At 44.6% G+C, this 72,089-nt stretch overlaps 1 protein-coding gene across 1 annotated transcript; it reads left to right on the top strand.

Annotated features, from left to right (window-relative positions):
• The first annotated feature begins 15,657 nt into the window (after positions 1-15,657).
• On the top strand, positions 15,658-65,740 carry LOC148148635 (putative G protein-coupled receptor 139). Its single transcript, XM_087992353.1, has 4 exons — positions 15,658-15,838; positions 23,974-24,097; positions 58,826-59,136; positions 64,842-65,740. Exons 1-4 carry the CDS (start codon positions 15,658-15,660, stop codon positions 65,738-65,740), a joined length of 1,515 nt encoding a protein of 504 aa, XP_087848479.1.
• Positions 65,741-72,089: the final 6,349 nt, after the last annotated feature.

Below are 72,089 nucleotides of genomic sequence, written 5' to 3'. Positions count from 1 at the left end.
TCGACCAGAAACCATTCCCTCATTGTAGGCCCCACTGCAGGCCCAATCACTTTCATCTCCCATGGCAACAGTGGGCTGTTTTAAACTGTTTCCAGCCTGTCTCAGGCCTCTGTGCAGCTACTAACATCAGAGAATGCAGGGACCATCCGACGATGCAGCAATGGTACAGTCCAAGTTATCTTCAGCTGCTCCATCACTGACCATCTCTCCATCATGGGGTCAGAATCCTGGATGTTTGTTGATTGTTGCACAAGCTTCAGCACCATTCGCAATTTGCTGGACACAGAAAATCTCGATATTCACATGTAGCACTACCTGACCAATATTCAGACTTGGGCAGACTTGTACCAGCTAACTCCAAAAAGAGCGAATCTAACTGTTTCACTTGTCATTAATTGCTTCCCCATCACTGAATTTCCCGCTCTCAATCTTCTGGGGGAGGGGGGGTTACCAGTGACCACTGACTGAACTGGACCAGACCTGTCAATAACAGTGTTATAAGGCCATTAAGAGGTTGGTACTTTTGTGGTCCATACCTCATCTCTCGACTCCCCAAAGCGTGTCCACTACCCACAAAGTGCGAAGCAGGAGTGTGATGCAATACTCCCCATTTGCTTAAGTGAGTTCAGCTGCAAAACACTGAAGAAACTTGCCAATATCCAGGATATAGCAAGTCCTTTGATTGGCAGCACATCCACAAACATACTCTGCTTCCACCATCAATGCACGACAGCAGCAAGGTGAGGCATGTGGAAGGTGCATGGCAGCCACATTTTAAGAGCCCTTTCACAGCATCTTCCAAACCTGTGACCACCACCATCTCGAAGCAACAGGCCAATAGGTGAAGAGGGAATCTATCTTGGGACCAGATTGCTCCTCCTTCACTGTCACAGAGTCAAAATACTGGAACTCCCTCCTTAACATCTCTGTGGGTATATCTACATGACATGGACATCAATAGCTGAAGAAGGTCCCCTGGCAACATTTTTGTGGGGACAATCAGAGATGGACATCGAATGTCGACCCAATCAGCAACACCCATATTTTACAAATGGTAAAAGAGGGTCATCAAGGTTCTTTAATTACACAAAATCTCAAAGTAGGTATCAGAGAGAACAATGTACATATGATGACATAAGTTCATCTGCATTTGTTGAGGATCAGGAGCAGGATATGTGTGCTGATGTCGGACATGGTCAATCGATATTAGTAAAGGGGACCTTGGGCTGATCCTTCCATGCTAAATTTGAATGACTCTGTAAACATGAAGAGCAGGAACCAGATCATTTCCTCCACTCTAATACAGGGTTAGTGATGTCTGTTCGATTTCAGAAGTTAAAACAAACCTCTCATGGTCTTGGTGATTTTTCCTGCATTGCCTTATTTTCATGTAAATAATCTGTCAACTCAGTATCAACATTTACATAATCTCTTACAAACTGCTGTTACTCATTTTCTGTTTCATACCAAGTATGAATTGTTACATGATGGCTGATTTTAATGAATGGTAATTTTTGGGTCCAGCAGATTACTCGAACATAGATACTTCAGAAAGAGGGACACATTTGTAAATCTTACAAATTACTGTGTGAAATTGTCAACTTTTCTACCATAACTCCCATATTTATTTTCCCTCCTCACAGTTAACATCATAACAATTACAATCCTCTCACAAGGGAAGTGTGGTCTTTCAAAATGTATTATTCGAAACCTGATGACAATGTCAACAGCAGATATCCTGGTTATTGTACTCGATCTGCTATTGAGGCACATTCTAATTGTTTATAATGCAGATTTACATTTCCTACGGTCCATCCCCATCTGTAATATCCACACTGTCTTCCTTTATGCAGCCACCGACTGTTCTGTCTGGTTTACTGTCACTTTTACCTTTGATCGATATGTGGCCATTCGCTGCCCAAATCTGCAAATTAAATTTTGTACTGAGAAGACAGCAGCTATGGTTCTGGGAACAGTGACTGTACTGAGTGGTTTGAAGAACATGTTCTGGTACTTTATGTTCACATCTCAGTGTTTGCTGAGAAATCTCCCCTGGTTTTGTTCAGTACCAACTGATATTCTGTCATCTCCAGCCTGGGGAACAATCGAGTGCCTTCATTATATCCTGGACCCAGCAGTGCCATTTGTTCTGATTCTGCTGCTCAATGCTTTAAGTGTCAGGTACATTTTAGTGGCCAGCAGAGCCCGCAGGAGACTTCGGGCTCACAGCAGTGGGGAGAATCCCAGTGACCCAGAAATGGGGACTCGAAGGAAGTCCATCATTTTATTGTTTGTTATCTCAGGGAATTTCATCCTGTTATGGTCAGTGTTTATGCTATACTCTCTATGGAAATGCACATATCGGATGGGGTATACAGCCATACGTCTACATCATGTTGTACAAGATATTGGATTCATTCTCCAGCTCCTAAGTTGCTGCACAAATAATTGCATATATGTCGTGACCCAGACTAAGTTCAGGAAACAGCTGAAGAACATGGTAAAATACACTTTTACCCGAATGGTGAAATTCATTAAATGATGAGATGGATTGGAGGATTCAGGGATTAGAAATGTGTTCTGTCTCAGAATCCATCCAATCCACTCTCCGTGGGGTCAGTGATACAGACACAGTGAGGGGAGTCTGCTCTCTCCAATCTTTTTGAGACAGACTGAGTATGTTCAGTTGGTAGTCCTGGCGATCTACTACAGACGCAGAGTAAATGGTCTGTTCTCCCACAGTCAATGATATCGACATTGTGGTCATACCCAAGATATGTGATACAGGTACAGTAAGGACAATCTGCCCTCTCTAGGGTATGTGTCAAAGACACAGTGAGTTCATTCTGCCCTCACTGGGATAGATTGAACAATCAAATCTGGATGAGGAGAAAGAGGAAGTGAGGACCGCTGATGCTGGAGAGTCAGAGTCGAAAAGGGTGGCACTGCAAAAGGACAGTAGGTCAGGCAGCACCCGAGGAACAGGAAATTCAATGTTCCAAGCATGAGCATTTCATTATTCCTGATGGACTTCCTTGTAATGTTTAATGGACCTGGGCACAGATGTTACTGCACCAAGCAGTGAAGCACCCAGATAGAGTCCCTTCTCTGGTGCATCTGTAAAAGTTGGCGAGAGTCCTTATGATTGTGCTGAATTTCCTAAGACTCCTTAGGGAGAAGATGTATTGTTTTGAACTCCCTGAAGTCCACTTAACACCTCCATGCAGTCCCTTTTACATCTGCATGCAGTCTGATGTACACCACCATGCAGTCTGCTATACACCTCCATACAGTCCTCTTTACACTTCAATGCAGTCCTTTATACATATCCATGCAATCCTCTATACCCATCCATGCAGTCCTTTAAACGCCTCCATGCAGTCAGCTATACACATCCATGCAGTTCTCTATATGGCAAAATGCTGTCTGCTAGACACCGCCAAGCAGTATGCTCCACACTTCCATACAGTCCTCGATCCACCTCCAATCAGTCTTCTATACACCTTCATGCAATCCTTTATATGCCTCTATGTAGTCTGCTATACACTTCCATATAGTCCTCTATAACACTCCATGCATTTTGCAATACACCTCCATGCAGTCTGCTGTACACCTTCACGCAGTCGGCTATATACCTCCATGCAGTCCTCAAAGTACCTCCATGCAGTCTGCTAGACACCTCCATGCAGTCCTCTATATGGCTACATGCAGTCTGCTAGACACCTCCATACAGTCCTCTATGTACCTCCTTGCAGTCTGCTAGACACCTCCATACAGTCCTCTGTACAGATACATGCTGTCTGCTAGACACCGCCAAGCAGTATGCTATACACGTCCACACACCTCTATACACCTCCATGCAGTCCTCTATGTACCTCCTTGCAGTCTGTTAGACACCTCCATGCAGTCCTCTGTACAGATACATGCTGTCTGCTAGACACCGCCAAGCAGTATGCTATACACGTCCACACACCTCTATGCTCCTCCATTCAGTCCGTCATGCACCTCCAAGCATTCCTCGATACACCTCCATCTACTCTGCTTTACAGACCACTGTACACCTCGATGCAGTCTGCTCTACACATTCATACACCCCTCTATGCATCTCTGTGCAGTCCACTCTGCACCTATATGCAGGCTGCTAAACACCTTCATGCAGTCTGCTATACACGTCCATTCGATTCTCTATACCTCTCCATGCAGTCCTCTATACATCTCCATACAGCCCGCTATACATCTCCAGACAGGCTTCTATGTACCTCCACACAGCTCTCTACACATCTCCATAGAATCTGCTATACATCTCCATTCAGTCCTCAGTGTACCTCCATGCAGCCTGCTCTACACCTCCATGCAGTCCTCTATGCACTATACAGCTATACAGTCCACTATACAGCTCCATGAAATCCTGTATACAACTCCGTGCAGTCAGCTATACATCCCCATGCAGTCCTCTATGCACCTCTATACTATCCACTATAAAACTCCATGAGGTCCGCTATACACCTCCATGCAGTGTACTATACACATCCGTGCAGTCTTGTATACACCACCGTGCAGTTCTGTATCCACCTCCATGCAGTCCTTTGTACATGTCCATGCACTCCTTTATACACCTCCATGCAGTGTACTATACACATCCGTGCAGTCTTGTATACACCACCGTGCAGTTCTGTATCCACCTCCATGCACTCCTTTATACACCTCCATACAGTCTGCTTTATACCTCCATGCAGACCTCTATACTCATGCATTCAGTCCTCTATACACCTCTATGGAGTCTGCTATACACCTCCATTCAGTCCTGCATACACAACCAGCAGTCCTATATACATCTCCATACAGTCCTCTATACACCTCATTGCAGTCTTCCATATACCTCCATGTAGTTTGATATACACATTCATACGGTCCTCTATACACCTCCATTCAGTCTGATATACATCTCCATGCTGTCCTCTGTATACTTTGATTCAGTCCTCCGTACACATCCATGCAGCCTGCTGTCCACCTCCATGCAGTCCTCTCTGCACCTTTGTGCGGGCCTGTATACACCTCCATGCAGACCTCTATAGCTCTCAATGTAGTGCGCAATACACACATAATCCTTTATACAACTAAATGCAGCCTGCTACTCATCTCCATATAGTGCAGTATATCCCTCCATGCAGTCTGCTATACACCTCCATAGAGTCCTCTATACACCTCCATACTATCTGCTATAGACCTCCATCCATCCTCTGTGCACCTCCATACAGACAACTATACTCCTCCGTACAATCCTCTATACCCCTTCATGCAGTCTGCTGCACACCTCCATATTGTCCTCTGCATATATCCACGCACTCCTCTGTACTCCTCCTTGCACTCCCCTATAAACCTACATGCACTCCAACATTCACCTCCATGCAGTCCTCTATATACCTCCATGCAGTCATGTATACAAGTCCATGCAGTCCTGTACCCACCTCCATACAGTCCTCTGTACACCTCCATATAATCCTCGAATCACCTCCATGCAGTTCCTCTGTACACCTCTGTGCAGTCTGTTGTACACCTTCATGCATTCCTCTGTACACCTCCATATAATCCTCGAACCACCTCCATGCAGCTCCTCTGTACACCTCTGTGCAGTCTGTTGTACACCTTCATGCAGTCCTCTTTACACCCCTATGCAGTCCTCTATACCCCTCAATGTTGTGCACTATACACCTCCACTCAATCCTCTATAAAATTCCATGCAGTCTGCTACATACCTCTGCATTGCACTATATACGTTCATGCAGGCTGCAATACACCACCGTTCAGTCCTCTATACACCTCCATACAGTCTGCTATGCACCTTCAAGCAATCCTCTACACATCTTCATGCAGTCTGCTATACACCTCCATTCTGTCTTCTGTACACTTCTATGCAGTCCTGTATACATCTCCATTCAGTCCTCTATCCATCTCCATGCAGTGTGCTATACATCACCATGAAGCCCATCATATATATTCAATCAGTCCTCTGTACACCTCCATTCAGTCCTCTATCCATCTCCATGCAGTGTGCTATACATCACCATGAAGTCCATCATAGATATTCAATCAGTCCTCTGTACACCTCCATTCAGTCCTCTATACATCTCCATGCAGTCTGCTATACACCTTTACGCAGTCTGCTATATACCTCAATGGAGTCCTCTATATACCTCCATGCTATACTTGTCCATACACGCCTCTACATACCTTCATGCTATCTGCTATATACCTCTATCCAGTCCTCTAAATACTTCCAACCAGTCTGCTATATACCTCCATACAGTTCTCTACTCATCTCCATGCAGTCTGTGACACACCTACATGCAGTCTGCTGTACACCTCCACACAGTCCACTACGCACCACCATGAGGTCCTCTACATATCTACATTCAGTACACTCTGTACACCTCCATACAGTCCTCTATGTACCTCCACGCATTCTGCTATACGCCTCCATTCAGTCCTCCTTCTACCTACATGCAGACCTCTGTACACCCCCATGCAGTCCTCTATACCCCTCCATACCGTCCTATATACACCTCCATAAGTCCTCTATACCCCTCCATGCAGTGGGGCAAGGAGGTGATACTTGCTGTTATTATCACGAGTCTAAATATCAAGAAACTGAGCCAATGCTCTGGGGATGTGGGAGTGAATCCTGCCACGTCAGATGGTGGAATTTGTCTTCAATTTAAAAAAACACCATCTGGAATTAAGATTCACTGATGACCATGACAAAATATGTATAGTTCACTAATGCCCGACAGGGAAGGGGAAATCTGCTGTCCTCACCTGGTCTGGCCTACATGTGACTCCAGACCCACAGCAATGTGATTGATTCTCAATTGCCCCCTGAACTGGCCTGTCAAGCCACTCAGTTGTACCAGGCATTACAAAGTCTCAAAGAAATAAATTGAATTGAATTGAATTGAATTTATTGTCACGTGTACTGAGGCACAGTGAAAAGCTTTGTCATGCGAGTAATAGAGGCAAATCACATAGTTAAGTTGTTTAGATAAGTAAATAATAGGTAATCAGCAGCAAAAACACGAACACAAGTACAGGTGAACGTTAAGAGTTTGTGAAACTGTTGTGAAACAGGCTGGTGCATGTGTTCAGGCATGTGTACCTACTCCCTGATGGTAGAGGTTGCAGACAAGCATTGCCATGGTGGGATGGATCTATGAGAATGCTAGAGGCCTTTCCTTGACAGTGGGCCTGATATGTGGATTCTATAGATGGGAGTTTGGACTTTGTGATTGTCTGGGCCGAGTACACCACTCTCTGTAACTGTGTCCGATCTTGAATGATACAGTTGTCATACCAGGTAACGATACATCCAGACAGAATACTCTCGATGGTGCATCTGTAAAAGTTGGGAAGGGTATTCACCGTCATGCCAAATTTCCTCAGCTGTCTGAGGAAGAAGTAACTAATGCGTCCACTGGAAGAGTCCAAGAAAGCTTGTTGTGGATGACCACTCCCAGGAGCTTGACACTCTTCATTGATTCCACCTCTGTGCTACTAATGTGTAGGGGGGCTTGAGTAACATCCCGCCGAAAGTCAATAACGAGTTCCTTGGTTTTGCTGGCATTGAGAGCTAGGTTGTTCCCAGTGCACCATTTTTCCCGGTCTTCTACCTCCCATCTATAGTCTGTTTCATCACCATCTGAGATTCGACCGACTACGGTGGTGTCATCAGCGAACTTGTAAATGGCATTCGTATGGTATTTGGTGACGTAGTCATGAGTACACAGTGAGTACAGTAGGGGGCTGAATATGCACCACTGGGATGCTCCAGCGTTGAGTGTTAGTGAGGATGAAATAATGTCCCCAATCTTCACTGATTGTGGCCTGTGGGTCAGGAAGCTGAAGATCCAGTTGCAGAGAGTGGGGCTTAGTCTGAGATCACTAAGTTTCGTAATCACAAGGGGATAATAATGTTGAAGGTTGAACTGTAGTCAATGAGTAGGATTCTTACGTAGCTGTTCTTGGTGTTGAGATGTTCTAGGGAGGAGTGAAGGGCAAGTGATATGGCATCTGACATGGATCTGTTGGTCCGATAGGCAAATTGGAGTGGGTGAAGAGTAGTGCGAAGGCTGGAGTTGGTTAATGCCATGACTAGCTTTTCAAAGCACTTCATGACCACTGAGGTTAGGGCCACTGGGCGGTAGTCATTGAGACACGCTGCATGAGCCTTCTTCGGCACAGGGATGATGTTGACCCTCTGGAAACAGGCAAGGCCAGTGGCCTGCTGCAGGGAGAGGGTGAAGATGTCCGAGAAGACCTCTGCCAGTTGATCTGCGCCTGCTCTGAGTGCACGGCCTGGTACTCTGTCTCATCCCATCACTTTCCTTGGATTCACACAAAGGAAAACTGATCCGACCTCTGATGCAGTGACTGTTGGGATAGGTTCATCAGGACTTGTTGGAATAGGTGTTACCTCTCCACCGAAATTCTGCTCAAATTGAGTATAGAAGGTGTTGAGACGATCAGGGAGGGATATGTCATTATCTGCTATCTTGCACTGTCTCTTTTTAGAATCTGTGATATCATTCAGTCCTTGCCGTAGTTGCTGGGTGTCTGTCTGGGTCTCTAGTGAGGATCAGCATTGATCCTTGGTTGTCTTGATGGCACTGTGAAGGTTATACTTGATTCCTTATATTTGAGTGGGTCTCCTGACCTGAAGCTGGATCAGTGGTGCTGGAAGAGCACAGCAATTCAGGCAGCATCCGAGGACAGGCAAAATCGACGTTTCGGGCAAAAGCCCTTCATCAGGACCTGACCTGACCTCCTGACCTGAAGACCTCACACCTGGTTTTTAGCAGGTTCTACATATCCTGATTCATCCAGGGTTTCCAGGTAGGGAACATCTAGATTGACTTCCTCAGTATGCAGTCCCCCACACCCTTGCTGATAAAGTCTGTGATGGTGGTGGCATACTCGGCCAAGGTACCTGCAGACTGTTTGAACATGGCCCAATGAGCCGATTCCAGAAAGCACTGGAGTTGATCCTCTGCCTCTTCTGAGCAGCACTGGACCTGTATCGGCGAGGGGGTCTCCTGCTTGAGCTTTTGCCTGTAAGTTGGGAGAAGAAGCATGGCATTGTATTCGGGGTTCCTGAAATGAGGGTGAAGGATGGGCGGTGGGCATCCTTCACAGAGGTGTATCAGTGGTCTAAAAGGTTTGGTGGGAGGGGCAGGTAATATTCTGGTGGTACTTTGGCAACACCTTCCTTGGATTGGCTTATTTGAAGTCGCCAGTTACAAAAACCAGGGCTTGGAATGTTCCATCTCCAGGGTGTTAGTTTAGATTTTTTTGATTCTTAGATTCACTACAGTGTGGGAACAGGCCCTTCGGCCCAACAAGTCCACACTGACCCTCCGAAAAGCAACCCACCCAGATCCATTCCCCTATATTCACCCCTGCCTAATGCACCTAACACTACTGGCAATTTAGCATGGCTAATTCATCTGATCTGCACATCTTTGGACTGTGGGAGGAAATCCACGAAGACACGGGAAGAATATGCAAACTCCACACCGACAGTTGCCTGAGGCGGGAATTGAACCCGGGTCCCTGGCGCTGTAAGGCAACAGTGCTAACCACTGAGCCACCGGGCCACCCCAGTGCTGGAGTGCAGCACATCCAGAGCTTCCTCAACTTTTGCTTGTCGCGATATGTACACACCAGTTAGTATAGCAGCAGGTAAATTCCTCTGGTAGACATAGAGGCAGCATTTAATGATGAGGAATCCAAGGTTTGGGGAGCAATGGCTGCTCAGGGTTGCAATGTCTATGTACCACAAGCGATTGATTAAAAAACAAACCCCTACACCCTTTGTCTTATCCGAGGACGATGTACAGTCCATATGATAGATAGAAAAACCATCATCCTGAAGTGCGCAGTCTGGAATGGATGGGTTGAGCCAGGTTTCTGTGAAGCAGATTGTGCAGCAGTCCTGCATTGCACATTGGAAGCTGAGCCATGATCTGAAAATGGACGGGTGGCCTGGCACCGACCAAGGCACTGGAAAATGCAGGAACAGCCCTGTCGATCCTGCAAAGTCCTCCTTACTAACATCTGGGGGCCAATACCAAAACTGGGAGAGCTGTCTCACAGACTTGTCAAGCAACAATCTGACATAGTTATACTGACAGAATCCTCCCTGACATTCTATGTCTCAGTCAGCACCATCACCATCCCTGGATATGTCCTGACAGACCCAGCAGAGGAGGCAGCACAGTGGGTATACAGTCGGGAGGGAGTTACCCTTTGAGTCCTCAACATTGACTCTGGACCCCATGATGTCTCACGGCTTCAGGTTAAACATGAACAAAGAAAGCTCCTGCTGATTATCACGTACCACCCTCCCTCAGCTGATGAATCAGTTCTCCTCCATGTTGAACAACACTTGGAGGAACCACTGAAGGTGACAAGGACACAACATGTACCCTGGGGGGGGGATTTCAATGTTCACCGTCAAGAGTGTCTCGGCAGCAGTACGACTGATTGAGCTGGTTGGGTCCGAAAGGACATAGCTGTCAAACTGGGCCTGCTGCAGGTGGTGAGGGAACCAATAAGAGGGAAAAACACACTCGAGCTCATTTTTATCACTTGACAGCTGCAGATACATCTGTCCATGACAGTATCAGTAAGAATGATAACCACACAGTCCTTAAGGAGACAAAGTCCCATCTTAATATTGAGAATAAACTCCATTGTGTTGCGTGGTATTATCACCGTGCTAAATAAGACAGACTTCAAACAGATCCAGCAATTCAAAACTTAGCATCCATGATGTGATGTGGGCCATTAATAGCAGCACAGTCTGTGGCCTCATGGCTCAGCATATCCCCCACTCAACCATGACCATCAAGCCAGGGGATCAACCCTGATTCAATGGAGAGTGCAGGGGAACATGCCAGGAGCAACACCAGGCATAGCTGAATTTGAGGTGTCAACCTGGTGAAGCCACCAAACTGAACTACTTACATGTTAAACAGAATACGCAACAAGTGACAGCTTGTGATCCCATAACGAATGATCAGATCTAAGCTCTGCAGCCCTACCACATCCAGTCATGAATGGTGATCGACAATTAAACAACTCACTGGAGGAGGAGGCTTCACAAATATTCCCATCCTAAATGGTGGAATAGCCCAGAACATCAGTGTAAAGGATAAGTATTAAACGTTTGCAGGAATCTTCAGCAGGAAGTACGAAATGGATGATCCATCTCCTCCTCTGCCAAAATCTATTCACCCGGCACCTGGAGGAAGAATTCCTCAGTTTCCGCCTTGGGAACCCCAAACCACATGGGATCAATGTGGATTTCACCAGCTGACTCATTTCCCCTGCCCTCACCTTAACCCAGATTTAAGCTTCTAACTTGGCACCATCCTCTTAAACTCTATTAACCGCCCATTTTCCTTCCCACTTATCTGCTCTACCCTCCTCTCTGACCTATCACCTTCACCCCCACCTTCATCTACCTATCGCCTTCCCAGCTCCCTGCCCCCGAGCCACACCCACCCTCCCATTTACCTCTCAGCCCCCTTGGGCCACCAATTCATTTCTGATGAAAAGGTTACGCTGGAAACATCGATTCTCCTGCTCCTCAGAAGCTGCCTAACCTGCTGTGCTTTTCCAGCACTACACTCCTCGACTCTGATCTCCAGCATCTGCAGTCCTCAATTTCTCCTAATAAAGCCAGCACGTTTGTTGCCAATTCCAGCGTTCAAAGAGCCTTTCATGTGGATTATGATTGATTATAGGTCCCCTCCTGAGGACTAAATTTGGGGACCAGTACTTGCTAGCCAGAATGGATGTGTGTAACAGATTTCTGGAGGCAATTCCATTATGGAGTATTGAGGCAAAAAGGATGGTAGAAGCTTTCTTCATGCAGTAAGGGTTACCCGGAGAGATTCAGTCAGACCAAGGGTCTAATTTTACTGCTCGACTGTTTAAGGAAATCATGGGTAGCTAAAGCATACAGCACCTTATACAGACTGTATAGAAAAAGCTGGACAAGTCAGTTACATCACAAAGCTGGACTTACTGCGTGGTTATTAGCAGGTACTTTTATCAGAAAAAGCAAAATAATTTTGTCCATTTGGAACGTTAAATGGGCTATATCAATTCAGCACCCTTTGGAATGAAGAATGCACCAGCCACATTCCAATGACTCATGAACAGAGTTGTGGCTGGGTTAACAAATTGTGCAGTCTATCTAGATGATGCATGATCTTCAAAAAGTCCTGGAAAGATTACATAGTACAGTTGGCAGAGCTCTCAAAAGAACCCAAACTAGTAATAAACTTAAAGAAAGCTGCATTCACGAAGGCAGAGGAGAGTTTCTTGGGACATAACATCGGACATGGAAGGTTGACCCCACAGAGTGAAAAGACGAAGGCCATCGAGGAATTTCCATGATTAACCTCGAAGAAAGATGTGCTTCGATTTTTGGGGAGAAGTGGATTCTACTGGAAGATTGTTCCAAATGTCAGCAGCGTAGTGGCACCGTGAACAGATTTGCTGAAGAAGAACACCAAACTTCGGTGGATGGAACAATGCCAGGAGGCGTTTCACAATTTCAAAGCAATATTAACCCCCACACCAGTTTTAGCTGCACCAAACGTTTTGAAACCCTTCAATGTTTCAATCGATTCTCGAGACACCGAAGTTGGAGCTGTACTGCTACAGGAAGGTGATGATGGAATTGAACTCTCGGTGTTCAAAGAAACCCAACAGCCACCAGCATAATCAAAACGGTTTTGTGAAGGGTAAGTCGTGCTTCACAAACCTTATTCAGTTATTTGAGAATGTGACCAAACAGGTGAATGAGGGTAAAGCCGTTGATGTGGTGGACATGGATTTCAGTCAGGCATTTGATAAGGATCCCCATGATAGGCTGCTGCTGCAAAAAATAAGGAGGCATGGAATTGTTGGTGATTTTGCGGTTTGGTTCAGAAATTGGTTGGATGAAAGAAGATGGAGGTTGGTCATTGATGGGAAATGTTCATCCTGGAGATCAGTTCTTGTGGTGTACCACAAAGATTTGTTTTGGGTCCACTGCTGTTTTTCATTTTTATAAACGACCTGGATCAGGGTGTAGAAGGATATGTTAGTAAATTTGTGAACAACTCTAAGATTGGTATCGTTGTGGACAGTGCTGAAGGATGTTGTAGGTTACATAGGAACATAGTTAAGCTGCAGAGCTGGGTTGAGAGGTGGCAAAATGAGTTTAATGCAGAAAAGTGTAAGGTTATTCACTTTGGAAGGAGTAACAGGAATGCAGGGTACTTGGTGAATGGTAAGATTCTTGGTAGTGTAGACGAGCAGGGAGATATCGGTGTCGATGTACATAGATCCCTGAAAGTTTCCAACCAGGTTAATAGGGCTGTGAAGAAGACTTACGGTGTGTTAGCTTTTATTAGTAGAGGGATCGAGTTTTGGAACCACGAGGTCATACTACAGCTGTACAAAACTCTGGTGCATCTGCATGTGGAATATTGTGCACAGTTCTGGTCACTGAATCATAGGAAGGATGCAGAAGCTTTGGAAAAGGTTTAGAGGAGATTTACGAGAATGTAGCCTGGTATGGAGTGAAGGTCTTTCATGAAAGGTTGAGGAAGTTGAGGCTATTACTGTTCCAGAGAAGAAAGTCAAGAGGTGACTTAATTGAGATATATAAGATAATTAGAAGGTTAGATAGGGTATAAAGTGAGAGCCTTTTGCCTCGGCCGGTGAGGCTATCAAGGGGGAGGGAGGCATAGCTTCAAATTGAGGGGTGATAGGTATAGGACGGATGTCAGAGGTAGTTTCTCTACACATCGAGTAGTAGTGGCTAGGAATGCACTTCCTGCAACAGTAGTAAACTTGTCAACTTTACAGGCAATTCCATGATCATTGGATAGGCATATGAATGAGAATGGAATAATGTAGGTTAGATGGGCTTCAGATTGGTTTCGGAGAGCAGTTCAACACTGAAAGCAGCAGGGCCTTTAGTGCGCTGTAATTTTCTATGTGTTATGGGATTATTTTGTTGGCGCCTGATGTTACAGAAATTTAATTTACAAATTGTACATGTTGTGGGTTGTAAGAATGTGATAGCAGGTGCGTTATTTTGGATTTAATGGATAAAGTATGAATAAAATTGAACAGATGCAAATGTTTTATATATGCGTGCAGAGGTTAACATGAACTTAGATTAATGTCCTATGTATTTCATGGTATTATTGTTAAGAATTAGAAAAAAAAATCATTTAAGCCATATTTTCATTTTTATGGTACTTTTTTTTCTTAAGATGGGTGGTGTTAAGAAGTTGAAGGTGTGTACTGTACCTTTAAGAGAGAGTGAAAGCTGAAAGCTGATAGGCACCTGTCATGTGACTGACGAGCAGTCACAGAGTGTGCTGGAAAATTGAAAGATGTAACATTTGGCTGTAACCTCGCGACTTCAGTTGTGTTCACAGCAGTTCGGTTTTAACCGATCAGTTTAAATTATGCCCCAAGATGATAAACCCCCTCGAATTTGAATTTTGGTATTTCGGACAGTTAGCCAGAAAGTGGACCAATTGGTATTGAAGGACTGCTATTCACCACACTCTCTGTCAAAGGGACCTTTTTCCTTCTGAAACATCTTTGCAGCAGGACACCAAAGACAACCCAGGGAGATCTACAAACAGTGGAGGGTGGACATTGGAGATGAGAGCTACTGTCTGGTTTTGAAAACTAAGCTGTTGTAAATTTAATTGGGGTTTTATTGGATCAGTATAATGTTATAGAGTGGGAGGTAGATTCAAAATCTTTCAGAGAAAGGAGGCTCAGAGTTGTAAATAGTTGTTGTTTAATGTTCACTTTTAGTGTTAAAGAATTAAATTGATATTTTTGTTAAATAATGGAGTTTGGATAGTTCACTGTCACTCATACTTTAACAGATTACGAGGTGAGGTGACCTTTACTGGGTGTTTTGTTTATTTAGCAGTGGGATTTACTGCTGTGTTGTAACGACGACACAAATCCCAGAAATGCTCTGTCACTCCATTGAATAACTCAGTCAGATTTATCAGGTACGATTTGTTCTTGGCAAGTCCAGGCCAGTTTTCATGTTTCTTATTGGAAGAAATATTTTGTGTGAACTGGGTTAATGAAGTACCAAAACTGAGTCGATGTAGGAACAGCACTTGTCTCTCTCACCTTTTTGAACAATGGCGTATTGTTTGTAATCATCTATTTCTTTGGGACCACTTAAATATCTTCAGAGAATTGAAAGATTATGGTCAATGCTTTTGTTATTCCTTCTCTCAGTAACTCACATACGTGCAGTCCACGGTGGGTACAAGCCCTACTCCATTGGGGAACATTGTACTGGATTGAAGAGGGTTAACTGATCCTGTTTGATTTGTGACTGAATTTAATGTCAAACTCTGTGGACCATAATTGTGTCCCAGGAGGGTTTCCCTTGTCTATTAATTATAAATTCCTTACAATGTACGAAGCTATAGTATCAGTGACAGCATCACCTCCAGCATCACCCCCAGCACTAACAGGGACCGGCAGCTCCAGAGACTGGGAGCTCGGGAGAAGAGAGATTCGAACCTGAGAACAATAGATTGGAATTTTACAACCATGGGTTGGAATCTGAACACAGAAGATCGGAATTTTACAACAATGGGCAGGAGTTTCTCAGCAACAATTGATGATATTCCTGCAAATTACCACTTGATGTCATTAACAACTCGGATCCGTTATATACTCCTGGTTATTCAACATATTTACTATCCCACCCTTGTTATTGTTGGTGTTCCTGGTAAGTCTGTAGCCTTCTATTTAGTCTTAGAGCTATCTTTAACTACATCACTGTTCCTGCTTAGTTACTCTGTCCTCCTTGCTGCTGTTGCTGTTGTTCTGGCTTACTCTCTATGTCTGCCCCATGAGATCGGTGAATTGCATTTCATTGTATTAATGGTCTTGTCATTTCAAATTGGAAAGACCAGAGCAATTGCTATTTATCTCAATTTTAAATTTCAATCCTTATCCATTGACTCCAACACCATCCTTGGCCAAGTCATGAGGATTAGTGAGATTGTACAGAATCTGACCGATCCATTTGACCCTGAGCTGGGTCACCCTCGTGTTTGTTCCTGGCACTGATTCAGGTGACACCTGTTCCCAAAATGTGTCTCATCACAGGGAGCTTTTCAGGCAACTCACCTTCCAGTTGCCCATCCTAACTGACATCGTCCAAACGCCCTCATCCCCTTTATATCAGGAATATAAAAGTACACTCTCACAAAACTGGCTGCCAATGAAATAGAGTTTACCTGAAAACCGGAGGTTATTAGAATGTGACTTGCTTTGTTTCTCAGAAGTGTTGCTCAATTACTATTATCTTGCCTGGTCAATGCCTGGCCGTGGACATATCATTTGTTTCACTATGAGTTAAACACACCAAGCAGTCAGCACTGTTAATGGTAGGGCCCTGGGGAGAGATTTGTAAAATAGAGAAACCAAAGTGTACAGGTACATTGTACCTCGGAGGTGGCACCACAGATAGACAGGGTGGTACAGGAAGGATTTGGCTCACTTCCTCAAAATGAAAGGGCACAGGGTTAAAGGTGAGAAGGGAAAGATTTAAACGGGACCTGAGGGGTAACTTTTTCACACAGAGCGTGGTGCTTGTATGGAATGAGATGTCAGTACGAGTGCTAGAGGCGGGTACAATGACAACATTTGAAACAATTTTGGACAGGTATCTGGGTAAGGTAAACAACCAAAATAATGTGAAAGGTTGAGAGGGCTATGGGCCAAATCCAGGCAAATGGGACAAGTTCAGTTCAGGAAACCTGGGTGTAATGATCAAAGGACCAACAGCTCTGTCTCTGTGCTGTATGATTCTATGACTATGGGTCAGAGCGAACGACCAAAGACAGGAGGATTAGCAGGAGAAAACATCAATATGAAACCATTCCCCATTGTAAACCACAATACATGCCCAATTGCTTTCATCTCCCATGGCAACAGTGGGTGTTTTAAATGGTTTCCAGCCTGGCTAAGCCCTCTGTGCAGATACCAACATCAGTGAGAATGCAGAGACCATCCAAAGCTACAGCTATGGTACAGTCCAAACATTTGGGCGGCACGGTGGCACAGTGGTTAGCACTGCTGCCTCACAGTGCTGGAGACCCGGGTTCAATTCCCGCCTCAAGCGACTGACTGTGTGGAGTTTGCACGTTCTCCCCGTGTCTGCGTGGGTTTCCTCCGGGTGCTCCGGTTTCCTCCCACAGTCCAAAGATGTGCAGGTCAGGTGAATTGGCCATGCTAAATTGCCCGTAGTGTTAGGTAAAGGGGTAAATGTATGGGTGGGTTGCGCTTCGGCGGGTCGGTGTGGACTTGTTGGGCCGAAGGGCCTGTGTCCACACTGTAATGTAATCTAATCTAATCTAATCTAATACCTTAGACTGTTTGAGCGTCCATTGTCCAAACTTGGCAGTGGGCTTACAGACCTCTGTGTAGCCACTGACAAAGCTATTGCTGGGCTCTGTGACCATGTGTGCACTCAGATAATAAATACTCTTCCGAACAAGATGCATTGTCTCATACATTTGTCATACATCTGCTTATTTCACTGCCTGTCAATGGATCTTGATTTCCAGTACAACCTTCCTCATTCTTCATTTCCCCGTGTCATGTCATCAAAGTTTGGAATGTTGTCTTATAACCCAGAGCTAGAGCCATGTGTGTACCTTACCTGTGCCAGTGGAACAATAAGGGAGCACTGACGTTTATAAGCCTGCAGTCTGTAAAATATCTATTCAACACAACGCTGATTAAAATCCACCTGAACTTTGTTACAATCCTCAATGATATGGACTAGTCTGTTAATCTTTCTATTCAATATGATATTGTTAGTTTATTTACTTCTCAATCTACTGAGGAAATCCATGTTTCACTAATCTCTCTTTCCAGCCCAGTGATGATTGTTTCATTTCAACCAGTCGGAATTAGAATCCCTACAGTGTGGAAGCAGGCCCATCAGTCAAACAAGTCCACATCATCCTTGCGAAGAGTAACCCATCTAGGACCCATTCCCCTATCCTATATTTACCCCGATCTTATGCACCCAATATCCCCGAATATTATGGGCAATTTAGCATGGCCAATTCACCTCACCTACAATCTTTGGATTGTAGGAGGAAACCGGAGCACCTGGAAAAAGCCACGTAAACACGGGGCAAATGTGAAAACTCTACGCAGACAGTCACCCGAGGCTGGACTCAAACCCAGGCCCATGGCACTGTGAGGCAGCAGTGCTAACCACTGAGTCACTGTGCCACCCCAATGGAGATCCTTGACATGGGAAAAATAATTGGATCTATCACTGCCTGCTGGAAGAAATCTGCAAAATGTCATCCTAAACCATTCCTTTTCATCGAAACATGATGTACAATTTCGTGAACTTACAATGAAATGACAATTGTGATTATTTTTTCATTGATTGGAATCCTTTCCAATCATTGCTTTATGGTCATTGAGTTCAGTACACCCTCTTTCAGGTAAGGGAATCTTTCAGCCAGTCCAACATTTAACTCCCCATGTGGAGTAAAATACCACAGAATCTGCCAATCTGAAATAAAGACACAATGCTCAAAGTACTCAACAGATCTAGCAGCATCCATGGAGAGTGGGACACTCAGGAATTCAGGTTAGAGACCTGAAGTCAGAACTGGGAGTGGTCAGAGGTATTTATTTACATTAGGCAGGGAAATGAGATGGCTGGGGAGAACATGGAAAGGTCTGTACTTGGGTGGAAGACAGGAGAGATTAAAGGACAAAAAGAATTGTTATGAAATACAAAATGGCAATGAGAGAAAAATATTTCTTTAAATAGGAGTTGGGAGGCCATGTTGCTGCTGTACAAGACATTGGTTCGGCCACGTTTGGAATATTGTGTGCCTCCTGAGGAAGGATGTTGTGAAACTTGAAAAGGTTCAGAAAAGATTTACAAGGACATTGCCAGGGTTGAAGGGTTTGAGATATAGGGAGAGGCTGTATAGCCTGGGGCTGTTTTCCCTGTAACATCAGAGGCTGAAGGGTCAACTTATCGAGGTTAATAAAATCATGAGGAGCATGGATAGGATAGACAAGATCTTTTCCCTCAGGTGGAGGAGCTCAGAACTAGAGGGCATGTGTTTCGGGTGAGAGGGGAAAATGTTTCATGCAGGGGATGGTGCATGCATGGAATGAGCTCCAGAGGAAGTGGTGGAGGCAGGTGCAATAACAACATTTAAAAGGCATCTGGATAGGTATAGGAATAGGAATAGTTTATGGGTCGAATTCAGGGAAACGGGACGAGATGAATTTTAGATATCTGGTCGTCATGGAGGAGTTGGACTGACGGCTCTGTTTCCGTGCTGTATATCTTATGGAATCCCTACAGTTAGAAACAGGCTCTTCAGCCCAACAAGACCCTCCAAAGAGCAAACTAACCAGACCCATTCCCCAGTATTTACCCCTGACTAATGCACCTAACCTACACATCCCTAAAAACTCTGGGCAATTTAGCATGACCAGTTCACATAACCTGTACATCTTTGGATTGTGGGAGGAAACTGGAGCATCCAGAGGAAACCTACGCAGACACAGGGAGAATGTGCAAACTCCACACAGACAGTCACTTGAGTTTGGAAGAGAACCCTGGCCCCTGGCGCAGTGAGGCTAATCACAGTGTGAACCATTGAGCCACCGTGCTTCCCCAATCTGTATTTGACTCGATGACTCTAAGTACAGATGTAAAATCTTCACAATAAAACTATGGATCAGCGTTCCTGATCTGAAGTTGTTGACTCAGTGTCAATTACAAATGTTGGCACATTTTTTGGGAAACATCTTTGATGATTTTGTATTTTCCTACTTATACTTTTTACTCCATTACTTCTCCTGGTATAATCTCATTTTGTTTTTCGTTTTCATCCCTTCTCCCATCTAATGTCTCCTGTCTCCCGGGTTACCACAGATCTTTTCATTTGTTGTTCCTTCCTTTCCATGACTGGTTTAAATCCTGTTTCAGTACATTTCCCGTTCTGACAAAGGGTTAGCAGCCTGAAATGTTAACTCTGTCTCCTCACAGGCACTGTCAGAGCTGCTGAGAATTTCCAGCATTTCCTGTTTGCTTTCTATCAACTTAGCTTTTCCTTTTTGCCGATACTGTAAAGATTTTAATTTGATAAAATCTGATATAACTTCTGACCATTGCTATCATGTCATTGCAAGCCTTAGCTCAATTACAATAACACACCACGTTGGGCGAGCGAATCGAAAGGGACTTTCAGTTGGATTAGCTCCACAACCACATGAATATAATGAGCATTTTCACACGTTTCACAGACTTGATTACATTTCCCACAGTAAAGACAAAGTGGTGACACTGAGCTGAGGGCAGTGGTCAGTTGTCACATTCACAATGGAACACCCGTCCTCAAGCTGCAGTCCTCAACCTTGTCCCTTAACTGCAGCCTATCGCTGCCTTTCCCTCAGGATATGTGTTTAGTGCCTTACAAACCATTACTTTATACACAGTTTGCCACTTGATTCAGTGTTATATTGAGTAAAACTCTGTATCTACTCAATCAGTTGATTAATTTGTTACCTAACTGTCCTTTCCGTGATAATACTCTGATTTTGAAATCCATTTCCCCTTGCTGTTTATTTATTCAAATGACCAATTAATGAGACTATGATGCACTTGTCCCTCTTCATGACTATTTGGCTGTTCCAGTCTACAGTTTTTACTGGTTAATATGCAAGTTGCAGCATGGTGGCTCAGTGGTTAGCTCTGTAACCTCACAGTGCCAGAGACCCCGGTTTGATTCCACCCTCGGGCAGTCTGTCTGTGTGGAATTTGTACGTTGTCTCCGTGTCTGCGTGGTTTTCCTCTGGCTGCTCTGGTTTCCTCCCACAGTCGAAAGATGTGCTGGTCAGGCGAATTGGCCATGCTGTATTGCCCATTGTGTTCAGGGATGTGTCGGCCAGGTACATTAGTCATGGGAAATCTAGAGTAATCGGTGGAAGGGAATGGGCCGGGTGTGATACTCATCAGAGTGTTGATGTGGACTTGTTGAGCCGAGTGGTCTGTTTCCACACTGTGGGGATTCTAATTATAATCTAAATCCACGTTCTATCAACTTTGAAGTAAAGGATCTTTACATCCTCTGAATTAATCTTTTCCATCATATTTGCACATCACAGAACTTGCACAAAATTGTAACTAATATTCAGTCGAGCCTATTCCATTCACTTCTGTGGCTATATTACACATAGAATACAATTTTATACTGAAGAATACGATCACCACATTTTGACAGTGCTATAGTGATATAAGTCTTACACTGAGGTACACTGAACTCTGACAAGTATCAGATGTCTTGCCATCGATGACTCTTTGAAAACCTCTCCATTTACCACAGAATTGAGAAAACATTCCCAGACGTGGACTGAGGTCACTCAAAATCATTCCTGAGATTTCAGAGAAATGGGCCATTCTGCCATATATTAATGAAAAGTTACAAAATGATCGAACTAAAGCAAAATACTGCAGGTGCTGGATATCCGAAATAAGAACAAATAAGGCTGGGAGTGCTGATGGAACAGCATTAACCTGAAATGTTCACTTATCTCTCCATAAGTTTACGCTGATCTCATAAACTACAGAATATTGCTGTAAGTTTGGATCACTGGGTATGCTGTGAAAGAGAATACGTTGAGCTGAAGGATTCCATTTCTGGCAAATAATACATTTTCAGGTTCCATTTCTAATAAATATTCAGCTTGACAGTTGTTGGAGAAGGAGCCTTGGTCCGGTTGTGTTGAGACAATGAAGAGAGACTTGAATGGTTATTGAAATCGAATCAATCTGCAGGGTAATGGGGAAAAGGCAAGTGCTCGCCACTGTCTCAACTCATACAGACAACCAATGCGGATACGATGGGCTGAATGGCTTCCTTCTGGTAACTGGGTGATTATTAAACCTGATCTCCCTTTTCCTTTCCTGGGTGTGTCATCCACATGCTGGATTGTGCTTCAGTAGAGGCTCTCCAGTGCTCACCAGGAGCTAACACAACAAACAGCTAAGGCACTGTGTGTAGCAATGGTCCTGAAAATATCTTATCAGCGGTAAATGGCTCCAATACTCACTGAGTTGAACTGTTCCAGTACAGTTACAAAACTGGCACCACCTATTAATCTAGGGATTTAAACAGGTAAATCTCAAAGAGTCGAACAAAGCAAATCCAGATAATTACCACCCATCAGTCTGATCAGAATTCACAGCATCATGGTGGAAGGTGACATCAAGAGTGCAACCGAGCTGCACTTACTCAGCAATAACTAGTTCACTGGTGTCTCATTCTGCAGGGTTATTCAGCAGCAGATCTCATAACAACGAATATCCAAACAAGGACAATGGAGCTGTATCCTGAGGTGAGGTGAGAGGGACCGTATTGGACATCAAAGCAGCAATTGACCAAGTCTGAGCTGAATGAATCAGAAAATAACAAGAAATGGGATGAAACTCTCATTGGTTGTGGTCATTCCTGGCACATTGGAGGATGGGTGTGGTTGTTGGAAGTCAGTCACCTCAGCTCCAGGACATCTCTGCAGGAGTTCCTCAGGGAAGTGTCCTCGGCCCAGTTATCTTCAGCTGTTTCATCATGGACAATCCCTCCATCGTAAGGTCAGAATTCAGGATGTTTGTTGATCATTCCACAATAATTAGTAGCATTTCTCACTTGTCAGACACTATGCCCATGTTTAGAAATACTTGGACACCATGCTGGGCTGAAAGTAGCATGCGTGTCACATAATTCTCAGATACTTCCGAAAAGAGAGAATCTTACCATTTCTCTTGACATTGATTGGTCTTACCATCACTGAATTCCACACTATCCACATCCTGGGGCGGGGTTAAAGGAGGTTACCATTGACCACAGACTAGCTGGACCACTTATATAAGTACCATTGTTACAAGACCATGTAAGAGATTGGTAATTCTCTGATGCATGTCTCACCTCCAGATTCCTTGAAATCTGTTCAATATCTGCAAAGGGCATGTCAGGAGTGTGATGGAATACTCCCCATTTGCCAGAGTAAGTACTGTTCCAACAACACTCAAGAAACTTGATAATATCCAGAATAAGGCACCCTTGATTGGCATCACATCCAGAAACATTCCCGGCTTCCACCATTAATGCACCCCAGCAGCAACGTGTGGCCTGTAGAAGGTGCATTTCAGCAACTTCGTAAGACACCTTTACAGCATCTTCCAAACCTGCGACCTCTACCATCTCAAATCAATAGGCCATCAGCTCAACAGGGAAGTGATCTCTGACTAGATATCAGAGAGAATAACATAGACTGACACACCTCCACTTTAATCTATCTCGATTGCATAATGATCAGGTGCAGGATATGTGTGCTGATATCCACCATGGTCACTGGATACTAATGAAGGGGAACTTGGGCTGATTCTTCCACATGTATTTTGAATGACTCTGTAAAGATGAAGAACAGGAACCTGGACGCTTCCTCCACCCTAATGAAGGGTCTCTGTTCCACTTCAGAAACTGAAATATTCCTTAAATGGTCTTTGTGATGTCTCTTAGAGTCTTTGTTTTCACTTCAATAATCTGACAGCCCAGTGTCTATCATCGCATCATCTCTAAAAACTGCTATTCCTCATTTTCTGTTTCATCCCAAGTGTGAATTTCTACCTAATAGCTAATTTTATTGAATTCTTTGGACCCAGCAGTTTACATGATTATGGCTATAAATACTTCAATAAATTTTCAGAAACAGGGACACATGTAAAAATCACACGATATACTCCATGTAATAGATAACTTTTCTACCAGCTTGATTAATTTTCCTGTTTATTTTCCTTCTCCACAGTGAACATCTTAACAATTATAATTATGTCCAAAGGAACATGTGGTCTTTCAAAATGTATTACTCGATACCTGATGGCAATGTCAACAGCAGATATACTGGTTATTATCCTCGATCTGCTATTGAGGTACATTCCAATTGTTTTTAAGAGAGAGTTTCGTTTCCTACGGTCCATCCCCATCTGTAATATCCACGCTGTCTTCCTTTATGCAGCCACCGACCGTTCTGTCTGGTTTACCGTCACTTTTACCTTTGATCGATATGTGGCCATTTGCTGCCCAAATCTGCAAATTAAATTTTGTACTGAGAAGACAGCAGCTGTGGTTCTGGGAACAGTGACTGTGCTGATTGGTTTGAAGAACATTTTCTGGTACTTTATGTTCACATCTCAGTATTTGCTCAGGAATCATCCCTGGTTTTGTTCAGTACCAGCTGATATTCTGTCATCTCCAGTCTGGGGAACAATCGAGTGTCTTTATTATGTCCTGAACCCAGCAGTGCCATTTGTTCTGATTCTGCTGCTCAATGCTTTAAATGTCAGGTACATTTTAGTGGCCAGCAGAGCCCGCAGGAGACTTCGGGCTCACAGCAGTGGGGAGAATCCCAGTGACCCAGAAATAGGGACTTGAAGGAAGTCCATCATTTTATTGTTTGTTATCTCAGGGAATTTCATCCTGTTATGGTCAGTGTTTATGCTATACTCTCTATGGAAACGCACATATCAGATGGGGAACAGGGACCTATATCTACATTATTTTGTAGGAGATATCGGATTCATTCTCCAGCTCCTAAGTTGCTGCACAAACACTTGTATATATGTCGTGACCCAGACTAAGTTCAGGAAACAGCTGAAGAACATGGTAAAATACCCTTTTACCCGAATGGTGAAATTCATTCAATGATGAAACGGATTGAAGGATTCAGGGCTTAGAAATGTGTTCTGTCTCAGAATCCATCCAATCCACTCTCCGTGGGGTCAATGGTACAGACACAGTGAGGGGAGTCTGCACTCTCCAATCTTTGTGAGACAGACTGAGCATGTTCAGTTGGCAGTCCTGGTGCTCCACTTCAGACACAGAGTAAATGGCCTGATCTCACACAGTCAATGATATAGACACAATGGCATCAGTCTGCTCTATCCAAGGTATGTGATACAGATACATTAGGGACAGTCTGTCCTCTCTAGGGTCTGTGACAAAGAGACATTGAGGATGGTCTGCCCTCCATGGGATACATGTGACATGCTATTATGAATGAGGAGTAGGTCAGTTGGCCGTTTGAGTCTGATCTGTGAATTCATCTGTTCATAGTTGATCTTGCTACGACCGTAATCCTCTTTTCCACATACTTTCCGACCCCATTGACTCCCTTGTTAGTGAAGAGTTCATATCAACCTTCCATAGATTTCATTAATAAGCCTGCATCCATGGTTATCTGGAAGGTCATGCCACAGACTATGTGAACAAACAAATATGAATGAGGAGTAGATCATTTAGCCCCTGCATTCTAATCTGACTTTTGATAAGATCAACGTTGATCTGGCTCCAGCCTTAATCCTCTTTTTCCATCTACTTTCTATCCCATTGAGTCCCTTGTTAACCCTAACCCTGCACACAATACTCTGAATGTGCTCTGAGCAGAGTCTTATAGAGTCTCAGAAGTACACCCCTACTTTTATATTCAAGTCCTCTCAAGATAAATGCCATCATCGCATTTCCCTTCCTAGCTACCGATTCAATCTGCAAGTTTAACTTGAGAAAATCCTGGACTAGAGTCTCCTTGCACTTCAGATTTCTCATTTTTCTCCCCATTTGGAAAATAGTCCGTGCCTGGTCCTGCACTTTGTCAGGTATTTCCTGACAAAGTGCAGGACATCACAGTTTTTCATGCAGTGCTCTGCCACTTCTTTACCCATTCTCCTAACCTGCCAAGTACGTCTTCAGCCTCTTTGGCTCCTCAATGCTACATGTCCCTCGACCTACCTTAGTATCATCTGCAAACTTAGCTAGAATACCTTTGATTCCTTCATTTTGATCATTAATGTATAAAGTGAAAATTTGTGCTCCCAACACTGAGCCTTACGGAATTAGAATTCTCACCAGCTGCCTTCCTGAGAAGGACCCTTTTATCCCCACTCTCTGCTTTCTGCCAGACAGACAGGCTTCTATCCATGCTAGCACCTTGCCTCCAACACCATGGGCCCTTATCTTACTCAGTAGCCTCCTTTGAGCCACCTTGACAAACTCCAGGCATTAACATCTGTTGGCTCAGCTTGGTCTAACCTCCCTGTTACTTCCTCAAAGAATTCGAGAAGGTTTATCAGGTATGACCTCCCCTTGATGAAACCATGCTGACTTTGCTCCATGATCTCTTTAGCCAACTCCTTTAGAACTCTGAGGTGTAGTCCATCTGGTCCAGGTGATTTATCCACATTCAGGACATTCAGTTTTTCTAGCACCTTCTCCTTGGTGATGGCCACCATACTGAGCTCTGCCTCCTCACTCTCTGTATTTTTGGGATGTTACGGTTGTCTTCCATCATGAAGACTGAGGTAAAGTAAGTTCCTCAGCCATTTCCTTGTTCCCCACTGTTATCTCTCCAGTGTCATTTTCCAGGAGTCGAATGTCCACTTTTGCTTCTCTTTTACTCTTTATATATCTAAAGGAACTCTTACAGTCTTCTTTTTATATTACTAGCTAGCTTATGCACATACTTAATCTTCTTGCACCTTATTTAATTTTTTGTTGCCCTCTGTTGGTCTTCGTAATCTTCCCAATTCTCTGTTTTCCTACTGCTGTTCACCACATTATATGCTTTCTCTTTTGCTTTTTTGCTATCCCTGACGTCCCTAGTCAGCCATGGTTGCCTCATCCTCCCTGTACCATGCTTTACTTTTCTCAGGATGAATCTCTGCTGTGTCTCCTGAATTACTCCCAGAAACTCCTGCCACTACTGTTCCACTGTCTTTCCTGCTCGGCTCCTCTCCCAGTCAATTCTACCCAGCTCCTTCCTCTTACATCTGTAGTTCCCTTTATTCAGCTATAATACCATTTCCCCTGATTTTATCTTTTCCCTTTAAAATACAGAGTAAATTCAGTCATGTTACGATCACTGCCTCCTCTGGGTTCCATCACCTGAAGCTGCCTTATCAAGTCTGCCTCATTGAACAACACTAAATCCAATGTTGCCTGTTCCCCAGTGGGCTCCGCCACAAGCTGCTACAAAAAGGCATCTCATGGACATTCCATAAATTTATTTTCTTGCAATCCATTAACAACCTGATTTTCCCAGTCCACCTGCATATTGAAATCCCCCATGATCACTGTAACTTTGCCCTTTCTGCACATATTTCCTATCCCCTGGTGTATCTTGCGTCCCAATTCCTGAATACTGTTGGAGGTATGCACATAACTCCAGCTGTAGCTTTTAAACCTTTGTGTTTCTTCAATTCTATCCACACAGATTGTACACCATCTGACCCTCCTTTGTTCCTTATTATTGATTTAAGTTCATTTCTTACAAGTACACAACGCCACCCCCTCTGCACACCTGTCTATCTTTTCAATAAGATGTAAATCCTGAATATCCAGCTCGTAATCCTGATCGCCTTGCTGCCATTCATTTGCCCAATTATCCTCGTCATAAATACAAGACAAGCATCAAATTGGGTCTAAAGCCTAACTCAAGGATACAAAATCACTTCCTTCCTTGAGACAAAACACCTCAAGTGCTCACATGGATAAAAGCTTCTGACGCCTGTCTTTGAAAGTTGCTAAACCCAAAAAGTCATCACTTTGATCGAGCGAAACCCAACCTGGTCCAGGAACACACTCCAACTTCCCTCAGGATATTGGGAGCTCTCGCAATGTGGCACTCGAACCCTTGCTTTGTAGTTCATTTGGCCCTGTGTCCAATGTTAATTAAAACTTAGTGTTTGACTTCACGTGCTTTATTTATTTGTGAATTCCATCATAATGTACGTGTATCTAATGCAGTTGCTTTGTTATGACCCACAGACTGGTGTGGTACTGGTCTGGGAATAAGTGCGGCTGTGTGGCTGTACAAGATGGCCTCTTTTATGTGGACTGTTTTGGAAAGGAACCATTGTCCTCTTTCACTTGCGTAACATTACCAAAATGTGTATGTTTCAAAAACTTCCATGAAAACACCAGATTAAATGCATTTCTGTACTAAATTCTATATAACTCCAAATACTTTTAATCTTCTAGGTATATGAGGGACCTAAGAACTGTTATCTAACTGGAACCAGAATCTTCTAATCAACAGGTTGTAGCTCATTTCCTCCATACACCTCAATTCAATCCTCTATATACCTTGATTCAGTCCTCCATACACCACGATTCAGTCCTCCATACACCACAATTCAGTCCTCCATGCACCTCCACTCAGTCCACCATACACCTCCATTCAGTCCTCCATACACCTCCACCCAGTACTCCATACACCACGATTCAGTCCTCCATACACCTCCAGTCAGTCCTCCATACACCTCCACTCAGTCCTCCATACACCTCCACCCAGTACTCCATACACCTCCACCCAGTACTCCATACACCTCCACTCAGTCCACCACACACCTCCATTCAGTCCACCATACACCTCCACTCAGTCCACCATACACCTCCACTCAGTCCACCATACACCTCCATTCAGTCCTCCATACACCTCCACTCAGTCCTCCATACACCCTCCACTTGGAAATACATCGCCGTTCCTTCACCATCACTGGGTTAAAATCCAGGAATTCCTGCCCTAATGACATTGTGGGTCAACCCACAGCAGGTGGACTGCAGCGGTTCAAGAAGTTAACTCACCACCACCTTCTCAAGGGCAACTAGGGACGGGCAATAAATACTCGCCCAGCCAGCCAAGGACAATCCCACCAATGAATAAATAATGTTCTCTACACACCTCCATGCTGTCGTCGATACAGATCCATCCCCTGTACTGTGTGATACTCTGACCAGTGACATGATGCATGCTTGTCACTCTGCACTAAACACTGAGATAAACCTGTCCCCCACCCACAGGTAAACACAAAGTGAATGAGCCTTTAGAAAGTTAGCTCAGAGCCAGATGATGTATCCTATGTCACTACATGAAATGTGCGTGTGCCCCTGACTGTGAACCAACCTGGCAGAAGCAGGGACGACATCACTGTCTCTGAGCTCCACAGTGAAGGGTGAGTTAATCTGAAAGCAGCCAGAATGATGTGGTGAGGCTGGGGTTTGGTGATGCCCACACACACCGACAGAGTGTGGGAGAGGACTGTGTTGATGGAGCATGCAGTGAAATGGTGCTGATGGTGGAGATGGATGAAGACCTGGAGAAGCAAACAGTGAGCTCCTGCCTCCAGGTAACTGCCCAGGCTTCACTGTTGGGAACTGACACCATCTGGTTTCCATAGGAACTGAAGGACGAATTAGAATCTCCATCGAAATGAGGCAAGACCAGCTCCTAATGAGATAGAACGGCATGAAAATGAAGTGGTCACCCCTCACTAGTGAGATTCAGAATTCGCTCTTTAAACCAGAAAGGGGGAAATTGGAAATTCTTCTCATCACAAAACCTGATGCTTTCATTCTTGCCATTTCTCTTAAGAGGGCCAACATCATCCGTGTCCCAAAGAAGGCTCATGCAGCATGTCTCAATGACTACAGCCCATTGGCCCTAACCTCAGTGGTCATGAAGTGTTTTGAAAGGCTGGTCCTGGCATTAATCAACTGTGGATTCCCCACTACTCTTCACCCACTCCAATTTGCATATTGGACCAACAGATCCATGTCGGATGCTATATCACTCCCCCCACTACCCCACCCCCCCCCCCCACACACCCGAACATATCGACAGGTTCATTGAACGTCTTTCAATCCAGTGTCTTTGTACCAGAATAAAATGAAACTCTTATCTGGTCTGGATAGAATGTGGGAGGGTTGTATCCTGACAATCCAAGATAACATATACATCTGTTCGTTTTAAGAAGAGTTTAACAAATGACAGCAACATGGATTTCATGGAGTTCTTTGATAAATTAACCGGAACTTGCTGAGTTTAGCTTGTTTCATGTTTTATTCATAGACGCTCAAAAGATGAGGTAGTGTTTAATTGACGTTATTGCAAAAATTAAACATGTGGATTGAAGGATCAATGGCATTCTGAATTTCATACTGACTGAGGGATATAACTCAGAGAGTAATACGAAATAGTTAAAGTTTGGTTGCAGGCAGAGAATTCTTGTGGTGACAGCGTCCCTACCTCTCATTTGGTCAATTCATTTGGTGCATCTCTGATCGTAAAAAGCACGAACGAAATTCCCTTATCCCAATGATCTGGATAGTCTTGACTATAAGTCTTCAACACGGCCTTTAATGTCTGTTTCTAACTTTCCAACAGTTCCTGCAATCCTGAACATATTCAGTTGTTTTTGAATTGTTTTATTTCTCAGCTGTCCATAATTTCCGTGAATCATGTTGATGTAAAGTTTGACCCTTGATCTAATTGTATTTCTTTGGATAGTCCATATTTAGTTAAAAAAAAGGAGTAACTCCACTCCAATCCTTTAGCTGTGATATTGCATAATGGAATGATCTCTGGAAATCTCGTGGACACATTCGTTATTGTTAACAAATACTGATTCCCACTTTTTGTTTTAGATAGGGATCCTATGAAATCAATTCAGACTCTTGTAAAGGTTTACTCAAATGCAGGAACAGGTATTAAAGGTGCAGGTTTTATTACTGCCTGTGATTTTCCGATTAGCTGACATGTATGACTGGCAAAGTTCAACCACATCTTTGTGCGGTCCAGGCCAGCATAAATGATTTTGTATTTTAGCCTGAGATTTTCTCACTCCTAAATGCCACCCCCCCCCCCACCCCACCCAGAGGGAGCTCCATTCTGTAACCCAGTGGCAATACAACGCGATGAATTTTTGCCCCATTTACAGTCATAGAGATGTACAGCATGGAAACAGACCCTTCGGTCCAACCCGTCCATGCTGAACAGATATCCCAACCCAATCTAGTCCCACCTGCCAGCACCCAGCCCATAGCCCTCCAAAACCTTCCTATTCATATACCCATCCAAATGCCTCTTAAATGTTGCAATTGTACCAGACTCCACCACATCCTCTGGCAGCTCATTCCATACATGTACCACCCTCTGAGTGAAAAAGTTGCCCCTTAGGTCTCTTTTATATCTTTCCCCTCTCACCCTAAACCTATGCCCTCTTGCTCTGGACTCCCCCACCCCAGGGAAAAGACTTTGTCTATTTATCCTATCCATGCCCCTCATAATTTTGTAAACCTCTATAAGGTCACCCCTCAGCCTCCGATGCTCGAGGGAAAACAGCCCCAGCCTGTTCAGCCTCTCCCTGTAGCTCAGATCCTCCAACCCTGGCAACATCCTTGTAAATCTTTTCTGAACCCTTTCAAGTTTCACAACATCTTTCCGATAGGAAGGAGACCAGAATTGCACGCAATATTCCAACAGTGGCCTAACCAATGTCCTGTACAGCCGCAACACGACCTCCCAACTCCTGTACTCAATACTCTGACCGATAAAGGAAAGCATACCAAACGCCTTCTTCACTATCCTATCTACCTGAGACTCCACTTTCAAGGTGCTATGAACTTGCACTCCAAGGTCTGTTTGTTCAGCAACACTCCCCAGGACCTTACCATTAAGTGTATAAGTCCTGCTAAGATTTAATTTCCCAAAATGCACCACCTCGCATTTATCTGAATTAAACTCCATCTGCCACTTCTCAGCCCATTGGCCCATCTGGTCCAGATCCTGTTGTAATCTGAGGTAACCCTCTTCGCTGTCCACTACACCTCCAATTTTGGTGTCATCTGCAAACTTACTAACTGTACCTCTTATGCTCGCAACTAAATCATTTATGTAAATGACAAAAAGTAGAGGTCCCAGCACCGATCCTTGTGGCACTCCACTGGTCACAGGCCTCCAGTCTGAAAAACAACCCTCCACCACCACCCTCTGTCTTCTACCTTTGAGCCAGTTCTGGATCCAAATGTCTAGTTCTCCCTATATTCCGTGAGATCTAACCTTGCTAATCAGTCTCCCATGGGGAACCTTGTCGAACGCCTTACTGAAGTCCATATAGATCACATCGACTGCTCTGCCCTCATCAATCTTCTTTGTTACTTCATCAAAAAACTCAATCAAATTTGTGAGACATGATTTCCCACGCACAAGGCCATGTTGACTATCCCGAATCAGTCTTTGCCTTTCCAAATACATGTACATCCTGTCCCTCAGGATTCCCTCCAACAACTTGCCCACCACCGAGGTCAGGCTCACTGGTCTATAGTTCCCTGGCTTGTCCTTACCACCTTTCTTAAACAGTGGCTCCTTCAAAGATTAATAGAATGCCAGGATGCAAAATTGCAAAAATGCAAGATTGACAGAATGAAAGAAAATGCAAGAACACAAAAATGACATGATGGAAGATTGCAAAATGCAACAATGCATTCCATTTCCTCATTAAGACAGCATTTTTATGGTAGAAACATTCAGGAATACATTCGGATTCTTTCTCAGTGACTGTCTTTTGATACAATTGCTTTAATTTTCAGCTTTCAGCCATAACGCAATTAATTTATCTGAGCAAAAGATGTCTACATTGTGATCGAAATGTTGCTGGTTTGTGTCAACCACCTGATCAATAATCATAGAATCCCTCCAGTGTGGAAACATGCCCTACAGCCCAGCAATGAACACTGACCATCCAGGGAATTACCCACCCAGACCTATTACTCGACATTTACCCCTGACTAATGCACCTAACCTACACATTCCTGAACACTGTGGGCAATTTAGCATGGCCAATTCACCTAACCAGTACATCTTTGGTTTGTGGGAGGAAACTCACACAGACACAGTGAGCATGTGCAAACTCCACATAGACAGCCACACGAGGCTGGGATCAAACACAGGTCCCTGGTGCTATGAGGCAGCAGTGCTGACAACTCAGCCACTCTGCCACCCAAACAGGAGCTCTGCTAATTCCACTTCAACTTTCTTATCTGTACTCTCTGATCTCTCCTTTTTCAACCGATGACTCAGTGACCTTGTTACCACATTGTCAGGTAAAATCCCAGGATTTGTTCTGCCATAGTTCTGTTGCCTGAGTTTCCACTGGCTTTTCAACCACAGTAGGCAGCAATCCTACCTGTAACACAGCTATATCATTAGGAAGGACAAATTATATTCCTGGAGCTGAGAGTTTGTTCAGTACTCCGACCACAACATCTCTACTCTTCACGGGACACTCTAACCTCACTTTACATAACTGAGCGCTTCTTGTCTCACTGTGGATTCCTGTTACTAATAACTTTCCTATTAATAGTCCTTCAGAGGTACATATTTCCTTATGTTTCATCATCACAGACTGAGAGGATCCTCTATCTCTTAATATTGTAACCTCTTTACCTGCTGCTCCTGCCCGATGTGAGTAACCTTTACCTTCACAGGTGTATGGTTTAAGAAGATCTGGCACTTCCTCGTTAACCGACCTCCGACCTGTTTGTACATTCTGGTGCAGCTTTCTATCCTCCACTGTGCTTTTCGTTATCACTCCAACAAAACTCACTGGCTTATCCTGTTTTCCTACATCAGGCTTCCCACTATTTTACCGAACCCACCCACACTGCGATATCATGCAGCCGAGTGAAAATACTGGAGCTTTTTAACTTCTCTTTGCTCTTCAAGGGTTTCCTTTTTAACCCTGTGTGTAAGTTATCTTTCAGATCTTCATCGAGATCTACCTTTCCCTTTCCACATGAGGATTTATCTTTTCCACAATTTCAATCCCTCACAGATTGAAATTGATTTTGGAGCTAAACTTTGATTTATGAGCCAACTCATTACCGTTAGCCATTTCAGCTGCTAATCTTGCCATTTTAGCTCTCTGCTCTTCCACGTGAGTGTGCACTGCTTCAGAAAGGGAAGTTTTGAACTCCTGTCTCAGTGCCAATTTCTGAAGTTCAAACTCCCTCTCTTTCTCTCTTTCCTCTCGCTCTCTCTTTCTTTTTGTTTTGTAAAAGCAATTTGTTCTTTTTCTCTTTCCTCTACTTTCAATCCTAATTTAAACTGTTTCATTTCTGTTGCCCTTTCCTTGTGTTTTGCCTCTCACTCAAGCTGCTTCATTTTCAATTGAATTTTAGCCATCTCTAAAGATTCTGACAGTGTTTCCAGCAAATTGAAATGCTGAGGTATTGCTGTAACGATCTGTCCTTTCCTCACGGAAGGGGGCAGCTCCAACCCCAGCTTGTCTGCTAATTCCAGCAGCTTGGCCTTAATCACCTTTTGTAAAACTCCAAAGGGGCGGCACGGTGGCACAGTGGTTAGCACTGCTGCCTCACAGCGCCAGAGACCCGGGTTCAATTCCCGCCTCAGGCGACTGACTGTGTGGAGTTTGCACGTTTTCCCCGTGTCTGCTTGGGTTTCCTCCGGGTGCTCCGGTTTCCCGTAGTGTTAGGTAAGGGGTAAAGGTGGGTTGTGCTTCGGCGGGGCGGTGTGGACTTGTTGGGCCGAAGGGCCTGTTTCCACACTGTAAGTAATCTAATCAAAGGTCACTTCTTCCATCTGACTGAAAGGGCCGTTGCTATCCCAAGTCCTGTTTAAACCAACCGAATTCAACACCCGAAACAAAAGACACAAACACCTACCAGTCACTGCCTTCGAGTCCAACAACCCTAATCCCAATTTGGAACTATAGAACAAATCCCACAAAGTGACCCATTCTGTTCTGGACCAAGTCAGATCCCCTCAAAACATTTCAAGAAAGTAACCCAGACTCTCACTTTGTCAGTTGTTTAAAGCAGGTGTCACACGGATATTCCAGGGGGGATGCAGCTGGTCAAACCACACCGTTTTAAACAAAATGGAATGTATTAAAAAGATTTACCAAATGAAACACAAACACTCTGTCTCAGAGTGCCAGGGGACTGGGTTTATTTCGAGCCCTGGGTGACTGTGTTATTGTGGAGTATAGACAGGCTGCACGTGTCTGAGTGGGTTTCTGTCAGGTACTCCACTTTCCTTCCACAGTCCAAAATGTGCCGGTTAGTTGGATTGGCCATGCTAAATTGTGCTGCAATCAGTGAATGTTACATATGTAGTGACGATTGAAGACATAGCTGATGGAGACTTTATTTTCAGTGCTCTTCAGGAACTTTACACAGGGACATCTACTGCAGAGTGTTCCTCAACATGAGGACTGATGCACACTGTCGATAAGGGCGAATTTGTGTACCTTAACAAAGGGAAACATTGTATTTCTAAGACTGATCCAGGAAGGGCCGATTGATTGCACTGTTTCTGGTTCAAGGATCGTGGGGAGTGTTGACTGAACCTACTCTGTGTATCTCACAGATATGAAGGAGAGCAGACTGACCTCACTGTGTCTTCATCACTGACCCAAGGAGCCTGGATTGTTCAATTGTGATCCCAGAATGACTCAATCCATCTCATAGAGTCATTGAGTCATAGAGTCACAGCATTGAAACAGACCCTTTGGTCCAACCCGTCCATGCTGACCAGATATCCCAACCCAATCTCGCCCCACCTGCCAGCACCCGGCCCATATCCCTCCAAACCCTCCCTATTCATATACCCATCCAAATACCTCTTAAATATTGCAATTGTGCCAGCCTCTACCACATCCTCTGGCAGCTCATTCCATACACGTACTACCCTCTGCATGAAAAAATGTCCCTTAGGTCTTTTTTACATGTTTCCCCTCTTACCCAAACCTATGCCCTCTAGTTCTGGACTCCCTGACCCCAGGGAAAAGACTTTGTCTATTTATTCTATCCATGCTTCTCATAATTTTGTAAATCTCTGTAAGGTCACCCCTCAGCCTCCGACGCTCCAGGGAAAACAGCCTCAGCCTGTTCAGCCCCTCCCTGTAGCTCAGATCCTCCAACCCTGGCAACATCCTTGTAAGTCTTTTCTGAACCCGCTAATCGAGCAAAACGGTATTTACCATGTTCTTCAGCTGTTCTCTGAACTTAGTCTGGGTCACGGCATATATACACGTGTTTGTACAGCAACTCAGAAGTTAGAGAATGAGTCCTATATCTCATGAAAAGTAATGTAAATTTACAACCGTATATCCAAAATGATACATGCGTCTCCACATAGAATACACCAGAAACATTGACCATAACAGGATGAAATTCCCTGAGATAACAAACATTAAAATAATGGATTTCCTTCGGCTCTCCAAGTGTCAGTCCTTGGAATGCTGCCCCCTGCTGTCAGGCAGGAGTCTCCTGCGGGCTCTGCTGGCCACTAAAATGTACCTCCCAGTGAGAGCATTGAGCAGCAGAATCAGAACAAATGGGAGCGCTGGGGTCAGAATGTAGTGAATAAGCTCAATCGATCCCCAGACTCGCGATAACAGAACATACCTTTTCACCAAACAAAACCAGGGCTGGTTCCTCAGCTTATACCAAGGTGTTAACATAAAATACCAGGAAATGTTCTTTAAACAGCTGAGCACAGTTCTTGTTCCCAGAACCACGGCTGCTGTTTTCTCAGTGCAATAGTTGCCTTTCATCTTTTGACAACAAATGGCCACAAATCGATCAAAGGTGAAAGCGACAGTGAACCAGACAGAGCAGTCCATAGCTACAAAAACCAGGACGGCGTGGATGTTACACACGGGGACGGTCTGCAGAAATATAAATTCAGTTTTATAAATAATTGGAATGTGTCTCAATATCAGATCAATGATCATGAGCAGTAAGTCCACTGCTGCCATGGCCACTAGATAGCTGGTGATACATTTAGAAAGATCACACTTTCTCTGCGGCAAAATCACTATTGTCACTATGTTAACGATGAGAAAGGAAGATAAACAAGATCATGTTATGTTGGGCTGAAAGTAAACTTATAGCTTATTAAATTTATAGTCAATAAGTTACAGTAGTTGTTGAAATATTCAAAACTGTAATATCCAGGACTGGTATAATAATGGAATATAAATGGCATTATTGAACGGACATTTCATGTCTGTCTTCAGAATGCAAACAACATGCCAGAATTAAGTATGAATAACAAGTTGAAAGGAAGGGATGAATTAGACACAATTACAATCATTGTGAAATGTTGCTCAGAAAATTATTTGAACCAAAGACTGATGTATCCTGTGTTCTGAGAAATTGGATCTAATGGTTTTCAGAGGAATGCTGGATGCGTTAGCAGATGCGCTGATTTTAATTTTCCAATAGTCCCCAGAAGTTGGTGAGAAAGGAGAGCAACTTATTCTCCAATCACAGGCTGGTTCTCTCCATGCATTCGATTGATAGACTCATCAGTAAACCTATCAGTAACAAATGCAAGAGAGAAATAACTTGTGATTGGTGATTGTCTGTTGGGGGAGGGGACAGCAGGCAACTCTGTAATTGCTGCCAATGAGGGTCTCTCTGGGGGAAGGTGGGCTGAGGGCTAGGAACAGGTGGAGGAAGGCCAGGTCTGGGAGGGAGAGCCAGAGGGAGGAGCCAAGCCAGCCATTGCAGACAGGTCCATGAGTGTTGCAGGGGCAAGAGGGAAGCTGCAAGGAGACTGGGAGGAGACAAGGAGGACATAAGGATGTGATGGGGAGGCCACAAGAAAATTGTCAGTATCAATCACATGAAGAGTTATGAGGATATTCTGGGTCAGAGGCATTGAAATGACCAATAAGCCACAATCAAATTTAATGGCAGAGCAGGCTCGATGGGCTGAATGGTCTCCATTGCCTACACTCCTAAAGGCTCATAAAGTCAGTAATCAAAGCACACAGATTTAATATGATTGGCAAAAGAAGCATAGGGAGACATGAACATAATTGTTATACACAATAAGTGATTAGGATTTGGAATACACAGTCTAATACAGTGACACATATCGATTCAATAGTAGTTTATAAATATGGAATTGGAGAAATATGTGAGGCAGGAAAAGTTAAAGGACATGGGGAAACAGAGTGTGAGGGAGAGAAGAGTGAGTCCAAGATCAGTGTTGTGAATTTAAGGAAGGGTAGATCTGAGAGCATGAAATTAGACCGAACTAAAGAGAACAAGGAAATGAGGTTCAGGGAGAACACAGTATTGGTGGACATTTAAGGACATAATTCAGATTATACACAATAAATGCATTCAAAATGAGAAAGGAAAAGTTCCAAATTGAGCACCCACCATCAGTGTTAAAAATGGCATCAAACTTCAATTAAAAAGCAGATAATTGTGAAAAGTTCGCTGGTAGGTCAGGAAAAGAAAATAAAAGTCAGCACAGATTGACTAAAAGATTAACGAGGAGTGAACAATTAGAGTACAAGAGAAACCTAGCGAGTAATACAGGGACAAGAACAAGGTGGGCTACAGTGAGAGGCCTTTATCAACATTGCTCATTATCACCCTCATTAACACCAGATCTCACCTCATTAATATGCAGATTCCCATTCTACCATCCACTGGATAGACACTAGACACAGAGAATTCCCAATGTGGAAGTCAGACTGGGAACCTGGTGACTCCAGCTCACTGCTTGTTCCTCCAGCCCTCCAGCTTGGAACCCCAGCACCAACAGCTCAAGGTCCGGTTTCTGGGTGGTGACCGCACACAGCCCACGGTCACAGACATTGGAATCTGACATGTGCCAGTCTCACCACACCCCATCCTGGCACATCTCCGAGCCACTCGTAGGGCACTGCCAAGGAGACCACTCCTGTGGAATGATAGCTGGGGAACATAATAGTGGGAATCGGAGTTGGGAAGCTGGGGAATGATGATACTGCAGGGAGACAACTCACTATGTAAGGGGGAGGGGTTCAGTGAGAGTTAGCAACACCCTGGATACAAGGAGGGGGCCAGTGCATTCCCAGCCCTGGCATATCGACCCGACCGGACTGGGGTTAGAGCTGAGGGTACGTAGATGCAGATGGGTTGGGCGGGAACTCGGGGATGAGTGAAGTCTGAGAGGTTAACAGGGTGTGGGGGGTGTGCTTGCAGGAAGGGTCATTTTATCCTTGAGAGTTCCCCTGTGTGCAGAGGAGGAGGCTGGAATTCAGTGTCTGAGGGAAGCCTGCTCTTGCCTTCCATCCTGCTGTGACTCAGAAATGAAGATGGCTGCAACTGAACATGAGGCCAGCAGGGTAAGTGTTTGGATGTGCAGCCTCGGGTGGGGGTGGAGTATCTGCAAGTCCGTGCAATGGGAGGCCCCTTCAAAGGGCAAGGTCACTCGGCACACACCCAGACACTGAAGGGCAGACCCTTTAATATTGTACATTGCAGCTCATTCCCCAAACAGCTCAGAGCATTTAGTGTCATACAGGTTTACAGCATGGAAACAGGCTCTTCGGCCCAACTTGTTCATGCTACCCAGTTTGTACAATTAAACCTGTCCAGTTTGTATATGTTTAGTCCATTACCTTTCATACCTATCCCAAAAAGATACTTGTCTAAATGTTTCTTAAATGACAAAATCGTACTCACTTCCACCACTACCTCTGCGAGCCATTCCAGACACTCACCTCCTTCTGTGGGAAGCAATTGCCCCTCTGCACCTATTTATGTCTCTCCCCTCTCAGCCGGAACCTGTGCTCTCTAGTTTCAGACTCCCCTAACTTGGGGAAATGCTGTTGGCTATCTACCTTATCTCTGCCTCTCATGATTTTATGGACATCTATAAGGGCTCCCCTCAGTCTCTTATTCTGCAGGAAAAACACTCCCAGCCTATCAAGCTCAAGACTTCCTGTTCAGGAAGTATCCTATTAAATCTTTTCTGTGCTCTTTCCAGTTCAATTATATCCTTTCTATAGTACGGTGACCAAACTGCACACAGTACTCCAAATGTAGCCTTTCCAACATCTTGTACAGCTGCACCAAGATGTCCCAACTCTTATACTCAATGCTCTCCCCAATGAATGCAAGCATTCTGAAAGCCTTCTTGACCACCCTGCCTAGCTGTGACTCCAGCTTCAAGGAGCAATGAACCTGTACCCCAGGATCTCCTTGTTCTATAACACCCCTCACAATGGCCAGAACAATGGCTGGGTAAGTCCTGCCCGGGTTTGACCCAGCAAAATGCAACACTTCACATTTATCAAAACTAAACTCCAACGGCCATTCCTCGGCCCACTGGCCCAATTGATCAAGATCTCACTGTATTCCCAGATAACCTTCTTCAATGTCCACTGTACCACCAATCTTCATGGCATCCATATGCTTACTAATCATTCCTGCTGAATTCTCAGCCATATTATTTAAATACATGATGAATAAAAGTAGACCCATCACTGATTCCTTTAGTGCAGCCCTGGTTACAGCCATATTTCTGTATTAGCTGTAATGTCCCCATCCCATGATTCCATTCATTTCCCTTACCTCTCAGGCCTCTTGCTTTGAAATAAATGCAGTTTAACCCTGACTTCCCTTGCTTTCTGCGTACTCTAATCTGCCCTGTCGAGTGCAAGATTACCAAAACTGCTTTGACTGATTTATTTGCTCTCATTAACTTCTAAACTGTCATTAACCTTCTCTTATGTCTCCCTACTCCTTTGGATCCCCCCAACACCCATCCTCCCCTCCCTGCCAGACTAGTTTAACCCCTTTCAAGTGGCTCTCACAAATCTCCCCACCAGGATATTGGCTGCCTCCAGTTCAGATACAACCTGTCCCACTTTGACAGGTCAGCTCTGCCCCAGAACACGTCCCAGAAAACCAAGAATCTGAATCCCTGCCACCTGCACCAGCTCTCAGCCACACATTCATCTGCCAAATCCTCCTTTTCCTTTTCTCGCTGATGCTAGTTGTCCCCAAGTTACTACCCTTGAGATCCGACATTTTAACTTCTACCAAACTCCCTTTCAAATTCCCTTCAGGTCCTCATCCCTTTTCCTCACTATGTTGTTGGTACCAGTGAGAACGATGACCTTTGTCTGCTCACCCTCTCCCTGAGGAATTCCATGAAATGCTCAGAGATGCCATCAGCCCTGGAACCAGGGAGGGAGCACACTATCCTGGAGTTTCAGTCACTGCCACAGATACCCTGTCTGTGCCCCTGACCAACGAGTCACCTAATGTTCTATGTAATTGCCTTCCTGAAGGTTTGCAGCTCAGCCATTCATGGTACCACAGGCCTGTCTGCTGCTGTTGTACTCCCCTGAGAGAGAGATTATAACCACCAACAGTATTACAAACGTTATACCTGTTAGAGAAGGGAATAGCCACTGGAGACTCCTGCACTACCTGCCTCTCCTGGCAGTCACCCATCTCCCTGACTGAACCTGTGGTGTGGCCACATCACTGTAACTAGTGTCTATCACACTCTCTGCCCCCTGTATGCTCCTCAGTATGTCCAACTCCCTCTCCAACTGAACCATACGGTCTGTGAGGAGCTGTAGCCGGTCACACTTCCTGCAGACAGTCGTCAGGGATTCTAGACTATTCCCTAATCTCCCACATCTGTTAGGAGGAGCATACCGCTGCCCTAACTGCCATCTCTGTCACCTCACAGTAACACAAAGAACAGAATCTTACCATACCCTGACCTTGTTGCTGATCACCCTCCTCACCGGGTATCCCAGTATCCACCAAAACCCACACTTAAACCTCCAGCAGCACTTCAACAGCAAAGCAGCCCTTCTCAAAATGGCCGCTCCAACAATGGCCTCTCGGCTGGAGCTTGCCTCCTTTTTGTTCACTCCTGGTGGCTGAGCTGATTCCTCCCGGAATCCTCCTCAGTCACTTCTCAGCAGCACCTTTTGTTAACTTGGGAATAACTTGGATAACTCGTGAAGTCCAGTCATTTCTGCAGCATATTGGTGTCTCTAAAAAGTGAGAATGTTGCTGCCAGTGTGACAGTGACCTGTGATTTCCCTATTGCCTGGATACGGTAGCTATGGGTTACCTCCCACTTGGGGTGAGGGAGCGGTGTGCAGTGACAGGGATGGCTGGCTCCAGTCCCTGTAATGTCAGATTTGCAGCTGGACAGAGACTCACAGGCAGAGCTGATTGTAAAGGGTGAATACATAGATGTGGAAAACTATTTACAATAACGTCATCTGTGCCACCAGGACATCTTCTTTCTCACTCTACCGCCAGGTCGAGGTGCATTCCCGGGGCATGCAGCTGGGCTGGAGGAAGCCTGCCCTACACTGGAGCCCATAGCCTTTGAAGGATCTGGTTAGATGACCCTGGGGGTGGATGTGTCTGCAGGGCCCACACACACTGAGTAACAGAGGCAGTAGCACCCCCCTCAGAGTGAACATCCAGACAACAGGGAGGGGGGCAGAGAGAGAGAGAGAGAGTGAAAGAGTTTTAAACAGAAGAGAAAGAGGGAAAGTGATAGAAAAAGTAAGATGTAGAAGAGGGAGAGACAACGTGAAAGAAACAAATTTTCAGAACGGAATTAGATAAAAATTAGAATGGGATCGATTTGCAGGAAGATGGGGTAAGAACCGAGAACAGGGAAGGCTGCTGTGTGACTCTGTGACTCTACGTACAGGACGATAGGTCAGGACCGGGCGTGGGAATAATCAGACAAGTCAGGTGTTGAAGGAATGTGAACCCAAAAATGAGAATATTAAAATGGGAAGTTGTTGGATCAGGAATGTTTGTTGGTCAATTAGGACACAGAGAAATGATAAACCGAACATGATGGGAGTTCAGTATGAGCAGCAGAGGTTTGGGTGAGTGCTGGTTTATTGAAGTTTGACACTGTGACGCTGAAGATGATATCAGTGGAATACTCGAATCTGGATTAATCAAACCCAGAGACGGTGCAGTGTGCAGCATCCCGGATGAAGCAGGCAGGAGACGGAGATATTACAGAGGGGATGGTAAACAAGCTTTGCAATGGAGAGGATGTGGGGTCAAACCTCAGGTTAGGGTTAAAGGGCGCCCTGAGGCTACAAACATTTTGGTTCAGCCTGCAGCCAGGGAGATTAAGCAGAATGATAGGAGACTGAATTTTTGATGGGAACCAAAGAAAATAGCGTTGGTCTTCTCAAGATTAAAGTGAGATTGGCAGGAAACTAGTTACTCATAAATCCACTGATTGCAGGTAGAGACTTAGTGACAGCAGGAGCAGCAAGCAGCAGAATGGGAAATGACAAGAACGATAATAAAGTGAAACCATGATTCACAGAATTACCAGCCAGACAGAGACACTTACCTGGAGTACCAACAGCAGTGACAGTCGGATAGTAAATGTGTTGAATAATCAGAATTATCTATCGGATCCGACGTCCCAAATTCAACTGTTGATAATTTGTAGAAAAATAGTCAATTGTCCCAGAGAGACTCCTGCCCATTGTGGGAACATTGCAGTCTGCTCTCCTCAGATTCTGATCTGTCATCTCTCCCTGTTTCAAGGAATGTTGTAGCTGAGACTCATTTATTAATGGAAGGAGGAATCCATCCAGTGACTCAATTAGGACCCGCAGAGATTGACATTAAATACAGTCACTGAACAAACAGGTTCATTGAACTTCTTTCAATCCAGTGCCTTTATCCCAGCGTAAAGTTAAACTTATACCTGGTCTGGGTAGAATGTGGGAGGGATGCTGAGTAAAGGAACAATGAAAATATGGGAGTGGGCCAAGAGGGCTGGATGTTTGTATTAGTGTCCCCTGATGACCAAGATAAAATATAGTTTTATTTAGTTGAAGAAGAGCTGAACAAGTGACAGCTATTATGGGCTTAATGGAGTTCTTTGATCAAGTAAAGTTCTTTGGAAATGCTGAGTTCACTGTGTTTCATGTTTCAAAAGGAATATGATTTCGAAAAGGTGGAGTGTTATTTAATTGTCTGATTTGGAAAATTCAAACATGTCTCTCTCTCTCTGTCTCTCTCTGTCTCGCTGTCTCTCTCTCTGCCTTGTGGGTACCACCAGCATCTCCACACCCCCACAGTGATGTGGCTGTTTCTCACACAAGCCACCTCCTCTCCCTGTGAGGACAAGAGTACTGAGATGTAAAAGGCACCCCACCAGCTCAGACCCTGAGACCTCGGTGGGAAGGTTAGCCTTAGAGTGTGCGAGCACAAGCTGGTGAGCACCTCACTGCCTCAGCTCCACAGCTGGCTGAGGAAGAAATGCCCCAGGCCACTGGCATTCGGAGGGATTGGCAGAGACCAGGCAGCTGTTCAGGCAGGAGAGGAGCCCTTGGTGTCAGCAATCAGGACCCACATCTGAATGTACAGGGAGGAGTGGCACACAGGGAAATGGGACACAATGGGCTCAACTCTTCACAATTTACACAAATGATTTGGATGGAGGGATTGAAGGTATGGAGCTAAATTTACTGACAACACAAAGCTAGCTGGGAAAGTGCATTGTGAAGAGAGCAGGAAGAGCCTACAAAAGGTAAGGATTGGTTCAGTGAGTGTGAAAATTCTGACAACTAGAGGAAAATGAGAGAGAATGGGAAACTGTCCATTGTGGCAGAAAGAGTTAAAAATAAACACCTTATCTGAATGATCAAAGGTTGCACATCTCTGAGGTGCAGAGGGATCTGGGGATCCTGGTACATGAATCACGAAGGTTCGTGTGCAGGTAAAGCAAGTAATCAGGAAAAACTAATAGATAGTTACCGTCAAAAGGATAAAGTCTATGATTGATTTGATGTAAACTGGACAAGGACTAAAGCATGCTGGGAAATGGAAACCGGCCTTAACCAAAGTGACTGTGCTAATCCATATGCTGCAGAATCCAGGTAGGCTGCAGATACCAACAGACAGTTTGTAACTAACTTGGTAACTGCAGACTCTACAGTGCACACCTGAAGTTGGGATTGAATGGGATCAAAATAATGTCAACCTCAGGGTGATCGGAAACATCGAGGTGTGTACCAGACATGCTGGGGTGGTGGTGGGGGGGGGTGAGGGGCGTGCCTCAAACCCTTATTTGGAGGAGGGCATGTGGTCCCAGCACCTCCAGGAACGGAGGCTTAAGGATGATCCTACCATCGACACGGCAACGCCTGGCTCAGTCTGATCCATCAGGGTGATCGAGCCTGATCGAGCCTGATCGATCCATTGGTTAATGGTGAAGCCCCTCTCAAAACGATACGAAGACTTTAGAGTGTAAGAATTGCCATAACACCACGCTCGGGGGGTGACTCGAGAGCGGTAACTCGAGACCCACCACCGAGAAAGGAAGATATCCCTGAAATCATCAGGAGAAGACCAGGCCTGTTGGGGTATATGATCATCCAGATTTAAGGTAAAGCACAAGATAGCATTTGTTGTGTAAATGGTTAATTTATAGTGTATCTTGTTATGATAGTATTAATTGCGTCAAATAAATGAATATTATTGTTTATTATTATTGAGCCGACTCAGTGCTGTTGCTGGATACGAGTTAAAAAACACTGTGTGGCAGGGACAACAAATTGGCCCCCCAAGATGGGACCTCGATACGAAGCGAATTTGTTGCTCTGAGATTGAAGTCCTTGAAACCTAATATTCCTTGAGGTGTTGCCTGAGACGGCTGTTAAGAGGACAGCTGTCCCACGTGAAGGCCAGGGGTTCAAGTAAATCAAAGAGAACAGAATGGTCTAAACTGAACTGTGCTTTAAAATATAAAACCAACAGATGTTTACTCCTAATCCAGCAAACCACTGTTTCCTCTGTGTGTGTGTGTGTGTGAGTGTGTGTGTGTGAGTGTGTGTGTGAGTGAGTGTGTGTGTGTTTGAGTGTGTGTGTGAGTGTGTGTGTGTGAGAGTGTGTTTGAGTGTGTGTGAGTGTGTGTGTGTGTGTGTCTGAGTGTGTGTGTGAGTGTGTGTGTGTGTGTGAGTGTGTGTGTGTGTGAGTGTGTGTGTGTGTGTGAGTGTGTGTGTGTGTGAGTGTGTGTGTGTGTGCGTGAGTGTGTGCGTGTGCGTGAGTGTGTGCGTGTGAGTGTGTCTGTGTGAGTGTGTTTGTGTGTGAGTGTGTTTGTGTGTGAGTGTGTGTGTGTGTGAGTGTGTGAGCGTGTGCGTGTGAGTGTGTGTGAGTGTGTGTGCGTGTGTGTGCATGTGGGTGTGTGTATGTGTGTGAGTGTGTGTGTGAGTGAGTGTGTCTGTGTGAGTGTGTGTGTGTCTGTGAGTGTGTGTGTGTGAGTGTGTGTGTATGTGTGTGTGTGTCTGTGAGTGTGTGTGTCTGTGTCAGTGTGTGTGTGTGAGTGTATGTTTGTGTGTGTGTGTCTGTGAGTGTGTGTGTGAGTGTGTGTCTGTGTCAGTGTGTCTGTGAGTGTGTGTTTGTGTGTGTGTGTGTGAGTGTGTGTTTGTGTATGTGTGTGGGGGGTAAAACACTGAAAGTCGTTTGACACTCAGTGGGATTAGGACTGGAACATAGCGAAAACCGTACCCTCAGTCTGATCCACCCCGTATACTCTGTAGTTTAATTGAAAATGGCAGAGAATGGCACCAGAGTAGAGTGTGGGAAACAACACTGAGACAGGATATTAGTTAGAAAAAGTGGTCCACACGGGCAGAATTTTGTTTCAATGTTGAAATGGGCCCAGGATCCCCAGGGCAGAAGTATTGGGATAATTTTAGCAGAACTCAAGCAAGCGGCCTTCCTAACTTGAGAAGGTCACAGCGATAATGTGTTGTCTAGGGCAATTCTTAGGGACAGAACGGGAATTAAAATCCATCCGTAAGGAACTAGGGGACGCAAAAAGGGAAATCACGGAGTTAGAACTGAAAAACGCAGCTCTGATCCAGAGAAATCAAGCAAACCTCCTATCCATGGGGCAATACCATACCCAGTGAGAATGAGCATACTGAGATCCCCAACACAGTGTCAGCTAAAGAAGCTGCTGAGAAGGCAGGAAGGGAGTTGGGAAATAAACAGATGGATTTAATAGGGTGGTTATGGTCAGGGATTTTAACTTTCCAAACATAGACTGGGACTGCTATAGTGTTAAGGGTTTAGACGGAGAGGAATTTGTTCAGTGTGTACAAGAAAATTTTCTGATTCAGTATGTGGATGTACCTACTAGAGAAGGTGTAAAACTTGACCTATTCTTGGGAAATAAGGCAGGGCAGGTGACTGAGGAGTCACTGGGGGAGCACTTTGGGGCCAGCGACCATAATTCTATTAGTTTTAAATTAGTGATGAAAAAGATAGACCAGGTCTAAAAGTTGAAGTTCTAAATTGGAGGAATGATAATTTTGACGGTATTAGGCAAAAACTTTCAAAAGCTGATTGGGGGCAGATGTTTGCAGGTAAAGGGATGGCTGGAAAATGGGAAGCCTTCAGAAATGAGACAATGAGAGTCCAGAGACAATATATTCCTGTTAGAGTTAAAGGAACGGCTGGTGGGTGTAGGGAATGCTGGATGACTAAAGAAATTGAGGGTTTGGTTAAGAAAAAGAAAGAAGTATATGTCAGGTATCGGCACGATAGCTCGAGTGAATCCTTACAAGAAGTAAAGGTAGTAGGAATATACTTAAGAGGGAAATCAGGAGGGCAAAAAGGAGATATGAAATAGATTTAGCAAATAGAGTTAAAGAAAATCCAAATGGTTTCTAGAAATACATTAAGGATGAGAGAGTAACTATGGGACAATAGGGATTTTCAAAGATCAGCAAGGCAGATTTTGTGTGGAGCATCAGGAGATGGGGGAGATACGAAATGAATACTTTGCATCAGTGTTTACTGTGGAAAATGACCTGGAAGATACAGAATGTATGAAAGTAGATGTTGACATCTTGAAAAATGTCCATATAACAGAGGAGGAAGTGCTGGATGTCTTGAAACACATAAAAGTGGATAAATGCCCAGGATCGAAACAGGTGTACTCTCGAATTCTGTGGGAAGTTCGGGAAATGATCGCTGGGATTCTTGCTGAGATATTTGTATCATCTGTAGTCACAGGTGACGTGCCAGAATACTGGAGGTTGGCTAAAGTGGTGCCACTGTTTAAGAAAGTTGGTTAGGACCAGCCAGGGAACTATAGATCAGTGAGCCTGAATTCAGTGGTAGGCAGGTTGTTGGAGGGAATCCTGAGGGTCAGGATGTACATGTATTTAGAAAGGCAAGGACTGTTTAGGGATGGTCAACATGAGTTTGTGTATTCGAAATCATGTCTCACTAACGTTTTTGAAGAATCAACAAAGAGGATTGATGAGGGCAGAGCTATGGATGTGATCTATCTGGACTTCAGTAAGGCGTTCGACAAGGTTCCCCACAGGAGACTGGTTAACAAGGCGAGCTCTCACAGAATACAGGGAGAAGTAGCCACTTGGTTATAGAACTGGCTGAAAGGTAGAAGACAGAGGGTGGTGGTGGAGGGTTGTTTTTCAGACTGGAGACCTGTGACCAGTGGAGTGCCACAAGAATCGGTCCTGGGTCTACTTTTTTTTTCATCATTTTTATAAATGATTTGGATGTGAGAGTAAGAGGTACAGTTAGTAAGTTTTCAGCTGACACCAAAATTGGAGGTGTAGTGGACAGTGAAGAGGGTAACCCCAGATTACAACAGGAACTTGATCAGATGGAGTCATGTGCTGAGAAGTGGCAGATGGAGTTTAATTCAGATAAATGCGAGGTACTGCATTTTGGGAAAGCAAATCTAAGCAGGACTTATACACTTTATGATAAGGTCCTAGGGAGTGTTGCTGAACAAAGAGACCTTGGAGTGCAGGTTCATAGCTCCTTGAAAGTAGAGTCTCAGGTAGATAGGATAGTGAAGGCTGCGTTTGGTATGCTTTCCTTTATTAGTCAGAGTATTGAGTACAGGAGTTGGGAGGTGATATTGTGACTGTACAGGACATTGGTTAGGCCACTGTTGGAATATTGTGTGCAATTCTGGTCTCCTTCCTATCGGAAAGATGTTGTGAAACTTGAAAGGGTTCAGAAAAGGTTTACAAGGATGTTGCCAGGGTTGAAGGATTTGAGCTTTTGGAGCTTTGAATAGGCTGTGGCTGTTTTCCCTGGAGCGTCAGAGGCTGAGGGGTGACCTGATAGAGTTCATAAAAGTATGAGGGGCATGGGTAGCGGAAATAGACCAACTCTTTTCCCAGGCGTGTGGGAGTGCAGAACTTGAGGGAATAACTTTACGGTGAGAGTGGAAACACATAAAAGAGACCAAAGGGACAAGTTTTTCACGCAGAGCGTGGTACTTGTATGGAATGAGCTACTAGAGGAAATGTTGGAGACTGGTACAATTGCAACATTTAAAAGACACCTGGAAGGGTATATGAATAGGAAGGGATTGGAGGGATATGGGCCAGATGCTGGTCAGGTGGGACTAGATTGGGTTGGGATATCTGCTCGGCATGGACGTGGTGAACAAAAGGGTCTGGTTCCCTGCTGTACATCTCTGTGACTCTATGACTCTATTTGCAAGCAGCAGTCAGAGTACAGCACCAGGCAGACAGGGAAGAGAAAGAGGGAGCTGCAGACCACACCAAGTGCCTGCAGGAGATGGACCAATTAAAAGAACAGCTCTCAATCCACAATGGAATAATATGTGCATTGGAGAGGTTAGAGAGGAGGGAGAGGAGCAAGGGATAGACTGAGATGAGCTCAGGCAAGAAGTGCAGCAGTATGCCATATGTGCGGAAGATTGCGGTCCACCCCCACCCTACCCAGAGGTGCCAACTCCTCCAGCACCTCCAGGGACAGTCCCTGCGGCGATGAATCTGATCAGTACTGAGAGATGGGTCGGGGGCACTGAAACCCCCAACAATCAAATACAGCACCCCGTTAACACCTCGACCAATGCTGTAAACCTTGGGAATTAATTATCTATCCTGGCAGACCACAGGGTCTATTGGTTTAGTTGAGTTTACTGACCATATACAGGAACGTAATTACAGAACCAATAGAGTTTAAACTGTGCAACATAACGTGCCAGCACCCTACTATCTTAGTGAACCACCCCCCCAGGCGCAGAACACATTCTCAGGTTGATTCCATGACTCGGTACTATCCTTTCTTAGACCCAGTGAATGTCTGCATGTGGTAACTATCTCTGGCTCGCACTGCCCCTTCCATCATTTCAACAGGAAATGATACTAATCAGATCAGCACAATAGGGGAGTTTGGATTCAATTCCCTAACAATGACCAAAGGTCCAGCTATGAGAGAGGTGATGGTGAAACACAAAGGGGTATTTACCCAGCATAAACATGACTGTGGGTGTACCCCAGAAGAGCTGATAATCGAGAGGCCAGACCCACAACCACAAAGACAATACGGTTTCCCCGGACAGGCAGAGGGGGCGGGAGCAAAGGTGATTGACAGTCTGTTACTGCAAGGAGTGCTGGGACCTGTAGCCTCTACTAATAATGCTCCAATTTGACCACTCAGGAAGCCAGGTGGTTCATGGTGTTTAACCATCGATGATTAGGTCCTTAATAAAGTCACCCCACTCCCCACACCAACAGTAACTACCAGCCCAGCCATTATAATGAAGCAAACCCTGCAAACAAGTACTTCACAGGACATGAAAGCAAGAATGGTTTCTACTTCATCACCTTCAATCAGTCCTGTCAGTACAAATTTGCGTTTCCCTTCCAGGAACAGCAATATGCCTGGACTTGTCTACCCCAAGGGTTCCAGAACTCACTCTCGATTTTTCACAGGCAGGTAGCCAAGGGACTGGAAAGGCTTTCCCGGCCCGACTGTCTAATCCAATATGTAGATGACCGACCTTTCTAGATGGAAACAAAGGAGGAGCACATTCAGCTCCTGGATGGATAACTCAATCTGATACACAAACTAGGATGGAAGATAAATCTGAAAAAGTCACAAATTCTGCAGGCCAGGGTTACACATTTGGGAATAGAGACCATTGAACAACTCCCACTCCCCAAGAGGTTAGTGTGCTCTGACCTTTCCTCAGGTAAGTGGGATACTGCAGGAACCACCTTGATGGGTTCACTACCAAAGCAGCTCCACTCTCTGAAAAAGAACGCTGTCTGGTGTTGGACATCTCAACAAACTGAAACAGTAACTGAATTAAAATGTGTACTCACAACAGCATCTGCCTTACTAGTACCACACCCTGACATAACATGCAGCCTAGAAAATGCAGCCACAGACAGGGCAATAGCTGCTGTTCTACTGCAGGAGCAGCACGGTAGGCCAGACACAGTGACCTACTCCTCCAGGCTCCTACATCTGTGTAACAAGGGTTTTCCATGTGTGAACGACACTCCCTCGCAGTCCTTTGGGCAATTCAGTACTTCGACGATATCATTAGTTTAAACCCACTGACTGAGCACACGCCAAATCAAAGCCAGCTCAGTGAGCCAGATTCAAGTCGCACGATGGACTCCACTGCTTTAATGCCGGGACATCAAAGTCAGATATACCAAGGTGCTCACCTTCCTAACAGATAACCGAAATAATGGGGGAGACCCACATGCCTGCCAAATCATAGCCACTAAACACCCCCACATGTCCTTTTATACCTAAACAACAGGAAAAATGATTAGGGATGAAACAAAAAGATAACCAGGCAGACACAGCTGTCAGAATTGCTGGAGGTGGATCCTCCACAGTAGAAGACGGAAGTCGGATCACCGGCTGTGGGGTATAAATGACCAACACTCAAGGACAGCAGCCACTATTGGGACTAGCTTTAAAATGAGGCAGCCATTGAAGTGCCCAGGCTGTGGAAATAGTAGCTGGAGCCGATGTGGTCAGCCACCCTGATCTGTTCCCTTCACCCACAGAGATATACCCTGATAGCATTGTCTGTGTGCAACATCCTCACTGAATTCTCACCATTATGGGAAGCTCGAGGGTTTAGTTCTGCTGCTGGGAAACCCCTCCCTTCAGTCCCCTTATCAAAATACATACTGCAGGCCGTCAGTGGAAGGAAACACAGCATAATTAAAGTTAGTAGCCACCACAAAACATCTCCAGAAGGTAACCGCAGAGCAGATGTGTGAGCGAGGAGAGGTGCTGATGTCAGAGAATTCTGGCGTCCCCCCCATGGGTGAGCAGGCCAATGCAGTGTCTGTCAGCCAGACAAACATAGACAGGCCCAGTACCACGATGATTCCTTCAAACACATTGTGGGAGGGGTTTACTCAGAGGCTTATGTCAAATGGAGAGATTCCCTGCAGCTATGGGACGGATTCGTTTTAAAAGCAGGAGTCTATATCGCTCCGACTCAGGACAGGCCAGTACCGAACGATTGATGGAACTGCGTTGATGGTCTGAGTTACACAGGACTGCAGCACCATAGATAGGGAACTGTCTGGTGTAAGCCCAAAATAATCCGGATAGTTATGCTCGAAAGGGAGGACTGAGGCCTACCTGTCCCATGGCAGGGTGTTCTGGATAAGGCCAGACCCCCTCCAAACATTCCAGTTAGCCCTGACTCTAACTTTACTCGTTGTTTTAAGCAGGTGTAGAGCGGATATTCCAGGAGGGATGCAGCTGGCACAACCACTCAGTTTTAGACAAAACCGAATTGGTTTGTGAGATTAGCAAATGAAACAGAAACAAAAGAAAACAGAATATGGAATAACAAATATTTTAAAAGCCAATCGACTCTATCGCAACTTAATGATGCTGTTCCAAATATTTGCAACATTCCCATAAACAGCCCCTTTGTAAAGTAGATGAACTCAAACCCAGGTTCTTCCAGGAGAGATGTCAGAGAGAGAGAGGAGGATCACCATGGAGCTGCTTCTTTGACCAGCAGCCTCAAAAAAACTGACCAGCAGCTGCAGAACAGCCAGACAGCTCACACCAAACCAAACCAGAGGGAAGCTGAGCTGGGAGAACTGGCCACTCCCCTTTCATTGCACACACAGCTATTTTTTAAACTTGAAAACTTCTTCAAATAGATAAACACAGACAATTCAGAACCTCTGCCTTTACAACCCCTCTGAATAAAACCAAGGACCACGGAACCTTGTTAAAGGAACAACATCATCACAAGGGCCTTGGGCAAGTCTACACATTGACTTTGTAGGTCCCCTACCACCATGTAGGAATGGGTTTACCTACATTCTGGTCATCATACACACTTGCACAAAATGGTTCGTGGTTTTGCCGTTCCGACAGGTACAGCCAAAACAACCGCACAAATCCTAACACAACAGGTGTTTCCAAGATGGGGTCCACCCTGCAGTATTGAGTCAGATCAGGATCCCATTTCACCAGCCGGGTCATGCAGACTGGGATGGCTATGCTTGGTATCAAGAAGAAGGTCCACATTGCATATCACCCCCAATCCAGTGGGATCGTGGCAAGGATGAATCACACCTGAAATGGGATGATCAGGTAGATGGTGCGGCAGAATAATAAAACCTGGGACACAGTACTTCCATTTGTCCTCATGATGGTGCACAACGCCATCTCCCAATCTACAGGGTATACCCCCCAATATTCTGCTGACAGGCTGACCCATGAAAGGAGTCGACTACCTGTTCAGTCTCCAACCTCAGTGAATCCGTCCTCACTGCCCTCACCCACGAGAAAGCAATGCAGCATCTCACCGAGAGTAACGCGGTCACTCAGCTGGCAGCAGCTGGCACGTTCCAGACCAAAAGGAAAGTAAGGCAGGCCTCCGTCCACAGCAACATTAACCCTGTCAGATATCCTGTAGGACAGCAGCTGATCCGACAGATATACAATCCTAGCTCCTGTCTTTCCCCAAAATACTCAGGTCCACACACTGTGGTGGAGAAGGTAAACCCCTCAGTGCACAGGGTTCCAGTAGCCACAGGGAAAACCGGCTGGTCCCATATCAACCAGTTAAGAGCCTATGGCACAAAACACAGCCACTCTCACCACCTTAATATATATCTATGGTGGATGTCACTGCCTTGAAACGAACAGAAAAGACCAAGGACACCTCCTGACACATCCTCACAGAGAGATCACACCCCTCCCCCGACAAAATCCAAATCTTTCCATCACCAACTATAACTTCAACGTCCAAGGGACCCCTGGACAATTTGATTGATTCAATACAAGGCTCCCAAACAAATTGGAGATGAAAATGTGTTGCTGGAAAAGCACAGCAGGTCAGACAGAATCCAAGGAACAGGAGAATCGATGTTTCGGGCATGAGCCCTTCTTCAGGAATGAGGAAAGTGTGTCCAGCAGGCTAAGATAAAAGGTAGGGAGGAGGGACTTAGGGGAGGGGCGTTGGAAATGTGATAGGTGGAAGGAGGTCAAGGTGAGGGTGATAGGCCGGACTGGGTGTGTGGGCGGAGAGGTCAGGAAGAATATTGCAGGTTAGGAAGGCGGTGCTGAGTTCGAGGGATTTGACTGAGACAAGGTGGGGGGAGGGGAAATGAGGAAACTGGAGAAATCTGAGTTCATCCCTTGTGGTGGAAGGTTTCCCAGGCAGAAGATGAGGCGCTCTTCCTCCAACCGTCGTGTTGCCATGGTCTGGCGATGGAGGAGTCCAAGGACCTGCATGTCCTTGGTGGAGTGGGAGGGGGAGTTAAAGTGTTGAGCCACGAGGTGGTTGGGTTGGTTGGTCCGGGTGTCCCAGAGGTGTTCGCTGAAACGTTCCGCAAGTAGGCGGCCTGTCTCCCCAATATAGAGGAGGCCTCATCGGGTGCAGCGGATGCAATAAATGATGTGTGTGGAGGTGCAGGTGAATTTGTGGCGGATATGGAAGGATCCCTTGGGGCCTTGGAGGGAAGTAAGGGGGGAGGTGTGGGCGCAAGTTTTACATTTCTTGCGGTTGCAGGGGAAGGTGCCGGGAGTGGAGGTTGGGTTGGTGGGGGGTGTGGACCTGACGAGGGAGTCACGGAGGGAGTGGTCTTTTCGGAACGCTGATAGGGGAGGGGAGGGAAATATATCCCTGGTGGTGGGGTCCGTTTGGAGGTGACGGAAATGACAAAGGATGATACGATGTATATGGAGGTTGGTGGGGTGGTAGATGAGAGCCAGTGGGGTTCTGTCCTGATGGCGATTGGAGGGGCGGGGCTCAAGGGCGGAGGAGTGGGAAGTGGAGGAGATGCGGTGGAGTTCATCGTCAACCACGTCTGAGGGGAAATTGCGGTCTTTGAAGAAGGAGGCTATCTGGGTTGTACAGTATTGGAACTGGTCCTCCTGGGAGCAGATGCGGTGGAGACGAAGGAATTGGGAATATGGGATGGCGTTTTTACAGGGGGCAGGGTGGGAGGAGGTGTAGTCTCGGTAGCTGTGGGAGTCGGTCGGTTTATAGTAAATGTCCGTGTTGATTCAATCGCCCGAGTTAGAAATGGAAAGGTCTAGGAAGGGGAGGGAGGTGTCTGAGACGGTCCAGGTGAATTTGAGGTCGGGGTGGAAGGTGTTGGTAAAGTGAATGAACTGTTTAATCTCCTCGTGGGAGCACGAGGCAGCGCCAATACAGTCAGCGATGTAGCGGAGGAAAAGGTGGGGGGTGGTGCCAGTGTAGCTGCGGAAGATGGACTGTTCCACATATCCTACAAAGAGGCAGGCATAGCTGGGGCCCATGTGGGTGCCCATGGCTACTCCTTTGGTTTGGAGGAAGTGGGAGGATTGGAAAGAGAAGTTGTTCAGGGTGAGGACCAGTTCAGTCAGTCGAAGGAGGGTGTTAGTGGAAGGGCACTGGTTGGGTCGGCGGGAAATGAAGAAGCGGAGGGCTTTGAGTCCTTCGTGATGGGGGATGGAGGTGTACAGGGACTGGATGTCCATGGTGAAGATAAGGCATGGGGGACAGGGGAAGTGAAAATCATGGAGGAGGTGGAGGGCGTGGGTGGTGTCCCGAATGTAGGTGGGGAGTTCTTGGACTAAGGGGGACAGGATCGTGGCGAGGTATGCAGAAATGGGTTCGGTGGGGCAGGAGCAGGCTGAGACAATGGGTCGGCCAGGGCAGTCAGGTTTGTGGATTTTGGGCAGGAGGTAGAAACGGGCGGTGCGGGGTTGTGGGACTATGAGGTTGGAGGCGGTGGATGGGAGGTCCCCTGAGGTGATGAGGTTATGGATGGTCTGGGAGATGATGGTTTGGTGGTGGGAGGTGGGGTCATGGTCAAGGGGGCAGTAGGAGGAGGTGTCCGCGAGCTGGCATTTAGTCTCAGCGGTGTAAAGGTCGGTGCGCCAAACTACTACCGCGCCTCCCTTGTCTGCCAGTTTGGTAGTGAGTTTGGGGTTGGAACGGAGGGAGTGGAGGGCTGCACATTCCGAGGGTGAGAGGTTGGAGTGGGTGAGAGGGGTGGAGAGGTTTGCCGGTTTGATAGTGTGGTTGGGGTTGGTGCCGGTTTGATAGTGAGGTTGGTTTTGTTGGAGGTGAGGTTTGTCTGTTGGACACACTTTCCTCATTCCTGAAGAAGGGCTCATGCCCAAAACGTTGATTCTCTAGTTCCTTGGATGCTGCCTGACCTGCTGTGCTTTTCCAGCAACACAGTTTCAGCTCTGATCTCCAGCATCTGCAGTCCTCACTTTCTTCCCAAACAAATTGGAGTGATTCACTCGTAACCAGGAACGCAGACATGTTAAATACCTCCACATGGTCTAAACATGACACGACTCCCTAATAACCCCCAACAAAAGGGAAACCGAACATCCCCATCTCACTCTACATCAGACCCCTAACAACATACCTGCACTGTGGACACGTGACAATACAAAAGGGCTAGTACAGACTACGGAAATACAGATTGACCCAGACAGCCAAATGGTACTTCCAGGTGTCACCACAGGAGGGAATGATGGGACACGGACACAGGAACCAGGAGGATGCAGCATTGCCAAGCCACAGAGACCGAGGATACACAACACACTGATGAGTCTCTGTTGGGCAGCTATTTTGCAAATGCACTCATTACTAATCATACAATGAAACTGTTCCTGACAGCCACCCAAGGCAAGGGGCAACTCTTCCCAATGTTAAAACCTCAGGCATCTCACATGTCTTCCAGTTCGAGTTCCTGTAATCACTGATGGGATTAGCCATGTTACAATCCTTCAGTTTTCCGCTCATTTTCATGCATATTTATAAAATTGGTCATAATGGCAGCCTTGATTCAGTCTTTGTGACCACCCTCTCGTCAGGTCATTTAAAACCACGGTAACCGTTACCACTAGAAACTGAGGTTGGAGCCTACCAGGCCTCTCAACCCAACTTCACATTCCACGGTGGGGGGGGACTCACATTCCGATTTTGTTTTTTATTATTTGTGTTTTTAAAAAGAAAAGTGGGGTAGGGTTAGGGCATATGTATTACATTTGTTCAAAACGATTCCGATATTAGACAAGGACAACGAGAGAAACAACCTTGATCTCTCTCCAGGACAATGATGACCGTGCGAAACGCAATCAAGGTCCGCCTCATTGGGATGGTCATCGTCATCGTCAGAAACAACACAAAATAACCACCAAACAGACCAGGAGATATGTTTGTTTGCTTCGTAAATATTAGTTATCCTGTTGTTTGTATGAAATATTCTCCGGCTTTCTGATGTTTGTTTGATATACATTACGAATATGTTTTTCTCATTATGATTTTAGTTTTGTATTTGCTTATTTCTGTAATGTCTTACTTATTTTATTTAACTATGTTTGCTTGATCAGACATTAAGGATGAGTTTTTTTTATGTTCCATTTAGATATATAAAATATATATATCTATTGTATAAAATATTCCCTAGTATTGTAAACATTTTATTTCCATTATGTATTTATTTATATTAATTTACTACATTATCTGTAAGAGCTTAACGCTTAGGTGTATGTTGTACATTGTTTAAGCCTGCATGACCGTGTGCTCACTGCACAGAGATTGGTCTTCCATTATGTGATCCAACACACTTCACATTCAGGATCAAGAGGAGGGCTGTGGACAGACAGGCCACTCAACATGCCGAATTTATGACCGATTCACAAAACATTGTACAATAACTGAGGCATGCTGGGAACCTGAAGCAACCCTTGCCCAAAGCGACTGCGCTAATAAACATGCTGCCGAAACCAGACAGGCTGCAGCTACCAACAGAGAGTCTACAATTGACCTGGGAGCTGCAGACTACACAGTACACACCCGAATTTGGGTTTGAATAGAGTTGACCGGAATGCCTTCCTCAGGGCGAGCGGAAATATCAGGGTGTGTACCAGACACGGGGGCGCCTCACTCCCTTTTTTTGGAAGGCGTTACATGAGCCCAACATCTCCAGGAATGGATGCCTAAGGACCACACTACCATTGAGATGCCAATGCCTGGCTTGGTCCGATCGATCATGGTGCTCGAGCCCTAATCAATCTATTGGAGGGTATTGAAGACCCTCCCAAAAGGGCATGAACAACTCCAGAGTGTACAAACCACTGCAATACCACTCAAGGCAGCGGTAACTTGAGACCAACCACTGAGAAGAGAAGACTCACCTGAGAGCAGCAAGATATAAGACCAGGTAATCATCGCCACGTGGATCAAGGTGAAGATCTCGTGTGGTGGAGTATGATCATCCAGAGTTACGGTAAAGCACAAAACACAGTTATAGGGTCAATTGTTAGTTGATACTGTATTATGTTATTTTAATATTAATTCTGTTAAAAATATAAATACTCCCATTTATTATTATTAAGAGTTGGATTGCAGTTGCTTTGCTAAGGAAAAACAGTTGAACACACTGTCAGCACTATGCGACCCTCCATTTCTTTGGAACCACTTCAATATCTCCAGAGAATCGAAAGATTATGGTCAATGCCTCTATCTCTCCTCTCAGTAACTCATGTACATGCAGTGCAAGATGGGGACAAGTCCTTTGTCATTGGAGGAATAGTGTACAGGATTGAAGAGGGTTAACTGAACCTGTTTGTTCAATGACTGCAATTAATGACAAACTCCATCGTCCATAATTGTGTCCCAGGAGGGTTTCCCTCTTCCATTAATTACAAATTACTTACAATGTACAAAGCTATAGTATCAGTGACAGCATCACTTCCAGCATCACCCCCAGCACTAACAGGAACTGGCAGCTCCAGAGATTGGTGGCTTGGGAGAAGAGAGACTTGAATCTGAGAACAATAGATTGGAGTTTTACAACCATGGGTTGGAATCTGAACACAGAAGATCGGAATTTTACAACAATGGGCAGGAGTTTCTCAGCAACAATTGATTATATTTCTGCAAATTACCACTCGATGTCATTAACTACCCAGATCTACTATATACTCCTGGTTATTCAACACATTTACTATCCCACCCTTGTTATTGTTGGTGTTCCTAGTAAGTCTCTAGCCCTGCTATTAACTCTCAAAACTATATTTAACTGCATTGCTTTTCCTGCCAGTTACTCTGTCCTTAATGCTGCTGTTGCTGTTGTTCCAGCGAAGTCTCTATGTCTCTATAACTATTAGATCTGTAAATCACATTTCACTGTATTAATGTTCTTGTCATTTCAAATTGGAAAGACATTGGAAAGTCATTGTCTTTGGTTCCGACTTTACACTTTAATCTCTATCCATTGACTCCAACCCCATTCTTGGCCAAGTCATGAGGATGAGTGAGATTGTTCAGAATCTGACAGATCCATTTGACAACGAGCTGGTTCAATCTCATGTTCGTTCCTGGCACTAATTCAGGTGGCACCTGTTCCCAAAATGTGTCTCATCACGGAGACCTTTTCAGGCAAATCATCTTCCAGGTCCCCATCCTGACTGACATTACTTACACACCCCCATCCTCTCTACATCAGGAGTATAAAAGCACACTCTTGCAAAACTGGCTGCCAACAAAAATGGAGTTTATTTGAAAACCGAAGATTTTTGAAATGTGTCTTGCTTTGTTTCTGAGAAGTGTTGTTCAATTATGATTAACTTGCCTGGACAATGTCAGGTCATGGAATTATTATTAGTTTCACTATTTGCATGTCAATCTACTCCCTTGACCCTTCTTGCCCCACAATGTGTTCACACTGAGCAGTGACAAAATCCAAAACCAGGCAAGGACTCTGTGCCATGATTGTTGGTTTTGAAAGAGTGTCCCTGTATTTGCACTGGCGAAGGTCTATTCCAACACAAACACATGCAATGATCTGCTCAATCTCATCTGCAATACACCTTCCTCCACACCACCCGCATGAACTTAACCACATCAAGCAGTCAGCATAGTAAATGGTAGTGCCCTGAGTAGACTTCCTGAATAGAGACACCGAGGGGTGCAGGTACATAGTCCCATGAGAATGGCATTACAGGTCGACAGGGTGGTGAAGAAGGCGTTTCCACACCTGCTCAAAACTAAAGGGCATGGGTTTAAGGTGAGAAGGGAAAGATTTAAGTGGGACCTGAGGGAAATGTTTTTCACGGAGAGACTAGATTGTGTACAGAATGAGCTGCCAGAAGAAGTGGTAGAGTGAGGTTCAATTATAACTTTTTTTGGAACACTTTTGGACAGGTATATTGATAGGGGAAAACTCCAAAAGGATTGGAAAGACTTGGAGGGATATGGGTCAAATACAGGCAAATGGGACTACTTCAGTTTGAGAAACCTGTTTGACATGGATCGGTTAGACCAAAGGATCTGTTTCTGTGCTGCATATCTGTATGACTCTATGGCTCCAAGTACAGATATAAAATTATCACTTTGCCACAATTCACAACGGCTCACTGTTTCTCATCTGAAGTTGTTGACCTCAGTGTCAATTGCAAACTTTACTCCATTTCTTGGGAAGCATCTTTGATGATGATTTTGTATTTTCCTATTTACATGTACATCTTTGCTCCTTTACATGTCCTGTTACAATTTTATTTTGCTTTTGTTGTCATCCCTTCTCCCATCTAATGTCTCCTGTCTCTTGGGTTGCCACTGGTTTGAATCCTGTTTCAGTACATTTCCAGTTCTGACAAAGGGTTAGCAGCCTGAAATGTTAACTCTGTTTCCCCACAGGCACTGCCAGAGCTGCTGAGAATTTCCCGCATCCCCTGTTTTTTTTTTCTATCATCATACCTTTTCCTTCTTGCACTGACTGTAAAGATTTTAATCTGATTAAAACTGATATAATTTCTGACCTTTGATATCATGTCATTGTAAGCCTTCGGTCAATTGAGTGAATCGAAAGGGATGCTCAGTTGGATTAGCTCCACAACCCCATGAGTATAATGGACGTTTACAAATATCTCAAAGGCTTGACAACATTTCCCAAAGTAAAGACAAAGTGGTGATACTGAGTAAAGGGCAGTGGTCAGTTGTCACATTCACAATGGAACACCCGTCCTCAGGTTGCAATCCTCAATCTTGTCCCTTAACTGCAGCCTATCGCTGCCTTTCCCTCAGGATATATGTATAGTGTCTTACAAACCATTACTTTATAGACTGTTTGCTACTTGGTTCTGTGTTATATTGAGTAAAGCTCTGTATCTACTCAATCAGTTGATTAATTTGTTACCTAACTGTCCTTTCCGTGGTAGTGCTCTGGTTTTGAAATCTGATTTTCCTTGCTGTTTATTTATTAAAATGACCAATTAGTGAGACTACGATGCACTTGTTCCTCTTTATGACTATTTCGGCTGTTCCAGTCTACAGGTGTCAATGGTTTATATGTAAATCCACATTTTATAAACTTTGAAATAAAGCATCTTTACATCTGCTGAATTAATCTTTTCCATCATCTTACCCTATCACATGACTTCCACAAATTTATAGCTAATATTCAGTTGAGATTAGAGTGTTGCTGGAAAAGCACATATTCAGATGAGCCTATCCATCTCACTTCTCTGGCTATATTACATATGGAATACAATTATATACTGATAAATATGATCACCATGTTCTGACAGTGCTATAATAAAATAAATCCTACACTGATGTACAGTGAACTATGACCAGTTTCAGATGTTTTGCCATCTATGACTCTTTCAAAACCTCTCCATTTACCACAGAACTGAGAAAACATTCGCAGAGTCGTGTTGACGTCACTCTAAACAGTTCCTGTGACTTCAGGGAAATGGCCCATTCTGCCAATATTAATGAAATGAATGAACTAAACCAAAATACTGCTGGTGCTGGAAAAAATCTGAATTAAGAACAGAAAAGGCTGGGAGTGCTGATGGGACAGCATCGACCTGAAATGTTAACTTATCGCTCCGCAAGTTTAGCCTGGTCCAACAAAATAATAGAATATTGCTGCAAGTTTGGATCACTATGTATCCTGTCAAAGAGAATAAGGTGAACTGATGGTTTCCATTTCTGACAAGTACAAAATATTCAGGTCCCATTCTTAATAAGTAAATAACTTGATAGTTGATGGAGAAGCAACATTGGTCAAGTTATACTGAGTCAATGAAGAGGTACTTGAACGATTGTGGGTGGCACGGTGGCACAGTGGTTAGCACTGCTGCCTCATAGCGCCAGAGACCCGGGTTCAATTCCTGCCTCAGGCGACTGTCTGTGTGGAGTTTGCACACTCTCCCCGTGTCTGCTTGGGTTTCCTCCGGGTGCTCCGGTTTCCTCCCACAATCCAAAAATGTGCAGGTTAGGTGAATTGGCCATGCTAAATTGGCCCATAGTGTTAGGTGAAGGGGTAAATTTAGGAGTATGGATCTGGGTGGTATACGCTTCGGTGGGTCGGTGTGGACTTGTTGGGCCGAAGGGCCTGTTTCCACACTGTAACTATCTAATCTAATCTAAATAAGATTATTGAAATAGAGTCAATGTGCAGGGTGATAGGGAAAAGACAAGTGTTTGCCATGAAGTCAAAACATACAGACAGCCCACGCAGATATGATGGGCTGAATGGCTTCCTTCTGTTAACTGGGTGATTATTAAACCTAATTTTCCTTTTCCTTTCCTGTGTGCATATTCCACATGCTGGATTGTGCTTCAATAGAGATTCTCCAGTGCTCACCAGAAGTTAACACAAGAAACAGCTAAGGCTCTGTTTAAATTAATGGGTCCTGAAAATATCTTGATATTAGTACATGGCTCCTGAGCAGAACTGTTCAAATAGACTTACAATACCTGCAACCACCTGGTAACATGTGAATTTAAGCTGTAAATCTCAAAGAGCAAAACAAAGAAAATCCAAATAATTACCATCCCATCAGGCTGATCGCAATGAACAGCAACATGGGGAAAGGTGTCATCAAGAGAGCTACCGAGCTGCACTCACTCAGCAATAACTTGTTCACTCGTGTTCAGTTCTGCAGAGTTGCTCAGCACCAAACAAAGACAATGGAGCTGAACCCCTGAGGTGAGGTGAGAGAGACTACACTTGACATCAAAGCAGCAATTGACCAAGTCTGACCTGAAGGAAACCTAAAATAATGAGAAATGTGATGAAAGTCTCATTGTTTGGAGTCATTCCTGGCATATTGGAGGATGGGTGTGGTTGTTGGAAGTCAGTCACCTCAGCTCCAGGACATCTCTGCAGGGGTTCCTCAGGGAAGTATCCAAGGCCCAGTTATCTTCAGCTGCTTCATCATTGACAATCCCTCCATCATAAGGTCAGAATTCAGGATATTTTTTGGTTGTTCACAAAGTTTAGTCCCATTCCTGACTTGTCAGACACGATGCCCACATATAGCAACACTTGGGCAGTATTCAGGCCTGGGCTGACATGTAGTGCATAAGTGTCAGGTATCTCTGAAAAGAGAGAATGTAACAACTTCTCTTTATATTGATTGGCATTGCCATCACGGAATTCCCCACTACCAACACCCTGGTAGGGAGGAGGGGGTTATCATTGCCACAAACTGGGCCGCCCCCAGTTATAATGATACCAGTGTTCCATGACCGTGGAAGACACTGCCAAGTCTGTGATATCTCACCTCCTGACTCTCAAAGTCTGTCCATTATTTACATGGGTAAGGTAGGAATGTGATGGAATACTCCCCACTTGTATGGGTTAGGTCTGCTCCAACAACACTCAAGAAAATTATTACCATCCAGGATAAACATCCTTAATTGGCACCACATCTGCAAACATTTGGGTGGCACGGTGGCACAGTGGTTAGCACTGCTGCCTCACAGCGCCAGAGACCCGGGTTCAATTCCCACCTCAGGCGACCCTCTGTGTGGAGTTTGCACATTCTCCCCATGTCTGTGTGGGTTTCCTCAGGATGCTCCGGTTTCCTCCCACAATCCAAAAATGTGCAGGTTAGGTGAATTGGCCATGCTAAATTGGCCCGTAGTGTTAGGTGAAAGGGTAAATGTAGGGGAATGGGTCTGGGTGGGTTGCGCTTCACCGGGTCAGTGTGGACTTGTTGGGCCGAAGGGCCTTTTTCCACACTGTAAGTAATCTAATCTAATCATTAGCAGCTTCCACTATCAATGCACCTCAGCAGCAATGTGTAGCATGTGGAAGGTGTACTGCAGCAACTTTGCAAGAGCCTTCTCACAGCATCTTCCAAATCTGAGACCTCTACCCGCTGAAACTATCTCTGAGTAGATATCAGAGAGAATAACATAGCCTATCATACCTCCACATCAATCCACCATCATTGGACCATAATCAGGAGCATGTTATGTACACTGATGGTCACTCGATACTAAAGAAGGGGAACTTGGGCTGATCATTCCACATTAATTTTGAATAACTCTGCAAAGATGAAGACAGGAACCTGGACATTTCCTCCATCCTAATACAGGGTCACTGATCTCTGTTCCACTTCAGAAACTGAAAAATTGGTCTTTGTGATGTCTCCTACATTCCCTTGTTTTCACCTCAATAATCTGTCATCCCAGTGTCAATATTCACATTGTCTCTTATGAGCTGCCATTCCTCATTTTCTGTGTAATTTCAAAAAAGGAATTTCTACTTAATGGCTGATTTTATTGAATGTTTGGATCCATATAATTCCACGAGCATGGGCATAAATGGCTTAATACATTTTCAGAGAGCAAGGCACAATTAGAAATTACATGATGTACTCTGTGCAATTAGTAACTTTTCTAGAAGCTTGATTAATTTTGCTGTTTGTTTTCCTTCCTCACAGTAAATATCATGACAATTACAATCCTGTCCAAAGGAAAGTGTTGTCTCTCAAAATGTATGACTCGATACCTCGTGGCGATGTCAACAGCAGATTTACTGGTTATTATCCTCGATCTGCTATTGAGGCACATTCCAACTGTTTTTAAGAGAGAGTTTCATTTCCTACAGTCCATCCCCATCTGTAATATCCACGCTGTCTTCCTTTATGCAGCCACCGACTGTTCTGTCTGGTTTACCGTCACTTTTACCTTTGATCGATATGTGGCCATTTGCTGCTCAAATCTGCAAATTAAATTTTGTACTGAGAAGACAGCAGCTGTGGTTCTGGGAACAGTGACTGTGCTGAGTGGTTTGAAGAACATTTTCTGGTACTTTATGTTCACATCTCAGTATTCGCTGAGAAATCTCCCCTGGTTTTGTTCAGTACCAACTGATATTCTGTCCTCTCCATTTTGGGGAACAATCGAGTGCCTTCATTATATCCTGAACCCAGTAGTTCCATTTGTTTTGATTCTGCTGCTCAATGCTTTAAGTGTCAGGTACATTTTAGTGGCCAGCAGAGCCCGCAGGAGACTTCGGGCTCACAGCAGTGGGGAGAATCCCAGTGACCCAGAAATGGGGACACTGAGGAAGTCCATCATTTTATTGTTTGTTATCTCAGGGAATTTCATCCTGTTCTGGTCAGTGTTTATGCTATACTCTCTATGGAGACGAACGTATCAGATGGGGAACAGGGACCTATATTTCCATTATTTTGTACGAGATATTGGATTCATTCTCCAGCTCCTAAGTTGCTGCACAAATACTTGTATATATGTCGTGACCCAGACTAAGTTCAGGAAACAGCTGAAGAACATGGTAAAATACCCTTTTACTCGAATAGTGAAATTCATTAAATGATGAGACAGATTGAAGGATTCAGGGATTAGAAATGTGTTCTGTCTCAGAATCCATGCAATCCACTCTCTGTGGGGTCAGTGATACAGACACAGTGAAGGGAGTCTGCTCTCTTAAATCTTTGTGGTAAGACTGAGTATGCTTAGTTGGCAGTCCTGGTGATCTACTGCAGACGCAGAGTAAATGGCCTGTTCTCCCACAGTCAATGATATAGACACAATGAGGTCAGTCAGCTCTATCCAAGTTACGTGACACAGATACAGGAGGGACAATCTGCCCTCTCTAGGGTCTGTGACAAAGACACAGTGAGTTCGGTCTGCCCTCTCTGGTTTCCAAGAGAACAAAAAAATCTGAATGAGGAGTAGGAAAAAGTGAGGACTGCAGATGCTGGAGAGTCAGAGTCGAAAGGATGGCGCTGGAAAAGCAAAGCGGGTCAGGCAGCATCTGAGGTACAAGAGGGTCAACATTCTGTGTAGAAACACTTCATCATTCCTGCTGAATGTTCTTGTAGATTCTTATGCACCTGGGCAGAGCTGTAACTGTACCAAACCGTGATGCACCCAGATAGAATGCATCTATAAATGTTGGCGAGAGTCCTTATGATTGTGCTGACTTTCCAAAGACTCCTGAGGAAGAAGAGGCATTGTTATGAACTCCATGAAGTCCACTTGACACCTCTATGCAGTCCTATAAAAACCTCCATGCAGTCTGCTGTTGCCTCCATGCAGTCTGCTACACTCCTCCATGCAGTCTGCTGTAAACCACCTGGCAGACTGCTATACACCTCTATACGCCTCCATGCACGACGTATGCCAAACACCTCCATACAGTCCTCTATAGACCGCCATACATTCCTCTATACACCTCCATGCAGTCTTCCATATATTTCCATGCAGTTTGCTATAAACCACCATGAAACCTTCTATGCACCAAAATGCAGTCATTTATACACCTCCACGCAGTCTGCTATACTCCTCCATGCAGTCCTCCATACACTTCTGTGCAGTCGGCTATACACCTCCATGCATTCCTCTATACAGCACCATGCAGGCTGCTCTACACTTCCATGCAGTCCTTTGCACACCTCCATGCAGTCTGCTATGAACCCCCATGCAGTCCTCTGTACACCTCCATGCAGTCGTCTATACACCTCCATGCAGTCTGCTATGCATCTGCATCGAGTCCACGAAACATATCCATGCACTCCTCTATACACCTCCATGTGGTCTGCCATACACCTCCATGCAGTTCTCTATACATCTCAATGCAGTCCATAAAGACCTCCATGCAGTCTGCTATACACCTCAATGAAGTCCTCCATATACCTCCAAACAGTCTGCTATACATCGTCATGCAATCCTCTATACATCTCCGTGCAGTCTGCGGTACACCTCAATGAAGTCCTCCACAAATCTCCAAGCAGTCCTCTGCACACCTTCATGTAGTCCTGTATACACGTCCATACAGTCCTCTATACACGTCCATGCAGTCTGCTATACACCTCCATGCAGTCCTCGATAAATCTCCATGCAGTGCTCTATACAGCCTCATGCAGTCTGATCTACACCCACATACAGTCCTCTGTAAACCGACATGCAGTCTGCTGTACACCACCATGCAGTCCTCGATAAATCTCCATGCAGTGCTCGATACACCTCCATGCAGTATGCGATACAACTCCATGCAGTCATCTATACACCTCCATGTAGTCATCTATACACCTCCATGTAGTCATCTATACACCTCCATGTAGTCATCTATACACCTCCATGCAGTCATCTATACACCTCCATGTAGTCATCTATACACCTCCATGTAGTCATCTATACACCTCCATGTAGTCATCTATACACCTCCATGTATTCATCTATACACCTCCATGTAGTCATCTAAACACATCCATGTAGTCATTTAAACACCTCCATGTAGTCATCTAAACACTTCCATGTAGTCATCTATACACCTCCCTGTAGTCATCTATACACCTCCATGTAGTCATCTATACACCTCCATGTAGTCATCTAAACACCTCCATGTAGTCATCTATACACCTCCCTGTAGTCATCTACACACCTCCATGTAGTCATCTATACACCTCCATGCAGTCATCTATACACCTCCATGTAGTCATCTATACACCTCCATGTAGTCATCTATACACCTCCATGTAGTCATCTATACACCTCCATGTATTCATCTATACACCTCCATGTAGTCATCTAAACACATCCATGTAGTCATTTAAACACCTCCATGTAGTCATCTAAACACTTCCATGTAGTCATCTATACACCTCCCTGTAGTCATCTATACACCTCCATGTAGTCATCTATACACCTCCATGTAGTCATCTAAACACCTCCATGTAGTCATCTATACACCTCCCTGTAGTCATCTACACACCTCCATGTAGTCATCTATACACCTCCATGTAGTCATCTAAACACCTCCATGTAGTCATCTATACACCTCCCTGTAGTCATCTATACACCTCCATGTAGTCATCTACACACCTCCATGTCGTCATCTATACACCTCCATGTAGTCATCTATACACCTTAATGTAGTCATCTATACACCTCCATGTCGTCATCTATACACCTCCATGTAGTCATCTATACACCTCCATGTAGTCATCTATACACCTCCATGTAGTCATCTAAACACCTCCATGTAGTCATCTATACACCTCCATGTAGTCATCTATACACCTCCATGTTGTCATCTATACACCTCCATGTCGTCAAATATACACCTCCATGTAGTCATCTATACACCTCCATGTAGTCATCTATACACCTCCATGTAGTCATCTATACACCTCCATGTAGTCATCTAAACACCTCCATGTAGTCATCTATACACCTCCATGTAGTCATCTAAACACCTCCATGTAGTCATCTATACACCTCCATGTAGTCATCTAAACACCTCCATGTAGTCATCTATACACCTCCATGTAGTCATCTATACACCTCCATGTAGTCATCTAAACACCTCCATGTAGTCATCTATACACCTCCATGTAGTCATCTATACACCTCCATGTTGTCATCTATACACCTCCATGTCGTCAAATATACACCTCCATGTAGTCATCTATACACCTCCATGTAGTCATCTATACACCTCCATGTAGTCATCTAAACACCTCCATGTAGTCATCTATACACGTCCATGTAGTCATCTATACACCTCCATGCAGTCATCTATACACCTCCATGTAGTCATCTATACACCTCCATGTAGTCATCTATACACCTCCATGTAGTCCGCTATACACCTCCATGAAGTCATCTATACACCTCCATGTCGTCATCTATACACCTCCATGTAGTCATCTAAACACCTCCATGTAGTCATCTATACACCTCCATGTAGTCCTCTATACACCTCCATGTAGTCATCTAAACACCTCCATGTAGTCATCTAAACACCTCCATGTAGTCATCTATACACCTCCATGTAGTCATCTAAACACCTACATGTAGTCATCTATACAACTCCATGTCGTCATCTATACATTTCCATGTCGTCATCTATACACCTCCATGTAGTCATCTATACACCTCCATGTAGTCATCTATACAACTCCATGTCGTCATCTATACATCTCCATGTCGTCATCTATACACCTCCATGTAGTCATCTAAACACCTCCATGTAGTCATCTATACACCTCCATGTCGTCACCTATACACCTCCATGTAGTCATCTAAACACCTCCATGTCGTCATCTATACACCTCCATGTCGTCACCTATACACCTCCATGTAGTCATCTATACACCTCCATGTAGTCATCTATACACCTCCATGTCGTCATCTATACACCTCCATGTAGTCATCTATACACCTCCATGTAGTCATCTAAACACCTCCATGTAGTCATCTATACACCTCCATGTAGTCATCTATACACCTCCATGTAGTCATCTATACACCTCCATGTAGTCATCTATACACCTCCATGTCGTCATCTATACACCTCCATGTAGTCATCTATACACCTCCATGTAGTCATCTATACACCTCCGTGTCGTCATCTATACACCTCCATGTAGTCATCTAAACACTTCCATGTAGTCATCTATACACCTCCATGTAGTCATCTAAACACCTCCATGTAGTCATCTATACACCTCCATGTAGACATCTAAACACCTCCATGTAGTCATCTAAACACCTCCATGTAGTCATCTATACACCTCCATGTCGTCATCTATACACCTCCATGTAGTCATCTATACACCTCCATGTAGTCATCTAAACACCTCCATGTAGTCATCTAGACACGTCCATGTAGTCAACTATACACCTCCATGCAGTCATCTATACACCTCCATGTAGTCATCTATACACCTTCATGTAGTCATCTATACACCTTCATGTAGTCATCTGTACACCTCCATGTCGTCATCTATACACCTCCATGTTGTCATCTTTACACCTCCATGTAGTCATCTAAACACCTCCATGTAGTCATCTATACACGTCCATGTAGTCATCTATACACCTCCATGTCGTCATCTATACACCTCCATGTAGTCAGCTATACACCTTCATGTAGTCATCTATACACCTCCATGAAGTCATCTATACACCTCCATGTTGCCATCTATACACCTCCATGTAGTCATCTAAACACCTCCATGTAGTCATCTATACACGTCCATGTAGTCATCTATACACCTCCATGCAGTCATCTATACACCTCCATGTAGTCATCTATACACCTCCATGTAGTCATCTATACACCTCCATGTAGTCCGCTATACACCTCCATGAAGTCATCTATACACCTCCATGTCGTCATCTATACACCTCCATGTTGTCATCTATACACCTCCATGTAGTCATCTAAACACCTCCATGTAGTCATCTATACACGTCCATGTAGTCATCTATACACCTCCATGCAGTCATCTATGCACCTCCATGTAGTCATCTATACACCTCCATGTAGTCATCTAAACACCTCCATGTAGTCATCTATACACCTCCATGTAGTCATCTATACACCTCCATGTAGTCATCTAAACACCTCCATGTAGTCATCTATAAACCTCCATGTTGTCATCTATACACCTCCATGTAGTCATCTATACACGTCCATGTAGTCATCTATACACCTCCATGTCGTCATCTATACACCTCCATGTAGTCAGCTATACACCTTCATGTAGTCATCTATACACCTCCATGAAGTCATCTATACACCTCCATGTTGCCATCTATACACCTCCATGTAGTCATCTAAACACCTCCATGTAGTCATCTATACACCTCCATGTTGTCATCTATACACCTCCATGTAGTCATCTAAACACCTCCATGTAGTCATCTATACACGTCCATGTAGTCATCTAAACACCTCCATGTAGTCATCTATACACGTCCATGTAGTCATCTATACACCTCCATGTCGTCATCTATACACCTCCATGTAGTCATCTAAACACCTCCATGTAGTCATCTAAACACCTCCATGTTGTCATCTATACACCTCCATGTAGTCATCTAAACACCTCCATGTAGTCATCTATACACGTCCATGTAGTCATCTATACACCTCCATGCAGTCATCTATACACCTCCATGTAGTCATCTAAACACCTCCATGTAGTCATCTATACACCTCCATGTAGTCATCTAAACACCTCCATGTAGTCATCTATACACCTCCGTGTAGTCATCTATACACCTCCATGTAGTCATCTATACACCTCCATGTAGTCATCTATAAACGTCCATGTTGTCATCTATACACCTCTATGTAGTCATCTATACACCTCCATGTAGTCATCTATACACCTCCATGTAGTCATCTAAACACCTCCATGTAGTCATCTATACACCTCCATGTAGTCATCTATACACCTCCATGTAGTCATCTATACACCTCCATGTAGTCATCTATAAACGTCCATGTTGTCATCTATACACCTCTATGTAGTCATCTATACACCTCCATGTAGTCATCTATACACCTCCATGTTGTCATCTAAACACCTCCATGTAGTCATTTATACACGTCCATGTAGTCATCTATACACCTCCATGCACTCATCTATACACCTCCATGTAGTCATCTAAACACCTCCATGTAGTCATCTATACACGTCCATGTAGTCATCTATACACCTCCATGTCGTCATCTATACACCTCCATGTAGTCATCTATACACCTCCATGTTGTCATCTATACACCTCCATGTAGTCATCTAAACACCTCCATGTAGTCATCTATACACGTCCATGTAGTCATCTATACACCTCCATGCAGTCATCTATACACCTCCATGTAGTCATCTATACACCTCCATGTAGTCATCTATACACCTCCATGTAGT

The sequence above is a fragment of the Chiloscyllium plagiosum genome, unplaced genomic scaffold (assembly GCF_037043375.1).
Source record: "Chiloscyllium plagiosum isolate Xiang-an unplaced genomic scaffold, Cpla_swu_hap1 HiC_scaffold_12, whole genome shotgun sequence".
In the NCBI taxonomy this organism is placed as follows: Eukaryota; Metazoa; Chordata; class Chondrichthyes; order Orectolobiformes; family Hemiscylliidae; genus Chiloscyllium; species Chiloscyllium plagiosum.
Note: the sequence above shows the minus strand (reverse complement) of the source record. Positions and strands in the feature narration are given on the sequence as shown.

Coding starts and splice junctions, on each gene's coding strand:
- LOC148148635 (XM_087992353.1), top strand. CDS start 15,658: ATGGGTTGGAATCTGAACACAGAAGATCGGAATTTTACAACAATGGGC. Junction 24,098..58,825: donor ATCCTCGATCTGCTATTGAG/GTACATTCCAAT, acceptor CAATGTACAAAG/CTATAGTATCAGTGACAGCA. Junction 59,137..64,841: donor TGTTATTGTTGGTGTTCCTA/GTAAGTCTCTAG, acceptor CCTTCCTCACAG/TAAATATCATGACAATTACA.